Raw genomic sequence first — 72,089 nt, 5'->3', positions numbered from 1 at the left:
TATCAATAAGTAAAGTTGCGATGCTAGTTCTTGATATATTACTATAATGCAACCATGGCATAGAGCAAATATGGCAATCATAGCATCAATTCATATATTTCTCCCCCTTTGTCGTCAACAAAAAGGAGAACGATATAAGCAAATTTTAAATATAAGTGTGATGCCATAAGTAGGTTCATGTCATTTTTCAACAAATAGTGATAAGATACCAAATATTCAAACATCTCAAGGAAAACAAGACATGGAGATAGCTTTGAAAACTTCTTCCATTTTATTTGTTTTTTTTTTTTTGCATGAAGGAGGAAAGCTATTTCTGAGCTTACTCGATTGAAGTTAAAATCGATAAGATATTAAAGCATGCTTCATTTTTACAAGTATCAAGATATGTGAATCAAATCCTTGTACGTAAAAATGACTTCCTTTTTCAAGAAGGAATTTATAAGCAGGAATCATTTCATCAAATCCATTTCTCAAAACAAAATATTGTTCACATTTTAAGTGTTTGAGAGATGTATTTGCTAGATGATTCCATATGTTAAAAATCAATGATATGAATTAAACTTGATATGACATATGCTTATTAAGTCCGGAAGAGGATAATTCGAAAATCCAATTGGTAGGATACCAAAAGTTAAGAGAATCCGAAAATGAAATTAACACTTTCATGCATTCGGACAAGGCTGTGCTATTGATTTTCAAATACAATCATGAGGACAAAACATGCTTATTATCATGGATATTTTTGTATCCAAAGTACATAATTTCCAACTTGTTATTGGGGCATGTAATTGTGTAAAATCATCATTTTAGTAACAACTCATAGCATTTTAAATCATGATTTACATCATATGCAATACATCACATCATAATTAAAAAGCTCAAGTATTGCATGCATCTTTGCAAATCATAAATGCTTCATATCATGATGGTATCAATTTTGTCAAATTATATCCTACCATGCATGAAAGTGATGAATAAATTAATGAATATTTCATGTATTCATATCATCACATAAGAAATATCAAGAAGAATTGGTATTGAGATTTACAAATCATATAGACAAATTATGAATATTAAGAGACATTATGATTCATTTTAGATAACTCAAATAGTAAAAAGAAAGAATCATAGTAAGTTATTTTGATTTATAAAAAGAATTCTCAAGTTATAATTCCAAGAAATCACGATTCATTTCGATAAATTTCAATAAGAACACAAAGTAGGAGATCTTGATTCATAAATGATTTCAAGTTATAAATCATGGGAAATTAAGATCATGATTTGGATAAAACCCATTAAATTCAAATCATCAAAATCTCAACATTACTTTCAAGAGATTCAAAATGGCATAGATAATTTTATTGATCTTTTAGTGAAAAAGTCAATAAGGTAGAGAAAAATAAATTTTCAAGAAAAATACTTTTCTCTTTTTAGTTGTTTTAATTCATATGATTTTATTTCATCTATGCCAAACATGTAGCATGTTTTAAAATCAAAAGTGCAAGTTTTATTACGACAATGATCAATAAGGCACTTTCATTACCGTGAAAATCGAAAATCGCAAGATTCATCATCCATAATTATAAAACCAATAAACATGATTTTTAAAATCTCATGCATAGAATAATATCATGGTATCAAAACATCATTATATCATCAAGCATGATTTCATATTTTCAATCAAAATCATTTTGTTTGTTTATCATAAAATATGTAATATTATCATTTTCGAAATTACTTAGCATGATCATAATTTTTTTTTAAACATGTAATTTTTAAGAAAATTAATTCTAAACTAAAAAAGAAAATACATCATGAAAGCATCAAGTAATTTCAAAATAAATTAGGGGGATTTCGATTACCTCATCATTGAAAGTGGTTAAGGCATAGTTTGCCACCTCGCCTTTCTTGATTTTCTCCTCGTCTTCGGAGGAGCTTGATTCATCCCACTTTGTGTTCTTCTTCTTTGGCCTCTTCCTTTGTTCAAGTTTATTATTTATTTTAGCTTTTTGTTTAATAAACTTATTAAGATTTAGTGTTCAAAGTTCAAGTTCATTATTGTCCTCATCACTTGAGTCGTCGCTCAAGTGGTATTCATTTGTCCGGAGTTCCAAATCCTTCCTGTTCTTTGGAAGGTGATTTTGTTCATCATGTTCATCAAGTGCATTGTGCACCATTTCATATGTCATCAACGAATCAATTAGTTCTTCAAGTGGTAAGTTGTTTAGGTTTTTAGCTTCTTGTATTGTAGTTATTTTTGAATCCCACTTCTTAGAAAGAGAATGCAAAATCTTTTTTACGAGTTCAAAATCTGAAAAATATTTTCAAGAGCTCTTAAACTATTGACAACATCCGTGAAATGGGTGTACATGTCGCCTATAGTCTCACTTAGTTGCATTCGAAAAAGCTCAAAATAATGCAATAAAATGTTAACTTTCGAGTCTTTGACTCTACTAGTTCCCTCGTGCGTGATTTCAAGTGTTCACCAAATATCAAAAGCCGTTTCGCACATAGAAAACATATTGAACTCATTTTTGTCCAACGCGCAGAATAAGGCATTCAAAGCCTTTGCGTTTAAAGAAAAATATTTCTTCTCCAAATCCGACAATTCGTTCATCGGTTTAGAGGGAAGTTGAAAACGATTTTCAACAATATTCCATAAATCCAAATTCATAGAAATCAAGAAAACTCTCATTCGAGTTTTCCAATAAGTGTAGTCCAATCCGTTAAACAACGGTGGACGAACAACCGAATAGCCCTCTTAAAATCCATGAAGAGCCATTTCTCTCGGGTGTAAGTCCGAAATGAGAAATACCGAGCTCTGATACCGATTGTTAGGATCAAGGGCACTAAGGGGGGGGGGGGGTGAATTAGTGCAGCGGAAAACCTTTTACGATTAAAATAAAAACTGCGTTCGTTCGATAAAAGTGATTTCGGTAAGAAGGCCGATTCGTAAATCACTTTAACTTTTGATAAAGCGAGATGTAGTAAAGATATAAATGCAGTTTGCAGTTATGATTCAAATTAGATAGTAGGCGCAAACTGAAATATGATATTCGTACAAAGAAACTGATTTATGTCTAAATGCTGATTCGTAAATCACTTGATTAAGCGAGATGCAGTTTAAGCAAGGATATAAAGGTAGTTTGCAGTTATGATAGCAATCAAAATGTAAACGCAAACTGAAATATGATGATCGTACGAAAAAACTGATTTACATCTAAACGTCGATTCGGAAAGTTCAAAGCTTGAAACCCGATCGTATATGTGCAGAAAGCAATAAGCTTTTGAGGAGGTTTGCAGTAAAGATAATATGCTCAAAGTAAATGCAAACTGAGATTTAGAGTGGTTCTGTCAATCTTGACCAACTCCACTTTTGGCTTCCTCCACCAACGAGGTCACCGACGTCAACTACAGGCCTTCCTTCAATAGGCGAAGGCCAACCACCCTTTTATAGTTTCACTCCTTTTGATGGGCTTAGGAGACAACCCTTACAGAATTTTCTCACCTCTCTTTAAAGCTCAGAACTTGGAAGAAAAGAGGGAGAATAACTTTTGGCCTTTACAACAATTTTGAGCTCTAAAAATCACAGAACAAGGTCAGGATTTCGGTGTATGTTGAGTGCCCTTTAAGTGCTGAAAGGGTGGGGTATTTATAGGCCCCAACCCAGTTTGAATTTGGAGCTCAAACCTGTCAATTCCCGGAATTCCAGGATCTAGCGGTTGCACCTCTTGACTGAGGTGGTTGCACCGCCAAGCAGAGCTCGAAGACTGAGCCTCTGGGCGGTGCCACCACCTGACTGAGGAGGTTGCACCTTGTTATGACTCTAGCTAGGAGAGTCCTAATTGACGACGACGACCCACTAATGAAGTGCTAATATAGTGGGCGAACCTACCAATAGAAGATGTCACTTGGGAGAACTATGACGACTTGAAGATCAAATTCCCATAATTCATGAATCATCAGCCTCGAGGACAAGGCTGATTTGAAGAGGGCGGGTCTGTTAGGACTCTAGCTAGGAGAGTCCTAATTGAGAGGGACATTCTATTAGGACTCTAGCTAGGAGAGTCCTAATTGAGAGGGACATTCTGTTAGGACTCTAGTTAGGAGAGTCCTAATTGAGAGGGACATTCATGTAGGAGATTTTTTCTTAGAGAAGAATTAGGAGCTGTAAGGGAATAGGAGTCTTGAATAGGAGTCCTATTAGGAGTTGGTTAGAAGTAAGAGTCTTAAGTAGGAGTCATATTAGGAGTTAGGGTTTAGAAGCCCTATAAATAGCCATGTATTCCCCCTCTTTTCTCAAGCAATAGATGAATCTTTTCTGCAGCCTTTGAGCAGCAACTTGGAGGGAGGAACCCCTATAGAGTTCCAAGGAGGCCGATCCCCTAAAGAGATCAACCCCAAGTTTAGAATCTGCAAGGGTTCTAGCACCTGGTATCAGAGCAGCGTTCTTGGCGTCTCGCTGCCCTTTCACAGCCATCCATCAACCCTCCACCACTGTCCAAAGCAATTCCCACAATTACTTAAAAGATCGTCACCGAATTCCGCCATCATCTCCACTACCACGGATCATCCTTTGGTCTCCCTGTGAATTGCAACAGGTTCTGGTTTCCTACCTTACTGCTGCTGCAATTTAGTTATCCTTATTCGAAAATCCAAAAAAAAAAAATATATTGTTCCTATATTGCTGCATAAACTTTTCGTCAAAAAGTTTTCATCTCTATGACGAAAGATACATTGCAGAATTCCAGCCGCATAGCACCATATGTTTGATCTTGCTACTGTGCTTTTTGTATCCAAATTTCGATGAAATTTTTATGACATCTTTGACACTTCCTAACAGTGGATTTTCCTTTGGTTTCATCAAAAAATTCTCAATATAAACTACTGATCTTTTATGTCTAATCTGCTGCACTTGAATTGCAGAATTCAAGCCGTATAGCACCATCTGTTTGATCTTGCTACTGTGCTTTTTCTATCCAAATTTCTACGAAATTTTTATAAAATCTTTGACACTTCCTAACAGTGGATTTGCCTTTGGTTTCATTGAAAAATTCTCAATATAAACTACTGATATTTTATGTCCAATCGGCTACACTTGAAAATCTATGCTGTAGAAAATTTCAGTTGCATATCGTTGCCTTAACCCATCTATTTGCAATCTTTTTTGAATGAAATTTCTTATACACTTCATAGATCATCTTGGCTTCCATCTAAGATTGATCTATTAAGAAATTAATCTCTAAAAACGATTTTATGTTGCTGCAAATTTTCATCGTAACTCGCTGAAATTTTTCGACGACAATTCTGCAATTGCAACTTGCACCAATTTCCTCGCTGTTATACTGCCAAAATTTTCTTGATTAAATTAGATATCCTTGCTGTCATATAAACTGTGATTTTGTTATCAATTCCCTCCTCAATTCTCTTAAGTTTTTGGTGGAAATTACGTCGAGAAATCATTGTTTCTTCGACGACAATTCTACTATTACAAGACAGCACATACTTGCTGCAACTTCTACGGATTTTTGTCAAACCTTTGCTACCATCTACCACAGATCTAAAACTTTTACCCACAACCCTAAAACTCTACCAAACCACACTCTCAAACTGCACCCAAAACAGCCACAAAACAAGCCTAAATCGTAGCCTACATCCACCAATCCACCAACCCTTTCGACCATCACTTCTCTCAACCTATACATGCCTTTAACCTGACAACAAAAGAGAAATCTTAACATCATAGATCTGGAGGCATATACTATGGCATCTAAGGAGGCAATCGATGCTAAATTCGAAGCCTTGCAGGCACGAATGGAGGATACGATTCGGACGCTCTTTACCGAACTCAGATTGGGCCGACTACTAAGCCCGAAAAAATCATATCACGAAGAGAGCTTTGCCCAATCGCACCAGGCCCGAAGAGATGAATTCCAAGGGAGGGGAGGCTCTATGATCGATCCCAACTATCCACGCATAAGGGTGGACTTCCCTAGATGGGAAGAAGGAGACCCGATTGGTTGGATCTTGCACGCGGAGCGATATTTTCGGTACCACAAAACCGCCGATGCATCTATGGTAAAAATTGTAGCTATACATCTTGAAGGGGATGCTATATAGTGGTTTGATTGGTTTGAACATACTTATGGAGTCCTTTCATGGCAACAATTCAAAGAAGGACTGCTGATCCGCTTCAGACCAACTGATTACGAGAATATTGACGGACAACTAGCAAAGATCCGACAAACCTCCACCATTCAGGAGTACCAAACCAGGTTTGAAAGGTTATCTAATCAAACTCTTGATTGGTCTCAAAAACAGCTATTGAGGACCTTTATTGAGGGCTTGAAGCCAGAGATCCGAGGAGAAGTTAAAGCGCGACAACCGTACACGCTTATGGCAGCCATCTCTTTCGCACGACATCAAGAGGAGCAATTGAACCATGAAGCTCGAAGGACTAGGGTCACTCCTCAACCAGTAATATTGAAGCCCTTAGCCCCCCCTACTGTTGACCGAGTCCCTGCACTAAAGAGGTTGACAAGAGAAGAGCTTCAGGAGCGATCTGCGAAGGGGTTATGTTGGCATTGCGACGAGCCGTGGAGCCATGAGCATCGCTGTAGTAAAGGGAGACTTTTTATCATTGAACCAGTAGAATAAGAGGTCATTGAACATCCAGAAAAGAGCATTGAACATAAAGAAGAAGATGCAGAAGAAGAGCCACAACCGACCGAAGTTACGGTACATGCACTAGCCGACTACTCAAACTCGCAAATGATGAAAGTTGGAGGCCTTCTCAAACAACAACTGATAACTGTTTTCATCGACACGAGTAGCACTAATAATATCCTAAACAGTAAGGTTGCTATCCAAATGGCATTACCTATCGAGAATCGTTGCAGGTTTGATGTTAAGGTCATCGATAGACGGATTTTGAAGTGTGATCGTAGGCGCCCGCAGGAGAAACTATTGCTGCAGGGCCAAGAAATAATTGCAGATTTCTTCCTTCTCCCTCTTGATGATGATGAGGCCATGCTTAGAATTAAATGGTTGACAACATTAGGTGATTTTTCTTGGAATTTTATGAAACTAATTATGAAATTTTACAGTAAGGAGAAACAGGTGATACTGCACGGGAAACGTGGGGGCGACGTAACGATGATTTGCACACAACAAATGAAGACGGTTTTGCATAAAGCATGCAGTGTCTTTTTGGTACAACTTGAGCAGCAAACTAAGGGAGAGCCAACAAAATTGGAAGATATAAATCTACTTCCTTTGCTTGCTGAATTTTCAGATATATTTGACGAACTACGCAACCTACCTCTTACCCGTCGGCATGATCATTGTATAACGATTCTTCCAGACCAATCTCCAGAAATGCTCAGCCATATCAGTATCCACATCTCCAGAAGGATGAAATAGAAAGGATTGTAAAAGAGATGCTCAAAACAGGAGTTATTCGGCCATGTTGTAGCCCCTACTCTTCACCGGTGCTCCTCATACGAAAGAAGGATGGAATATGGCGATTATGTGTTGATTACCGAACTCTCAATGGCATAACCATCAAGGATAAATACCCTATTCCAGTAGTAGATGAGTTGCAAGATGAAAGGGAGCACAAATCTTCACAAAGCTGGACCTTCGATCCGGGTATCATCAAATACGAGTATGCGAAGAAGACATACCGAAAACCACCTTTTGAACACACAATAACTACTATGAATTTTTGCTTTCTTCAAAAGAAGGTGGAATATCTTGGGCATATTATATCAGAGGAAGGTGTGGAAGTAGACCCCTTCAAAATTGGAGCAATGCAAAATTGGCAAACCCCGAGGAACATAAAATTGCTGCATGGCCTTCTAGGTTTAACAGGCTACTACTGCAAGTTCGTGAAAAACTATGGAGAGATCAATGCACCACTTACTTCCTTTCTGAAAAAAGATGTCTTCCAATGGTCGGACAGAGCCTCCGTTGCCTTCAACAAACTTAAGGCAGCCATGATGACGATGCCAGTGCTAACACTACCAGATTTCAACCGACCAATCATTATTGAGGCCGACGCATCTGGAGTCGGAATTGGAGCAATTCTCATGCAAGATGGTCGACCACTCGCATACACTAGCAAGGCATTATCTCCCTCCCATCAAAATAAGTCAACATATGATAAGGAGATGCTCGCCATTATGCCCGCAGCAACGAGGTGGAGACCCTACTTGATTGGTCGACGATTTCAAATTATAACCGACCATAAAAGCCTCAAGTACTTTTTGGAGCGAAAGATATCATCCTCTGAGCAGCAAAACTGGGTAACAAAACTTCTTAGATTTGATTATGAATTAACTTACAAAAAGGGGAAAGAGAATGTTTTTCAGATGCGCTTTCGCAGCTACCCGAGCAAGCTGAAGTTTTGGCCATTTCACTTCCGACTAGCGACTTCCATGAGGATATTAAGATGGAATGGCAGGAAGATTCAGAGACTAGTAAGATTATAAAAAAATTAGAGGAAGCACCAAGCTTCGTAGCTCATTACAATTGGGACTCAAAAGAATTACACTATAAGAGTACTAATTTGAAAAGGAGTATGACATATCACTCACAAACCGATGGCCAGACAGAAGTTGTAAATAGGTGCTTGAAGATAGCCCAAAGCCACCCACCAAATATGACTACCTAAGGAGGACTTCAGACTCACCCAAGTGCCATTATTAATCGATGGATTATGACTCGACGACAACGATCCACTACTGAATTGCTAATACAGTGGGCAAACCTACTAACAAAAGATGCCACTTTGGAGAACTTTGTTGACTTGAAAATCAAATTCCCAAAATTCATGAATCGTCAGCATCGAGGACAAGGCTGATGTTAGAACCCTTGCAGATTCTAAACTTGGGGTTGATCTCTTTAGGAGATCGGCCTCCTTGGTGTTGGGAAATCATAGGGGGCGACATTATATGCGCAGCGGAAGAACAAGAAAACAAAAATCCCCGATTCCCAAAAAGATGTTCATCGTCGTGCGAAGATTGGTGCGCAAAATCCGCAAAAACACAAAACTGCGTATAAAGATTGTGTTACCTAGGGAGATCGTATATCCCTGTTTCCTTGCAGATCCTTAGGAGAGGGTGAAGGAGGTCAAGCGTCCTCCTCTCTAGCGGTGATCCACACAGCAGGGTTGCGACGATGCTCCTCAAAACTCCAGGCCTACTCTGAGGGGGAGAGGGAGAGGAGAATAAGAAGGGCAAGCAAAGACTCTAGCCTATGAGGCTGTGAATCCCTCCTATTTATAGAGATCCCGTGTCAAAACCCTAATGGGTCCTTTCCCTAGTGGGTATTGGATCTGCATCCAATAAGACAAGGGCTCCGTCGGATATCTCATATCCGAACCTCTACTCATCGCAATGCCTACCATATGTGTGTGACCCTCTAGGCCCAATATCGAGCTGGCCGTGAGTCATACCTGTCAGAACTCCTTCTAACTCAGTGAATTATTATCTCTGTAATAATTCACTCGACTCATCGACTACGGAAGTACTAGGCCACTACGCCGTAGTCCCCAGACGATACAGGGGAATCCAATCCATTGGACCTGTCTGTCCTCAGTTACCATGTACCTATAGTCCCTCATCCATCTAATATCCCAGAGATCGTATATCGAGCATGGTGCTGTCAGACCCATACGGTTTCTACTCGAGTCTCGCTCTAATCGGATTCTCCCGGAGAACTCTTTCTCTCTCAACCCGAATGACCCTGGCCAGGGATTTGTCTGAGCAAGAACACATGGGATATTCCTCTCATGATACCGAGAGTGGATGATCCTCTATCGACACTCAATAGCCCTCGTAAGGTCGACTACCACTCCCAATGACCAGCTGTACTAGATCTGGGAACAGCCAAACCTATAAGTCTGGTATCAAAGAGTGGAGCACTCATACAGGACATCCTTGGTGTCTCAAGTCTAAGAACCAGATACACCACTAGGACTACGGAATCGTTGTCTGACAATAAGGCATCATCAACCATCCAGCATTCCGTAAGCGGATCAATCAGTGAACTCATTCTCCAATGAGCACCTGTACTGTATCCCTAGTGTCCCTACACGAGCAGCTATGAGACCAGCTGCATCCATCATATGGACGGGTATACAGCACACCAGTCTATCCGGTTATCACGATGTCCCTCTCGAGTAACCTATGACCGGGATTATTTAGGATATGTGTTTAAAGGTGAATCGATCTCATTATCGTGATCTCATCACGATCCGATTCCCATTGCACAAATCCAAGGACATCACAATATATATGCATTTATGCAATAGTTATAAAGTGATATACGCCAAAATATAATAAGCAAAAGGATTCTGTATCAAGTCACACGTGCCATCACTCACGTGATTGGCTTGCTGGGCACTTATGACTAGCAATCTCCCACTTGACCTAAAGCCAATCACCTATGTGTCTGATCCCCATCAGACCCCTGTGACGCTCAAAGACAATCTGAGACAATGGCTTTGTTAGTGGATCTGCAATGTTATCTTCGGATGGAACTCTTTCCACTGCTACATCTCCTCGGGTTACGATCTCTCTTATAAGCTGGAACCTCCTCAGAACACTTCTGATAAGACCCGGGTTCCCTTATTTGAGTAATCACCCCATAGTTGTCGCAATATAAGGAAGTCGACTTGTCGCTATCTGTATCGACTCCCAAATCTGTGATGAACTTCTTCACCCAGACTCCCTCCTTTGCTGCATCTAATGCAGCAATGTACTCCGCCTCTATGGTTGAGTCAGCAGTAGTATCTTGCTTGGAACTCTTCCAGCACACTGCTCCTCCATTCAAGGTGTACACATACCCTGAATTCGACTTGCTATCATCGACATCAGACTGAAAACTTGAGTCAGTGTAGCCTTCAACCTTAAGGCTATTACCTCCATATACTAGTAAAAGATCCTTAGTCCTTCTTAAGTACTTAAGGATACACTTTACTGCTTTCCAGTGCTCCAAGCCTGGATTCGCCTGATACCTGCTCGTGACACTCAGAGCATGCGCTATATCAGGCCTAGTATATAGCATGACATACATGATAGACCCTATTGCTGAGGCATAAGGTATCATATTCATGTTTGCCCTTTCTTGGAATTTTTCATGCCAAACCTTTTGACAATGGTTTTTATGTACCTGGACTGGGACAAGCCAAGCATCCTCTTGGATCTATCTCTATAGATTCTAATCCCCAAGATATAGGATGCTTCCCCTAAGTCCTTTATGGAGAAGTGTCTAAATAACCAAGTCTTTACTGTGGATAGCATTCCTACGTCATTCCCAATGATGAGGATATCATCCACATATAACACCAAAAAGCTAATAGCGCTCCCACTTACCTTCTTTATATACACAAGGCTCATCTTCGTTCTTAACGAAGTCATAAGATCTGATTGCCTCATCAAATCTTATGTTCCAACTTCGGGAAGCTTGCTTTAGTCCATAAATGGATCTAAGCAACCTACACACCTTATTTGGGCAGTTCTTGGACACGAATCCCTCAGGTCGCATCATATACACCTCCTCCTCCAGGTTCCCGTTGAGGAATGCGGTTTTCACATCCATCTGCCAGATCTCATAATCATAGTGTGCTGCAATAGCCAATAGAATTCTGATGGATTTTAGCATTGCTACGGGTGAGAAAGTTTCGTCGTAGTCAACACCTTGCCTTTGACGATACCCCTTAGCCACTAGCCTTGCTTTATAGGTCTCTACCTTTCCATCTACTCCGATCTTTTTCTTAAAGATCCACTTGCAACCGATGGGTACAATACCTTCGGGTGCATCAACTAGGTTCCAAACCTTATTGGAGTACATAGAATCCATCTCAGAATTCATGGCTTCTTTCCACTTCCCGGAGTCTATACTCATAATAGCCTCCTCGTAGGTCTGAGGATCAATATCCTCTACATCCTCTGCTCTAATATGTCCCACATATCTCTCAGGAGGATGGGATACTCTATCAGACCTGCGTAAAGTTGATACTTGTGTATTAGGTACCTGAACAGACTCGAGCTGTAGAGTGGTGCTTGAGCTTGGTTCTCCAACCTCGCTCAATTCTATCATTCTCCCACTGTCTCCGTCAAGAATGTGTTCCTTCTCAAGGAACACTGCTCTCTTAGCTACAAAGACCTTTTGGTCCTCGAGATGATAGAAGTAATACCCACAAGTTTCCTTGGGGTATCCCACAAATTTACATCGCCCTGTCCTTGATTCTAACTTATCGGGTTGTGTCTTTTAACATGGGCAGAGCAGCCCCAAATCTTAACAACCTTAAGATCAGGCTTCTTCCCTTTCCATATCTCATATGGTGTAGACACTACCGACTTAGTTGGAACTCTGTTCAGAAGGTAAGCTGCGGTTTCTAGGGCATATCCCCAGAATGAGATGGGTAGGTCAGCGAAACTCATCATGGACCGTACCATATCTAATAATGTACGATTTCTCCTTTCAGAGACACCATTGAGCTGAGGTGTATAAGGAGGTGTCCATTGGGATAATATCCCATGGTCCTTGAGGAAGTGAGTAAACTCTGTACTTAAGTACTCACCTCCTCGATCTGATCGAAGAGTTTTGATACTCTTTCCAGTCTGGTTCTCCACCTCATTCTTATACTCTCTGAATTTCTCAAAGGCCTCGGACTTGTACTTCATTAAGTACACATATCCATACCTTGAGAAATCATCAGTAAATGTAATGAAGTAGGAGTAACCTCCAATGGCATGAGTTGACATGGGTCCACATACATCACTATGTATGAGTTCCAACAACTCAGTGGCTCTCTCTCCAGTTCCACTAAATGGAGAGTTGGTCAGTTTTCCACGAATGCAAGGCTCACAAGTTGCATATGACACATAGTCGAATGGATCTAGATATCCATCATTTAGCAACTTTTGAATCCTTCTTTCATGGATGTGACCTAGCCTACTATGCCACAGGTATGCACTGTTCAACTCATCTCGTTTCCTTTTGGACACATTTATATTCATGATATGTGGAGTGGTGTCTAACATAAATAAACCATTATGCATTGTTCCTTTCGTGATGATCTTATCATCTAATAATATCGAACAACCATTGTTCTCAAAAATAAATTTATATCCACTAACTGTTAAACATGAAATGGAGATAATGTTTTTGATAATAGAAGGAACAAAATAACATGCATCTAATGCAATAAAAGCTCCACTAGGCAGATGTAGGGCGACCTCGCCAACAGCTAATACAGCAACTTTTGCTCCATTACCCATCTTGAGGTCCATCTCGCCTCTCTCTAGTCTCCTAGGCCTTGCCAGATCCTGCAACGAATTGCATATATGATAAGCACTACCGGTATCTAATACCCATGTGTTATCATAAGAGTTTGACAAATGGAGACTGATCATGAATGTACCTGAAGCTTCATCAAGCTTTTGTTTCGCCCTTTCTGCAAGGTACTCTTTGCAGTTTCTCTTCCAGTGCCCATCTTTACCACAGTGGAAGCACTGGCCTTTGTCCTTTGTTGGGTCTTTCTTAGCAACCTTTGCTTTACCTTGTTTGCCCTTGCCCTTTCCCTTCTTAAGGGACCTTTCTGCTTTCCTTTTCTTTCTGGTCTCACCAGTGTAGAGAACTGGCTTCTCTTTCTTAATAGTACTCTCTGCCTCCCTCAACATATTGAGGAGCTCTGGGAGAGTCACCTCAAGCTTGTTCATATTAAAGTTCATTATGAACTGTGAAAAGGAATCTGGTAGGGACTGAAGCACAATGTCCACACACAAGTTATCCTCTAGGACCATTCCTAGACCTGTGAGTTTCTCTATCCACTCAATCATCTTTAGGACATGGTTCTGAACCGGTGTCCCCTCAGTCATCCTAGCGCGGAAAAGGCTCTTGGATATCTCATATCGTTGAGTCCTTCCCTGTTCCTCAAACAATTTACGGACATGTAGGAGAATGGATCTGGCATCCATCTTTTCATGTTGTCTCTGTAACTCTGGAGTCATAGAGCCCAACATATAGCACTAAGCAAGAGTGGAGTCATCAATGTACTTCACGTAGCGAGCGATCTCATCCTCGCTTGCCCCTTCTTCGGGCGTAGGCATCACTGTATCAAGGACGTACACGATTTTCTCCGCTGTGAGAACAATTCTCAAGTTACGGAGCCAATCCGTATAATTTGGACCAGTGAGGCGGTTGACATCAAGTATGCCACGTAAGGGATTTGAAAACGACATTTTCTGAAAATAAAGATGTAGCAAAAATGAATAACATGCAGATTTTGCAAGAAATAAACTATCAAGATATGGACTTCTATCTTAATATGCTCCCACTATTTTACTAACGAGTCACGCGACACCCTCAGCACGTGAAACGGAAGTCTCCGGCAGACTTCTAGTGGGGATCAGGATCCAATCAGCGTCTTAGTGTAACCTCGAGGGACTCGACCAATCACACTAAGCCTAAAAGGTAGACAACTCTTGCCGATCACAACTCCTTGTGATTCCCGTCCTGTTCGGCCTCCGAATCACCATGGCCTCGAGGGACTCGACCAACCATGATGCTCGGTTAAGTCAACACCTTCGTTACAAGATGAGTCTGATTTGATGATATACCCTCGAGGGACTCGACCAAGCATATCATGCCCTCAGGTCACCGGTGACATCTCTATGTCGTAAGCAAGATAGCGAATCGCGATATAGGTGAGTCTCGAGGGACTCGACCAACTCAACCTACACCGGGATTCGGTTCCTACTCATAACGATGGAAGGCCACGTGGGTCAATCTAATTGCCTCACGTTTACCGACTTAATTTTATCGAGAGATGTTTCTATAATTTGGTCTCCTAATATGACATGTCACACATATACATATTTAATACATATCTACATCGCATGCAAATATATATACATATCTAGTATGTGTATAAGCAATCACACCAGATGATCATGGACCACAACCTAATATGATTAGGCCCGAGCCAGTAGGCCTAATCACTCACATCAAGATCTATGTGTGCAACGGTGCATCTCCATGCCTTGTGATCGTCCATCTCGTCCTCGTCGGTTCCGTCAACATCTTGATGCATCTCCATGCATCACGATCGTCCGTCTCGTGGGTCCCGCTATGGCATCCACGCTCCCGCTGCGCCTCCTCATGTGATTACAACTTAATCATAGGCACGCAGGCCCAACAATAAACGAGAAATATAATGAAGGTTCGCAGACCTCAATAATAATAATCACAAGTACACACATCACACGGTCCATGATCATCCGTCCACACATCATACATCACATGTATAAATAATCATCATCATGTTGGACTACTAGATAATAATAAAAATAATAATCAACTAAACCTTTTAATTAATTAATATTTTTCTGAAATCAGGGATATGTAGGGAATTTCTCAATTCCTAAGGGTATTTTCGTAATTTGGACAAAAGACAGAAACTGGAATTTCTCAAATTCCGAGGGGCAAAACTGTCTTTTGCCCAGAAAACCCTAATGCCCTACTACCCTTTGCTGCTGCCGCCGCCGCCGCCACCCTGCTGGCGGCGGCCTGTGCGGCGAGGGGCGGGGCGCTGCCCTCGCCTGCGGGCGGCGCTGCTGCTGCAGGTGGGCGCCCCCGCGGGCGTCGCCGCCTCCGCGGGCAGTTCTGCCGGCGGGGCAACGCCTGCAGGCGGTGCTGCCCCTTCAGGTTGGCGCCCCTGCGGGCGCCGCCGCCTCCGCGGGCGGTTCTGCCCGCGAGGCAGCGCCCGCAGGCGGTGCTGCCTCGCTGGCTGCCGCCCCTGCGGGGTTTTTGCCCGTGGGAGCAGCGGCCACAGGCGCCGCTGCCCTGCGGTGCCTCAGCCCGCGCTGCTGCCCCGCGGCGCCTCTGCCCGCGGGCTCAGCGGCCGCAGGCGCTCTACCCGCGGGCTGCCAGCCCCGTCGGCCGCAAGCCTGCTGCAAGCAGACCGCCGGCCGGCTGCTGCAGGCACAGCGCTTGCGCATGCGCGGCGCTGTGCTGCCTGGCTGTGGCTGCGGCTGCGGCTGCCGCTGCAAGTATGCAGATCGAGGGCAGCAACTGTTTCTGCCCTTCCTCGTTTTTGCGTCAACGATTTTGACGTCAATATTCTTCCTAAACACAACACACGCAGTTCAAAACCAATCATTCGCACGAACAACCTGGCTCTGATACCACTGTTGGGAAATCATAGGGGGCGACATCATATGCGCAGCGGAAGAACAAGAAAACAAAAATCCCCGATTCCCAAAAAGATGTTCATCGTCGTGCGAAGATTGGTGCGCAAAATCCGCAAAAACACAAAACTGCGTATAAAGATTGTGTTACCTAGGGAGATCGTATATCCCTGTTTCCTTGCAGATCCTTAGGAGAGGGTGAAGGAGGTCAAGCGTCCTCCTCTCTAGCGGTGATCCACACAGCAGGGTTGCGACGATGCTCCTCAAAACTCCAGGCCTACTCTGAGGGGGAGAGGGAGAGGAGAATAGGAAGGGCAAGCAAAGACTCTAGCCTATGAGGCTGTGAATCCCTCCTATTTATAGAGATCCCGTGTCAAAACCCTAATGGGTCCTTTCCCTAGTGGGTATTGGATCTGCATCCAATAAGACAAGGGCTCCGTCGGATATCTCATATCCGAACCTCTACTCATCGCAATGCCTACCATATGTGTGTGACCCTCTAGGCCCAATATCGAGCTGGCCGAGAGTCATACCTGTCAGAACTCCTTCTAACTCAGTGAATTATTATCTCTGTAATAATTCACTCGACTCATCGACTACGGAAGTACTAGGCCACTACGCCGTAGTCCCCAGACGATACAGGGGAATCCAATCCATTGGACCTGTCTGTCCTCAGTTACCATGTACCTATAGTCCCTCATCCATCTAATATCCCAGAGACCGTATATCGAGCATGGTGCTGTCAGACCCATACGGTTTCTACTCGAGTCTCGCTCTAATCGGATTCTCCCGGAGAACTCTTTCTCTCTCAACCCGAATGACCCTGGCCAGGGATTTGTCTGAGCAAGAACACATGGGATATTCCTCTCATGATACCGAGAGTGGATGATCCTCTATCGACACTCAATAGCCCTCGTAAGGTCGACTACCACTCCCAATGACCAGCTGTACTAGATCTGGTAACAGCCAAACCTATAAGTCTGGTATCAAAGAGTGGAGCACTCATACAGGACATCCTTGGTGTCTCAAGTCTAAGAACCAGATACACCACTAGGACTACGGAATCGTTGTCTGACAATAAGGCATCATCAACCATCCAGCATTCCGTAAGCGGATCAATCAGTGAACTCATTCTCCAATGAGCACCTGTACTGTATCCCTAGTGTCCCTACACGAGCAGCTATGAGACCAGCTGCATCCATCATATGGACGGGTATACAGCACACCAGTCTATCCGGTTATCACGATGTCCCTCTCGAGTAACCTATGACCGGGATTATTTAGGATATGTGTTTAAAGGTGAATCGATCTCATTATCGTGATCTCATCACGATCCGATTCCCATTGCACAAATCCAAGGACATCACAATATATATGCATTTATGCAATAGTTATAAAGTGATATACGCCAAAATATAATAAGCAAAAGGATTCTGTATCAAGTCACACGTGCCATCACTCACGTGATTGGCTTGCTGGGCACTTATGACTAGCACTTGGAACTCTATAGGGGTTCCTCCATCCAAGTTGCTGCTCAAAGGCTGCAGAAAAGATTCATCTATTGCTTACGAAAAGAGAAGAAATACATGGCTATTTATAGGGCTTCTAAACCCTAACTCCTAATAGGACTCCTCCTTAAGACTCTTACTTCTAACCAACTCCTAATAGAACTCCTACTCAAGACTCCTATTCCCTTACAACTCCTATTTTTTCTCTAAGAAAAAACCTCCTACATGAATGCCCCTCACAATTAGGACTCTCCGAGCTAGAGTCCTAACAGAATGTCCCTCTCAATTAGGACTCTCCTAGCTAGAGTCCTAACATTTTTACATGAATGTCCCTCTCAATTAGGACTCTCCAAGCTAGAGTCATAACAGACCCGCCCTCTTCAAATCAGCCTTGTCCTCGAGGCTGATGATTCATGAATTCTGGGAATTTGATCTTCAAGTCGTCATAGTTCTCCCAAGTGGCATCTTCTTTTGGTAGGTTCGCCCACTGTATTAGCACTTCATTAGTGGGTCGTCGTCGTCGAGTCACGATCCGTCGATCAATAATGGCACTTGGCTGGCTCTCGAGTTCTCTTTGGGTAGTCATATTTGGTGGGTGGCTTTCGGCTGTCTCCAAGCACCTGTTAAAAACTTCCGGTTGGCTGTTGGTTTGTGGGTGATATGTCGTACTCCTTTTCAATTTAGTACCCTTATAGTGTAATTCTTTTGAGTCCCAATTGTAATGAGCCATGGGGCTTGGTGCTTCCTCTAATTTTTTTATAATCTTACTAGTATCTGAATCTTCCTGCCATTCCATCTTAATATCCTCAAGGAAGTCGCTGGTCGGAAGTGAAACGGTCGAAACTTCAACTTGCTCGGGTAGCTGCGAAAGCGTATCTGCAAGAACATTCTCTTTCCCCTTTTTGTAAGTTATTTCAAAATCAAATCCAAGAAGTTTTGTTACCCATTTTTGCTGCTCGGGGGAAGATATCTTCTGCTCCAAGAAATATTTTAGGCTTTTATGGTCGGTCTTGATTTGAAAGTATCGCCTGATCAAGTACAATCTCCACCTCGTTGCTGCGCGCACAATGGCGAGCATCTCCTTATCATATGTTGACATATTTTGATCGGAGGGAGATAATGCCTTGCTAGTGTATGCGAGTTGTCGACCATCTTGCATGAGAATGGCTCCAATTCTGACTCCAGATGTGTCGGCCTCAATAATGAAGGGTCGGTTGAAATCTGGTAGTGTTAGCACCGACGTCGTCGTCATGGCTGCCTTAAGTTTGTCGAAGGCAACGGAGGCTCTGTCCAACTATTGGAAGACATCTTTTTCTAGTAAGGAAGTAAGTGGTGCACTGATCTTTCCATTGTTTTTCACGAACTTGCGGTAGTAGCCTGTTAAACCCAGAAAGCCATGTAGCAATTTTATGTTTCTCAAGGTCTGCTAGTTTTGCATTACTCCAATTTTGAAGGGGTCCACTGCCACACCTTCCTCTGATATGATATGCCCAAGATATTCCACCTTTTGTTGAAGAAAGCAAAAATTCATGGTTGTTGTGTGTTCAAAAGGTGGTTTTCCGTATGTCTTCTTCGCATGCTCGTATTTGATGATACCCGGATCAAAGGTCCAGCTTTGTAAAGATTTGTGCTCCCTTTCATCTAGCAATTCATCTACTATTGGAATAAAGTATTTGTCCTTGATGATTATGTCATTGAGAGTTCGGTAATCAACACATATTCGTCTTGTTCCGTCCTACTTGCGTACAAGTAGCACCGGCGAAGAGTAGAGGTTGCAACTTGGCCGAATAACTCCTGTTTCGAGCATCTCTTTTATAATCCTTTCTATTTCATCATTCTGGAGATGTGGATACTGATATGGCTGAGCATTTACTGAAGATTTGCCTGGAAGAATCATTATACAATGATCATGCCGACAGGTAAGTGGTAGGTTGCGCGGTTCGTCAAATATATTTGAAAATTCAGTAAGCAAAGGAAGTAGATTTGGATCTTCAAATTCTGTTGGCCCTTCTTCTGCATCTTCTTCTTCATGTTCAAGGCTCTCTTTTGGATGTTCAATGACTTCTTCTTCTATCAGTTCAATCATAAGAAGTCTCCCTTTACTACAGCGATGCTCACGGCTCCACGGCTCGTCACAATGCCAACATAACCCCTTCGCATATCGCTCCCGAAGCTCTTCTCTTGTTAACCTCTTTAGTGTAGGGACTTGGTCGACAGTAGGGGGGGCTAAGGGCTTCGATATTACTGGTTGAGGAGAGACCCTAGTCCACCGAGCTTCATGGTTCAATTGCTCATCTTGATGTCGTGCGAAAGAGATGGCTACCATAAACGTATACGGTTGTCGCGCTTTAACTTCTCCTCGGATCTCTGGCTTCAAGCCCTCAATGAAGGTCCACAATACCTATTTTTGAGACCAATCATGAGTTTGATTAGATAACCTTTCAAACCTGGTTTGGTACTCCTGAATGGTGGAGGTTTGTTAGATCTTTGCTAGTTGTTCGTCAATATTCTCGTAATCGGTTGGTCTGAAGCGAATCAGCAGTCCTTCTTTGAATTGTCACCATGAAAGGACTCCATAAGTATGTTCAAACTAGTTAAACCACTGTATAGCATCCCCTTCAAGATGTATAGCTGCAATTTTCACCATAGATACATCCGTGGTTTTGTGGTACCGAAAATATCGCTCCGCGTGCGAGATCCAACCAATCGGGTCTCCTTCTTCCCATCTAGGGAAGTCCACTCTCATGCATGGATAGTTGGGGTTGGTCATAGAGCTTCCCCTCTCTTGGAGGTCATATCTTCGGGCTTGGTGTGATTGGGAAAAGCTCTCTCCTTGATGTGATTTCTTCGGGCTTAGTAGTCGGCCCAATCTGAGTTCGGTAAAGAGCGTCCGAATCTGATCCTCCATTCGCGCCTCCAAGGCTTCGAATTTAACATCAATTGCCTCCTTAGATGCCATAGTATATGCCTCCAAATCTATGATGTTAAGATCTCTCTTTTGTTGTCAGGTTAAAGGCATGTATAGGTTGAGAGAAGTGATGGTCGAAAGGGTTGGTGGATTGGTGGATGTAGGCTGCGGTTTAGGCTTGTTTTGTGGCTGTTTTGGGTGTAGTTTGAGGGTGTGGTTTAGTAGAGTTTTAGGGCTGTGGATGAATGTTTTGGATCTGTGGTAGATGGTAGCAAAGGTTTGACAGAAATCCGTGGAAGTTGCAGCAAGTATGTGCTGTCTTGTAAGAGTAGAATTGTCGTCGAAGAAACAACGGTTTCTCGATGTAATTTCCACCAAAAACTTGATAGAATTGAGGAGGGAATTGATAGAAAAATCACAATTTATATGATAGCAAGGATATCTAATTTAATCAAGAAAATTTCGGCAGTATAACAGCAAGGAAATTGGTGCAAGTTACAATTGCAGAATTATCGTCGAAAAATTTCAGCGGGTTACGATGAAAATTTGCAGCAACATAAAATTATTTTTAGAGATGAATTTCTTAATAGATCAATCTTAGATGGAATCCAAGATGATCTATGAAGTGTATAAGAAATTTCATTCAAAAAATATTGCAAATAGATGGGTTAAGGCAACGATATGCAGCTGAAATTTTCTGCAGCATAGATTTTCAAGTGTAGCAGATTGGACAAAAAAGATCAGTAGTTTATATTGAGAATTTTTCGATGAAACCAAAGAGAAATATACTGTTAGGAAGTGTCAAAGATGTCATGAAAATTTCATAGAAATTTGGATAGAAAAAGCATAGTAGAAAGATCAAACAGATGGTGCTATGCGGCTTGAATTCTGCAATTCAAGTGCAGCAGATTGGACATAAAAGATCAGTAGTTTATATTGAGAATTTTTTGATGAAACCAAAGGGAAATCCACTGTTAAGAAGTGTCAAAGATGTCATAAAAATTTCGTAGAAATTTAGATAGAAAAAGCACAGTAGCAAGATCAAACAGATGGTGCTATGCGGCTGGAATTTTGCAATGTATCTTTCGTCGTAGAGATGAAAACTTTGTGACGAAAAGTTTATGCAGCAATATAGGAACGATTTTTTTTTTTTTTTTTGGATTTTCGAATAAGGATAACTAAATTGCAGCAGCAGTAAGGTAGGAAACCAGAACCTGTTGCAATTCACGGGGAGATCAAAGGATGATCCGTGGTGGTGGAGATGATGACGGAATTCGGTGACGATCTTTTATGCAATTGTGGGAATTGCTTTGGATGGTTGTAGAGGGTAGATGGATGGCTGTGGAAGGGCAGCGAGATGCCAAGAACGTTGCTCTGATACCAGGTGTTAGAACCCTTGCAGATTCTAAACTTGGGGTTGATCTCTTTAGGGGATCGGCCTCCTTGGAACTCTATAGGGGTTCCTCCCTCCAAGTTGCTGCTCAAAAGCTGCAGAAAAGATTCATCTATTGCTTAAGAAAAGAGAAGGAATACATGGCTATTTATAGGGCTTCTAAACCCTAACTCCTAATAGGACTCCTACTTAAGACTCTTACTTCTAACCAACTCCTAATAGAACTCCTACTCAAGACTCCTATTCCCTTACAACTCCTAATTCTTCTCTAAGAAAAAACCTCCTACATGAATGCCCCTCACAATTAGGACTCTCCTAGCTAGAGTCCTAACAGAATGTCCCTCTCAATTAGGACTCTCCTAGCTAGAGTCCTAACATTTTTACATGAATGTCCCTCTCAATTAGGACTCTCCAAGCTAGAGTCATAACAGCTGATTTGAAGAGGGCGGGTTTGTTAGGACTCTAGCTAGGAGAGTCCTAATTGAGAGAGACATTCTGTTAGGACTCTAGCTAGGAGAGTCCTAATTGAGAGAGACATTCTGTTAGGACTCTAGTTAGGAGAGTCCTAATTGAGAGAGACATTCAAGTAGAAGGTTTTTTCTTAGAGAAGAATTAGGAGCTGTAAGGGAGTAAGAGTCTTGAGTAGTAGTCCTATTAGGAGTTGGTTAGAAGTAAGAGTCTTAAGTAGGAGTCCTATTAGGAGTTAGGGTTTAGAAGCCCTATAAATAGCCATGTATTCCTCCTCTTTTCTCAAGCAATAGATGAATCTTTTCTGCAGCCTTTGAGCAGCAACTTGGAGGGAGGAACCCCTTATAGAGTTCCAACGAGGTCGATCCCCTAAAGAGATTAACTCCAAGTTTAGAATCTGCAAGGGTTCTAACACACCTCCTGCCAGAGCTCGAAGACCGAGCTAAAGCGATGCCACCTCTTGTCAAGGGAGGTTGCACCGCCTAGTCTCTCTCGGAGACTGAGCCCAGGCGGTGCCACCGCCTGGCTGGGGCGGTTGCACCGCCCAGTCTCGCTCGGAGACTTAGCCCAGGCGGTGGGCCTCTTGGCTTGGAGCGGTTCAACCGCCTGGCAAAAATCAGGGTCCGAATGGGTTGATCCATTCGGCCCAATTTGGGTTTTTCAAGGGCCCAATTGTCCCAAGATTAAGTTAATGGGATTACCTCCCATTTCCAACTTAATCATTGTTCCAACTACGATATTTCCTAAGACATTTACTGCAACTTGCTCCGGTGCGTCAATCGCTTCTTCCGGCGAGCTTCCGGCGAACTTCCGTCGATCATCCGATGAACCCTCGGTGATGCTCCTGCGGACTTTCGGCAAATTCCTGGATTTGCGACGATCCACTTGGCGAGATCCAACTAGCTTCTTTGGCAAACTCATGGACTTCTCGGATTTGTTCCCGCAGAACCTCCGACGATTGTCCGAACTTCCGTCGAGCTCTTGAACTCCCAACGTGATCATTGTCTTGACTCTGGCGCAACTCCTGCTGCATATCTTAGTTTCGTCATAGTTAATCCTGCACACTTAAAACAAACTTCGATCTAGACAATTAATACTAAGCATTAATCAAGTTGTCCGGCATGTCATTGGTCTCTCGACGCTTCGTCCGATTCTTCGGCGCATCGTCCTTTCTTGCGGCCTATTGCCCAATCGGCCAGTTGACTCCGCAACTCTGAAATCCTTGGTGCAATATCTACTCTTCTTGGCCCGATGCCCGAATCCATGGCTCGAAGCCTTCTGTCGATACGTCGACCGATCCACCGGCCCAATGTCCAATCTTCTGACATGTTCCTCCGGCACAACATGATTTTTCTGCTTTAATTGTCTCATCCTGATTCGAAGCATCTTGCGTCACTGAAAACGTAGATTAAATCATAAACATATATCAAGTAAGTTCATCATCAAAATACGAGATTCAACATAGATATCCAAGAGGGATAAGTCTTGGCTCTCTAGAGAGTGAATCATGTGCAATAGATCGTACAAGTTAAGGACTAGCATCTCAAAAACAATAACTCAACGAAGCTCAATGGACCAAGTGAGTGACGAGGAGTCATCACATGATCTCGCTTAAGAGAATGCATTGGTGGATACATTGCAATATCAAGTGAGGGAGCGATCCAAAGTAACACAAATGAAGGTACACTTGGAGTCGATATGGAGATTAGACTCAAGAGAGGGCTAACCCATGTAATGGTGGGCATGAGGGCCACCATCAACTCAATGCAAAATGAGGAGCAGAGCAACTTGGGTGTAACTTGGCGAAGTACCCAAGCCGCATGAAGGGAGCCGGCATAGAAGATGGAACGTGGAGCAGAGGCATAGAGCTTTCCTTGGACAGAGGTCAAGGACATGAACTCTTGCAGAGGCAAGAGTAGGATTATGTTGTTCCATGGGTCCTTCATGGTGCCAAAGATGAAGGGAGCTTCTGGGCACATGCATCTTATCTCGGAGAAGAATTTGATGGAGGAACTAAGGCGACTCAACTTGCGGAGGCGAAGTTGGGTTCAGAAGGCCTTGGCATGGGGCAAGAGGACGCGGAGGCGGGTACTTTTGAAGAATATGCCATAGTGTTGCCATTCAAGTTGACATGAAGGAAGCAGTGCGCAGTAGAGATTGTGCTGGTAGGGGCACAGGCCTAGGATCCAGACAATGGTACACCATTTTCAGCGAAGTCGGTGGACTTCGGGAGCTACTAGGTGACGGATTATCCTAGAGCAGTGCTTCATCTAGGTGTGACATAAGAGCGGGTGTATGAAGGTCGATTGCCGAAGGAGCGAACAAAATCGAAGTTGTAAGAGACACTGCGATGTACTGGCCGAGGCCATACATGGAGGAATCATAATTCAAGTTCATCCCACAATGATCAGAATGCAATAGAGATATCACCGGGAGGCAACATGGTACAGCGGATCATGATGGAATTTTTAATGAGAAAATTTTAATGAATTTTTAATGGAATTGATGTGATCTTTCATGGGTTTATCTCTTGTGAATTTTTAATAAGAAATGGATTTGATGTGATCTTTCATGGAATTTCTTTTATTGGAATTTCTTTCATATAGTGATTCTTTCACATGAATTATTTCTTAAGTGAAGGAAGAATTTTTAAGAATTTTTTTTAGATGAACACTTGCAAGAATGAGGATTTGATTTCACATGAATATCTTGATCCTTGTGAAAATTGAAGCATGATTTAATGAAACTTTTTTATTTGATTCAAATCATCATAAAGTTGGTTCTTAATAGATTTTTTCCTTACCTTCCTTCTTCATGCATAGTTTTAATAAAAAAAAAAAGGGGAGAAGTTGATAGAAGCTATCTCTTTAATATTTATAACTTTTAATGTTGAGAAATTTTGAATAAAATCATGTCATGAATGCTTGAAATATAATTGGTACGAATTTTTACTAGTTGAAATGTGGCATGAATTTTTACCACACTTAGCAATGTTGAAATTGTTCTCCTTTTTGTTGATGACAAAGGGGGAGAAATAATACCAAAATATGGTAAATTGATGACAAATGTATGCAATGTATTTTATCATAGATACTTGAAATGTTTGCTTAATAAATTTCTTTCATATGAAATCTAGAGCTTAACTTGCTATTTTACAAATTGATATCTTGCCATAAAATGATGAATTGCTATCTTTGTCATCTTTCATATTTGAAATATCATCCTTGAAAATGGATATCATGCCTTGAAATCATTTTGAGAATGTTAGATCCTGATAGGAATCATGATATGTGTATTGATAAGTTTAAATGAACTTAACTTATCAATTTGTTTCTTGAATTCAAAGGCCTTGAATTCAAGAATGTCTTTTCTCAAGTATGACATATAGATAGGGGGAGTTAAGGTTAACTCCGTCATCAATTGATTGTCATCATCAAAAAGGGGGAGATTGTTGAATCTCGGATTTTGATGATAAAGTCAATTGTAATTTGTTTGATCAAATCTATATGTTGAGAAAAGTATGCAGGATTAACTATGATAGCAATAAGACATAAAGCAGGTGTTGTGCCGGGGTTAAGATCAAGATCATGTTAGGAGTTCGAGAGTTCTTTAGAAGTCCGAACGTTCATCGAAAGTTCTGCCGGAACCAACCGACAAGTCCAGGAGCTTGCCAAAGAAGCCCGTCAGAACTTGCCAAGAAGATCATCGTAAAGTCCAGGAGCTTGCTGGGAGTTCGCCGAAGCATTGTCAAGAGTTCGTCGGATGTTCGCCGGAAGTACGCCGGAAGAGCAATTGACGCACCGGAATAAGAAGTACAATAAATATGTCTTAATTGTCATAGTTAGAGCATGAATTAAGTTAGGATTGGGAGGTAATCCCACTAACTTAATAAGGGGTCAACTGGGCCCTTTATAGGGCTGATTTGGGTCTGATTGAACAGCCCAATCAGCCCCTAAGTTCTTGGCCGGTGGTGGCACCGCTTGGAAAGCAGTGCCCCCACAGGATTTCTAGGCGGTGGTACCGCTGACAGTTATTGCTGCTAGCGGTGGTATCGCCCCTGTCAGGTAGTCGTACCGCTAGAGCTCCCTCTCCGAGCTCTATCAAGTGGTGGTACCACCCAGTGTCAGGTGTCAGGCGGTGGTACCACCAGTACCCCGGAAATCCGAGATTAGATACTTTTTTGCTCCATTTTTTAATCCATTGGGGCCTATAAAAACTTCACCCTTTTTTGCATGAAAGGGCATGGAACCTATTGGCATAATCTTGAGTTCTTGAGTCTTAAAGTGTTGTAAAAGTTAGAGTTCTCCTCCTTCATCTCTTAGCTTTGTAACCATCCAAAAAGAGGAAGGAGACTTATAAGGGTTCATCTCCTAAACTTATGAAAAGGAGAAAGTGCTGTAAAAGAGGTGGTTGGTCTTCACCTATTGAAGGAAGGCCTTTAGTAGACGCTGGAGACATCATCGGAGGAGGAATCCGAAAATGAATGTAGGTCATGTTGACTGAACCACTCTAAATCCTGTTTTGCTTTTTAATTTGTGCAAGTTTCATTATTGCGAGCTACATTACCTTCATACTACCTTCTCTACACTCACGTATGCTTTCAAGTTAAACTCCTTATGAAACAATTTTCGTCGGAGTCAGTTTTCATCGAAACGTAGACTTTTGAAATCGTGAAAATTTTCCGCTGCACTAGTTCACCCCCCCCCCCCCCCCCCCCCTCTTAGTGCCACTCTTGATCCTAATAGTATGATCATGTTATGCATGATGAAATTTACAATGACTTTAATTCAAGGTTCTATTAATATGACATATTGATAGGGGGAGTTAAGGTTAATTCCGTCATCAATTGGTTGTCATCATAAAAAAGAGGGAGATTATTGAATCTCGGATTTTGATGATAAAACTAATTGATAAGTGTTTGTGATTTGATCTGTGTTTTGAGTGACGCAGTATGCTATGATTAGGGAGAGATAATTAAAGTAGGAAGAATCATGTTGGGTAAGAGGAAAACATGTTAGAAGATTGGACGTCGGGTAGGAGGATCGGTCGACGTATCGACAGAAGGCTTCGGGGCATGGATTCGGGCATCAAGCCAAGAAAAGTGGATATTGTGGCAAGGATATCGGAGTTGCGGAGGTCAACTAGCCGATTGGGGAATAGGCCGCAAGAGAGGATGATGCATCGAAGATCAAACGAAGCGTCGATGGACCAGTGACATGTTGGACAACATTATTCATGCTTAGTAATAATTGTCTTGATCAAAGTCTGTTTTTACATGTGCAGGATTAACTACAATAGCAAGGCATAAAGAAAAATGAACTCCCGGAGTCAAGAACACGATTTCGTTGGGAGTTCGAGAGTTCGTCGGAATTTCGGATGTTCGTCGAAAGTTCTATCGGAATTAACCAAGAAGTCCCGGAGCTTGCCAAAGAAGCTTATCAGAACTCACTAAGAAGATCATCATGAATTCCAAGAGCTTATCGGGAGTCTGCTCGAACATTGCCGAGAGATCGTCGGAAATTCGTTAGAAGATCGCTGGAAGCTCGCCGAAAGAAACCTAGACTTATGGACTTTGTTTAGCTTAGTAAATGTCTTAAAATTTGTAGTTAGCACATAATAGGGATTAGAATTGGGCTAACCCTATTATGGGATAGTTGGGCCTAGTTTGGGCTGTGTTTAGCTAAGAGAAAGGCTCAAACAGTGGCCAAACAGGTGAAACCGTCGTGGCATAATCTCCGAGATTGTGTCGGGCGGTGGTACCGCTAGTCTAGGCAGTAGTACCACCCAGACTCAGTCTCCTAGACTATTTGGGTAGTGGTACCATCAGTCTTGGTAGTGGTACCACCCAGTGTCAGGCTACAAGTGGTGGTACCGCCCAATGCAGGCTATGGTACCGCCCGTACCCTGAAATTTTGGGGGTTTGAGTTTTGGGCTCCAAATTTGAATCCATTTGGGGCCTATAAATACCTCAACTATTCCTGTATGGATAAGAAAGAAATATTGAGCAAAATCCTATGATTCTAAAGTTATAAATCTTAGAAAGTTGAGTTTCCTCCTCCCAAAGCTTAGAGAGAGTTCTAAGGGAGGTGTGAGAGGAATACCTTGTAAAAGAGGGTTGTAAAAGGTTGTCTCCTAAACCTATAAAAAGGAGAAGAGAGGTGTAAAAGGGTAGTTTATCTTCGCCCATTGAAAGAAGACTGAGAGTGGATGCCGGTGGCCTCGACGGAAGAGGAATCGACAAAGTGGATGTAGGTCACGACGACCGAACCACTATAAAAATCTGGTTTGTGTTTCTTTTATGCAATTTACTTTACTGCAAACCACTTTACTTGCTTTTCATCCACTATGCTCTTTCATACACTTTCAAAGTTAATACCTTTACGAAACGGTTTTTCGTTGGAAACGAATTTAATCGCAATGATGTTTTGAACCGACATAATTTTTACCGCTGCACTAATTCACCCCCCCTCTTAGTGTCGACTCTTTTCCTAACTATATCATCATTAGAAGTAAACTTTTGTACATCATTTTCATGCTGATTGTTTTTACTTCAAATTTCTTCAATTATTTTATTTTTTTCATGTAGACTATGCAGCAATCTTTATAGCTAAAGCCTCAATGACTTAGCATCATCTTCATGGCCGCTACCTTCGCCAACTATATCTTTTCCATGCTGCCTTGCCATGATCCCTAGCCTTTATTTTTTATACAAAACTGATATGGGGGTAATACAAAATAGATTTTGAAAGAAAAGTCAACAGTACAGTTGTATTTGCTAAAATAAGTTTTTCGAATGGAAAAGGAATGAACTCACGATAATACTTCAATAAGATCGAAAAATGGCTCACCACCAAGTTTAAAATCACAAAGGGATATAGAAAGTTCACCACCCCAAGGAAAATAAATAAGGATATAAAACTGAAAAATGGAAGACTCACCACTAAAGGAAGCATCCAAGAGATACAGAGTTTAAGAGAGAACTCCTATAGAGCTTCTACTAATATCATCAGTTTCTAAACAATCCTTTCTATCCCCTAAATGCCAAAATAAGTACTAGTGCATGAAACAATCCTTCATGCATAGGGAATTTCAAAATTAAGTGTTTTACAACTAATAACCAACTTCTTTTATGCATTCCTTAGTCATGAAGAAAAGCACCTAAAACAGTTGTAACTTTATCTAAGGAATGTGGTAATGAGCTATCATATTTGTGTAAGCTAAGTTGAAATCTATAAGGCAACATTGTTAGCAGAAAAAAATACTATAGTATCAGCAAGGTCTCTATGAGCAGGTTGTAGCAAATTAGGCACTGCTATGTCATTCATGCTCTTCCATGCAGGAAAGAGTGAGGTATTTATAGGCCTCAATGGCTTAAAAAATGGAGCAAAAAAGTGTCTCATCCCGGGTTTCCGGGGTACTAGCTATCACGAACGATCGTCGCTTTTGCATGCTTATACAAAGACATGGCAGCCTATTTTGCCTTGGTTTTGTGTATTTTTACTTGTAAAAATAATGCTTGAATATGTTACAATGCTACAGTGCGATCGCTCACCATGCCGGGCCGAACTACCCCAAAATGGCTCCGCTTTCGCGTGCCACGGCGTGTTTTCTACAAGCCGCAGTAGCATACCAAAACTTCAGCCATCTCAACACCCTAGAACCCCCTAGGTGGCACAGGGCTGGATGAGGCTTCGGTATATTTTTGGGCATTGAAAAATCTCCACAAGTTCACATGTTAACTTGACGGGAACTTGCCTTCGTGCCCGACACTCGGTGAGCAATTGTTTATGGACTTGCAACTATTTGATCTACCTTCTAAAGTCTTTGTTTTCTCCTTGCTCTCTTTTCTCTCTTGCACTCAAGATGCTTGCAGAATTGCTTGTAAAGCTTCCCTCTTCGCGAGATGTCAGGACTTGTCCGTCGCTTATTTTCAATCTAATCAACTTTCTATTTTACAGGTCCTTCGAGACCTATACGAGGTTGCAACTAGGCTGAACTTTTACATACACGTATGTTATAAGGGCATCTTATTCCTTAGGCAATCCCAACTAAGTTTGAGGAGTTGGTGTAATGGTGCTTCACGACTTAGGCAACTTCAGCTAATTTCATGACTTTGCCACAAGGGTGCCTCACGACTTAGGCAATTCTAGCTAAGTCCATGACATTGTGGTATCAAAGTAGGCAAGCAATTCAAGCAAGTAGTGAAGAAATGTTGTAATCTCGCCATGACCAAACAACATTGTGAATCTAGCAAGACGGGGCAAGCTGAATAATTGCCCCAAGCAACTACAGGTGGGCTGCAAGTGTAAACTCACTCTCATATTGGTGGAGTCTTGCTAGAGAACCATGGCAGTGAACATGATGAATGAGAAGTTGGCGACTCTCCACGAGTGGAGGAGGCACAATCTGGAGCACCAACAGGGAAGAAGAGTCATAAGGAAAGACTCAACGGCAGAAACCCGCTTGGATGTTCTTGAAGTGAGCTTGAAGGAACTCTACTAAGGCCAACGAAGGCTTCTTGGGGTAGATAGCTCGTAAGAAGAAGCTGAATCCCGAATCGACAAGGTTGAGGCTCTAGTCGATTGATTAACAGATGATACCAAAGACTCTGAGCAACATTTGCATGAAATCGTTACAGTACTCATTCTAAAGTGACAATCGTTACAGTACTCATTCCAAAGTGACCCCGTTTGTTGATAAATTTTTCAGGATAGCGTATCGCTTGCTTAAATGTTAAGAATGGGCTGAGGCAGTGGAAAGTTTAGAAGACGTTGGGCAGAACTTTTTTTAGCATATATGTAGTTGTGTATAAACTACCTTGCATCTAATGAAATGTGACTATGAATCTAAACCTATGGATTTTGTGTAAGTTAATGGATCCCTCATGTATAGGGTTTTGGAATGTTAAATTAAATTCGTGTAATGATATGAACTTATGGTAAATCGATGATTGTGGTGACTACATAGAATTCCCCACTTGTGGATTTACATAGTGGTTTTTATTTTGATGAGTTGAGTTCAGATTGTATGAATTATCGAGTGATGTGTGCTATGTTTATGAATTGCACAGGGTTATGAAGTGGTAGATTATAGAAGTGAAAATTTTGATCTGAATGTTTTCTTAGTGACCTCAAATGTATGTTTGGATCCTGGGTTAGTTATGATGAAGATTTTAAATATTATCGATATATTTTGTGGGGGCGTGACAGGATACTTGTTTTTGATGGTCACCTGATTCTACTATCTATAATCAATACAAAGCCTCAATGTTCCATCCTTCTTCTTCTCTAATAGTATCGGAGCACCCCATGGAGATATGCTGGGTCGTATGTGCTAGTCATAAGTGCCCAGCAAGCCAATCACGTGAGTGATGGCACGTGTGACTTGATATAGAATCTTTTTGCTTATTATATTTTGGCGTATATCGCTTTATAACTATTGCATAAATGCATATATATTGTGATGTCCTTGGATTTGTGCAATGGGAATCGGATCGTGATGAGATCACGATAATGAGACCGATTCACCTTTAAACACATATCCTAAATAATCCCGGTCATAGGTTACTCGAGAGGGACATCGTGATAACCGGATAGACTGGTGTGCTGTATACCCGTCCATATGATGGATGCAGCTGGTCTCATAGCTGCTCGTGTAGGGACACTAGGGATACAGTACAGGTGCTCATTGGAGAATGAGTTCACTGATTGATCCGCTTACGGAATGCTGGATGGTTGATGATGCCTTATTGTCAGACAACGATTCCGTAGTCCTAGTGGTGTATCTGGTTCTTAGACTTGAGACACCAAGGATGTCCTGTATGAGTGCTCCACTCTTTGATACCAGACTTATAGGTTTGGCTGTTCCCAGATCTAGTACAGCTGGTCATTGGGAGTGGTAGTCGACCTTACGAGGGCTATTGAGTGTCGATAGAGGATCATCCACTCTCGGTATCATGAGAGGAATATCCCATGTGTTCTTGCTCAGACAAATCCCTGGCCAGGGTCATTCGGGTTGAGAGAGAAAGAGTTCTCCGGGAGAATCCGATTAGAGCGAGACTCGAGTAGAAACCGTATGGGTCTGACAGCACCATGCTCGATATACGGTCTCTGGGATATTAGATGGATGAGGGACTATAGGTACATGGTAACTGAGGACAGACAGGTCCAATGGATTGGATTCCCCTGTATCGTCTGGGGACTACGGCGTAGTAGCCTAGTACTTCCGTAGTCGATGAGTCGAGTGAATTATTACAGAGATAATAATTCACTGAGTTAGAAGGAGTTCTGACAGGTATGACTCACGGCCAGCTCGATATTGGGCCTAGAGGGTCACACACATATGGTAGGCATTGCGATGAGTAGAGGTTCGGATATGAGATATCCGACGGAGCCCTTGTCTTATTGGATGCAGATCCAATACCCACTAGGGAAAGGACCCATTAGGGTTTTGACACGGGATCTCTATAAATAGGAGGGATTCACAGCCTCATAGGCTAGAGTCTTTGCTTGCCCTTCCTATTCTCCTCTCCCTCTCCCCCTCAGAGTAGGCCTGGAGTTTTGAGGAGCGTCGTCGCAACCCTGCTGTGTGGATCACCGCTAGAGAGGAGGACGCTTGACCTCCTTCACCCTCTCCTAAGGATCTGCAAGGAAACAGGGATATACGATCTCCCTAGGTAACACAATCTTTATATGCAGTTTTGTGTTTTTTGCAGATTTTGCGCACCAATCTTCGCACGACGATGAACATCTTTTTGGGAATCGGGGATTTTTGTTTTCTTGTTCTTCCGCTGCGCATATGATGTCGCCCCCTATGATTTCCCAACAGTGGTATCAGAGCCAAGTTGTTCGTGCGAATGATTGGTTTTTGAACTGCGTGTGTTGTGTTTAGGAAGAATATTGACGTCAAAATCGTTGACGCAAAAGCAAGGAAGGGCAGCAACAGTTGCTGCCCTCGATCTGCATGCCTGCAGCCAGCCGCAGCCGCAGCCAGGCAGCACAGCGCCGGCGCATGCGCAAGCGCTGTGCCTGCAGCAGCCGGCCGGCGGTCTGCTTGCAGCAGGCTTGCGGCCGGCGGGGCTGGCAGCCCGCTCGGTAGAAGCGCCTGCGGCCACTGAGCCCGCGGGCAGAGGCGCCGCGGGGCAGCAGCGCGGGCTGAGGCACCGCAGGGCAGCGGCGCCTGTGGCCGCTGCTCCCACGGGCAAAAACCCCGCAGGGGCGGTCGCCAGCGAGACAGCACCACCTGCGGGCGCTGACTCGCGGGCAGAACCGCCCGCGGAGGCGGCGGCGCCCGCGGGGGCGTCCACCTGCAGCGGCAGCGACCCCAGCGGGCGTGCCACCTGCAGGCGAGGGCAGTGCCCTCGCCCTCGCCGCAGAGGCCGCCGCCAGCAGGGTGGCGGCGGCGGCGGCGCAGCAGCAAGGGGGAGAAGGGCATTAGGGTTTTCTGGGCAAAAAGACAGTTTTGCCCCCTCGGAATTTGAGAAATTCCAGTTTCTGTCTTTTGTCCAAATTACGAAAATACCCTTAGGAATTGAGAAATTCCCTATATATCCCTGATTTCAGAAAATATTAATTAATTAAAAGGTTTAGTTGATTATTATTTTTATTATTATCTAGTAGTCCTACATGATGATGATTATTTATACATGTAATGTATGATGAGTGGACGGATGATCATGGACCGTGTGATGTGTGTACTTGTGATTATTATTATTGAGGTCTACGAACCTCCATTATATTTCTCGTTTATTGTCGGGCCTGCGTGCCTATGATTAAGTTGTAATCACATGAGGAGGCGCAGCGGGAGCGTGGATGTCATAGCGGGACCCACGAGACGGACGATCGTGATGCATGGAGATGCATCAAGATGTCGACGGAACCGACGAGGACGAGATGGACGATCACAAGGCATGGAGATGCACCGTTGCACACATAGATCTTGATGTGAGTGATTAGGCCTACTGGCTCGGGCCAAATCATATTAGGTTGTGGTCCATGATCATCTGGTGTGATTGCTTATACACATACTAGATATGTATATATATTTGCATGCGATGTAGATATATATTAAATATGTATATGTGTGACATGTCATATTAGGAGACCAAATCATAGAAACATCTCTCAATAAAATTAATTCGGTAAACGTGAGGCAATTAGATTGACCCACGTGGCCTTCCATCGTTATGAGTAGGAACCGAATCCCGATGTAGGTTGAGTTGGTCGAGTCCCTCGAGACTCACCTATATCGCGATTCGCTATCTTGCTTACGACATAGAGATGTCACCGGTGACCTGAGGGCATGATATGCTTAGTCGAGTCCCTCGAGGGTATATCATCAAATCAGACTCATCTTGTAACGAAGGTGTTGACTTAACCGAGCATCATGGTTGGTCGAGTCCCTCGAGGCCATGGTGATTCGGAGGCCGAACAGGACGGGAATCACAAGGAGTTGTGATCGGCAAGAGTTGTCTATCTTTTAGGCTTAGTGTGATTGGTCGAGTCCCTCGAGGTTACACTAAGACGTTGATTGGATCCTGATCCCCACTAGAAGTCTGCCGGAGACTTCCGTTTCACGTGCTGAGGGTGTCGCGTGACTCGTTAGTAAAATAGTGGGAGCATATTAAGATAGAAGTCCATATCTTGATAGTTTATTTCTTGCAAAATCTGCATGTAATTCATTTTTGCTACATCTTTATTTTCAGAAAATGTCGCTTTCAAATCCCTTACGTGGCATACTTGATGTCAACTGCCTCACTAGTCCAAATTATACGGATTGGCTCCGTAACTTGAGAATTGTTCTCACAGCGGAGAAAATCGTGTACGTCCTTGATACAGTGATGCCTACGCCCGAAGAAGGGGCAAGCGAGGATGAGATCGCTCGCTACGTGAAGTACATTGATGACTCCACTCTTGCTCAGTGCTATATGTTGGGCTCTATGACTCCAGAGTTACAGAGACAACATGAAAAGATGGATGCCAGATCCATTCTCCTACATGTCCGTAAATTGTTTGAGGAACAGGGAAGGACTCAACGATATGAGATATCCAAGAGCCTTTTCCGCGCTAGGATGACTGAGGGGACACCGGTTCAGAACCATGTCCTCAAGATGATTGAGTGGATAGAGAAACTCACAGGTCTAGGAATGGTCCTAGAGGATAACTTGTGTGTGGACATTGTGCTTCAGTCCCTACCAGATTCCTTTTCACAGTTCATAATGAATTTTAATATGAACAAGCTTGAGGTGACTCTCCCAGAGCTCCTCAATATGTTGAGGGAGGCAGAGAGTACTATTAAGAAAGAGAAGCCAGTTCTCTACACTGGTGAGACCAGAAAGAAAAGGAAAGCAGAAAGGTCCCTTAAGAAGGGAAAGGGCAAGGGCAAACCAGGTAAAGCAAAGGTTGCTAAGAAAGACCCAGCAAAGGACAAAGGCCAATGCTTCCACTATGGTAAAGATGGGCAATGGAAGAGGAACTACAAAGAGTACCTTGTAGAAAGGGCGAAATAGAAGCTTGGTGAAGCTTCAGGTACATTCATGATCAATCTCCAATTGGCAGATTTTTGTGATAGTGCATTGGTATTGGATACCAGTATTGCTTATTACATCTACAATTTATTATAAATTCTAGCAAAGCCGAGGGGAGATTGACGAGAGGAATATTGCATAAAGGTTTGTTTATGCAAGACACTACTCCACATATCATGAATGTAAGTGTCTAAGAGGAAACGAGATGAGGTGAACAATGCATACCTATGGCATTGTAGGCTAGGTCACATCCATGAAAGAATGATTCAAAAGTTACTAAATAATGGATATCTAGATCCATTCGACTATGTGTCATATGTAACTTGTGAGCCTTGTATTCGTGGAAAACTGATCAACTCTCCATTTAGTGGAATTGGAGAGAGAGCCACTGAGTTGTTGGAACTCATACATAGTGATGTATATGGACCCATGTCAACTCATGCCATTGGAGGTTACTCCTACTTCATTACATTTACTGATGATTTCTCAAGGTATGGATATGTGTACTTAATGAAGTACAAGTCCGAGGCCTTTGAGAAATTCAGAGAGTATAAGAATGAGGTGGAGAACCAGACTGGAAAGAGTATCAAAACTCTTCGATCAGATCGAGGAGGTGAGTACTTAAGTACAGAGTTTACTCAGTTCCTCAAGGACCATGGGATATTATCCCAATGGACACCTCCTTACACACCTCAGCTCAATGGTGTCTCTGAAAGGAGAAATCGTACTTTATTAGATATGGTACGGTCCATGATGAGTTTCGCTGACCTACCCATCTCATTCTGGGGATATGCCCTAGAAACCGCAACTTACCTTCTGAACAGAGTTCCAACTAAGTCGGTAGTGTCTACACAATATGAGATATGGAAAGGGAAGAAGCCTGATCTTAAGGTTGTTAAGATTTGGGGCTGCCCAGCCCACGTTAAAAGACACAACCCCGATAAGTTAGAATCAAGGACAAAGCGATGCATATTTGTGGGATACCCCAAGGAAACTTGTGGGTATTACTTCTATCATCTCGAGGACTAAAAGGTCTTTGTAGCTAAGAGAGAAGTGTTCCTTGAGAAGGAACACATTCTTGGCGCAGACAGTAGGAGAATGATAGAGTTGAGCGAAGTTAGAGAACCAAGCTCAAGCACCACTCTACAGCCCAAGTCTGTTCAGGTACCTAATACACAATTTTCAACTTTACGCAGGTCTGATAGAGTATCTCATCCTCCTGAGAGATATGTTGGACATATTAGAGGAGAGGATGTTGAGGATATTGATCCTCAGACCTACAAGGAGGCTATTATGAGTATAGACTCCGGGAAGTGGCAAGAAGCTATGAATTCTGAGATGGATTCTATGTACTCCAACAAGGTTTGGAACCTAGTTGATGCGCCCGAAGGTATTGTACCCATCGGTTGCAAGTGGATCTTTAAGAAAAAGATCGGAGTAGATGGAAAGGTAGAGACCTATAAAGCAAGGCTAGTGGCTAAGGGGTATCGTCAAAGGCAAGGTGTTGACTACGACGAAACTTTCTCACCCGTAGCAATGCTAAAATCCATCAGAATTCTATTGGCTATTGCAGCACACTATGATTATGAGATCTGGCAGATGGATGTGAAAACCGCATTCCTCAACGGGAACCTCGAGGAGGAGGTGTATATGATGCAACCTGAGGGATTCGTGTCCAAGAACTGCCCAGATAAGGTGTGTAGGTTGCTTAGATCCATTTATGGACTAAAGCAAGCTTCCCGAAGTTGGAACATAAGATTTGATGAGGCAATCAGATCTTATGACTGTTAGGATCGAGAGCACTAAGAGGGGGGGGGTGAATTAGTGCAGCGGAAATCTTACAGCGATTAAAAACCAAAAGCTGCGTTCGTTCAAAAACTATTATGATGCAAAAGCAAATTCTCAGTTTGTATCTAAGTGCAGTTTGCGTCTAAGCGTAGATTGCGTCTAAGCGCAGTTTTGCGTCTAAGCGCAGTTTACGTCTAAACTCAGATTTACGTCTAAACGCAGTTTTACGTCTAAACGCAGATTTACGTCTAAACGCAGATTTACGTCTAAACGCAGATTTACGTCTAAACGCAGTTTTACGTCTAAACGTAGATTTACGTCTAAACTCAGTTTTACGTCTTAAACTCAGATTTATGTCTAAACGTAGATTTACGTCTAAACGCAGTTTTACGTCTAGACGCAGATTTACGTCTAAACTTTGAAACTTGTTTGTATACTCGCAGAAGGCAGTATGTAGTTGAAATCAAGACGTAAACGTGAACTGAGATCTGATGATTGAGCGAGGAAAGTCGATTTACGTCTGAATGCAGTTTTACGTCTAAATGTTGAAACTCGTTCGTAAAATTGTAGAGGACAGTTTGCAGTTATCAATAGGATCAAAATGTAAGTGTAAACTGCAAAGAAGCTCGTTCGTAAAAGCACGGAAGACAGTTCTGCAGAATCAAACGTAAACGTAAACTGTGATGTATGAAAATACGAATTTACGTCTGAATGCAGATTCGGAAGAACAGCACTTAGAACTTGTTCGTGAAAGCGCAGAGAGCAGTAGTAATGGAGGAGGTTTGCAGTAATGATAAAGTGCTCGAAAATAAACGCAAACCAGAGATTTAGAGTGGTTCGGTCAGCCTTGACCTACTCCACTTTTGGCTTCCTCCACCGACGAGGTTGCCGACGTCAACTAGGTGCCTTCCTTCAATAGGCGAAGGCCAATTACCCTCTTACAGATTCACTCCTTTTGACGGGCTTAGGAGACAACCCTTTCAGATGTTTTCTCTCCTCTCTTTACAACTCAAACTTGAAGAACAGAAGGAGGAGGAAAACTAGCAGTTTTGAGCTCTAAGAACCACTGAAAAGATCAAGATTTCGGGTAAGTTCTTGCTCGTTTCAGTGCTGAATGGGTGGGGTATTTATAGGCCCCAACCCAATTCAAAATTCGAGCTCAAAACGATCAAATCGATCAAATCCCAGAATTCTGGGATCAGGCGGTTGCACCTCTTGACTGGAGAGGTGGCACCGCCTGGCAGAGCTCGAAGACTGAGCTCAGGCGATTGCTCCTCTCTGCCAGAGCTCGAAGACTGAGCTCGATGGTTGCATCACCTGGCAGAGCTTGAAGACTGAGCTCGGTGGTTGCATCACCTGGCAGAGCTCGAAACTGAGCTCGGTGGTTGCATCACCTGGCAGAGCTCGAAACTGAGCTCAGGCTGATGCACCTCTCTGCCAGAGCTCGAAGACTGAGCTTGGTGATTGCATCACCTGGCAGAGCTCGAGACTGAGCTCAGGCTGATGCACCTCTCTGCCAGAGCTCGAAGACTGAGCTCGGTGGTTGCATCGCCTGGCAGAGCTCGAAACTTGAGCTCTGGCGGTGCTACCTCTTGGCTGGGGCGGTTGCACCTCCCAGCCTCGCACCCCTGACAGTTGCACCTCCTGGCTGGGGCGGTTGCACCTCCCAACCTTACAGCCCAGGCGGTTGCACCTCCTGGCTGGGGCGGTTGCACCTCCCAACCTCGCAGGAAGACATAGCCTGGGCGGTGCTACCTCCAACCCTGGCGGTGGCACCTCTTTCACTATTCCAGCTCACTTGGTTTGGCTCCAAACTTGGTCCAAACCAGTCCGAACTTGGGCCTAATTGGCCCCTACTTGGGTTATAGGATTAACACCTAATCCTAACCCTAATTAACGTGCTAACTATGAATTTAAAGACATTTTCTAAGCTATTACAAAGTCCGCAAGTCAAGACTTCTTCTAGCGAGCTTCCGGCAAACTTCCGGCGGTCTTCCGATGAACTCTCGGAAACCATTCTGCGGACTCCCGGCAAGCTCCTAGACTTCACGATTTGATCTTAGCGAGTTCCAACGAGCTTCGTCGGCAAGCTCTGCTCTTTCTCGGCGAGCTCCGTGAACTTCCAACTGTAATATCCCTCGCTTTTAAAAATTATTAATAAAGATTTATATGTAAATTGGAGGACCTATATGTAAATATAGAAATTACAAGGACTAAACTGCTAAGTTGCAAAAAAAGAAAAAAAAGGGAAAACCGAAAATTCGGTATTATCCCACCGCCTCCCACGCACTCTGTTTCTTCCAGCGGTGGGGCGTGAGGAGAAGAAGGAGAGTGGTAGAAGAAGAGAGGAAGAAGAGGGAGAAGAGAAGAAGAAGAAGAAGAAGAAGAAGAAGAGGGAAAAGAAGAGAGGAGGAAGAAGAGGGAGTAGAGAAGAAGAAGAAGGAGAAGAAGAAGAAGAGGAGGTGGCTGCAGCGAGGGCTGCAGCGAGAAGCTATGGGGCGTGGGGAGAAGAAGAGAGGAAGAAGAGGGAGAAGAGAAGAAGAAGAAGAAGAAGAAGAGAAGAGGATAGCTGCGGCAAGGCTGCAGCGAGGAGGTGTGTGGGGTTGGGGAGGAAAAGGGAAGAGGAGAAGAAGAGGGAAAAGAGAGGGAAGAGGGAGAGGAGCGAGAGGCAGCTGCAGCAGCCAGGGCTGCAGCACCTCTGTTTCCCGCAGGTGGAAACAGAGGAGAGGATGTGTGGGGCGTTGAGGATGAAAAGGGAAGAAGAAGAAGAAGAAGAAGAAGAAGAAGAAGAAGAAGAAGAAGAAGATAGCTGCGGCAAGGCTGCAGCGAGGAGATGTGTGGCCTTGGGGAGGAAAAGGGAAGAGGGGAAGAGGAGAAGAAGAAGAAGAGGAAGAGAAAGAGGTGTGATACCTCTGTTTCCTGCAGAGGAAACAGAGGAGAGGGTGTGTGTGACGCCGGGGAAGAAGGGGCTGCAGCTGCGGCGATGGCAGCTGCAGCTGGAAGAGAAGAAGAAGAGGAAGATGAGCAGGGGAGGAGGGAGAGGTTGCGGCCGTGGCTGCGGCCGCGACTGCAGCAGTTGCAGCGGGGAGAGAAGAAGAAGAAAGGAAGGAGAAGGAAGAGGAGAAGGGAAAGAAGTAGCTGCGGCTGCGGTTGTGGCAGCTGCAGCTATGGCAGGGAAAGAGGAAGAGAAAAAGGAAAGGAAGAAGAGAGAAAGGGAAGGAGAGGAAGAAGAGAGGAAGAGGAGAAGGGGCTGCGGCTGCGGCGATGGCAGCTGCAGCTGTGGCAGGGAAAGAGAAAAAGGAAAGGAAGAAGAAGAGAAAGGGAAGGAGAGGAAGAAGAGAGGAAGAGGAGAAGGGGCTGCGGCTGCGGTGATGGCAGCTGCAGCTGTGGCTGGGAAAGAAGAGAAGGAAAGGAAGAAGAAGAGAAAGGGAAGGAGAGGAAGAAGAGAGGAAGAGGAGAAGGGGTGGCAGCTGCGGCAGTGGCAGCTGCAGTTGGAAGAGAAGTATGAGAGGAAATAGAGTAGCAGAGGAAGAAGAGGCTGCGGTTGTGGTGGCTGCGGCCATGGCTGCGACTGCGACTGCGGCAGTTGCAGCCGGGAAAGAAAGGAAAGGAAAGGGGGAAAAAAGGGGCTGCGGACGGGATTGCGGCCGCAGCGGCAGCGACTGCGTATGCAGCAGTTATGTCTGTGAGAGAAGGGAGGAAGGAAGGTAGTGCGGTGGAAGGGGCTGCGATTGTAGCAGCGGCAACGGCGGCGGCTGTGACAGCTGCGTTTGGGAAAGAAAAAAAGAAGGAATGAGAGTAAGAGAGAGCAGGTGACTGTGCCTCGATGTTCGACACGTGGTGTAGTTGCGAAGAAAGGAAGAAAACGGGAGCACAAAACGAAACAGAGAGAGGACACGGAGGAAAAGTAGAAGGATTTGGGCTGGCACCTTCTTTGGATCTTCGGATCGAAATCTTTGAAAGGCAAGTTTCCCGCTTGTTTCAATCCTTTCTATTGCAAGTTCCCTGATCGTTTCTCCTATAATTGCTCTGATATGTCTTATTGCAAGTATCCTGATCTTCCTCACTGTCATTTTTATCTCTACTTTTGCTTTGAATATGAGGAACTTTGAATTGTTCTAGCCTTGCACTTGTTATATCTCCTGTTTGAAACGTAACGATTCGAATCTGTGCAACTTTTGAGATTCTGACCTTTTGATACCGAGCTGCCTATAAGACTTTGTGGAAACTCTGATTTGTTCAAAACTGATTTCATTGGAAACTAGACTCGTAGACCTTTCTTTGATATATGGATTGAAAGATCTGAAATCCAAACACCTGCCTAGTTATCTGTTGAATCTGACATTATGAATTCTGCCAACAGAGATTTTGTTCTATGACTCTTGCTTACCAAATTATTTGTAACTCTCTCTGTTGGACAGTTCAATTCATATGAAGCCTGTCTTATCTGAAAGTATTATCCAATGATTATTTCTGAGTAAATTGGAGCACGATTGATAGTTTGAATCATTTGTTCAATGTGCCTTCTGTATTCTGCCAGAAATCGAGCTTTGGTCGATTTCTCATATTCTGGTTTCATTCCTTTGGAAATTGATATCCTTTAGCCTTCTTATTCAATTGAGCTTTATATTACTACTTTGAATTCTTGTATGCTCTTGTCCTTAAAATTATTGCATTCTTGAAAACTGTTGTGTAACGTTTATGCTATATCGTATTGACTCATATAGGCACATGTATATCCTATTGTTCCGCATTTGCTTTCGATATGTGCCTATTCCAGTTTCATTCCTTTGGACATTGAATTCATCAAATCTTCTTATTGAATTGAGTTATTTGTGATTGCTTGGATTCCATATGTGCCCTTGCTTTCAATTCCCTTCAAATCTGAATATACTTGTGAAAGATTATTGCTTACTTCGGATTGACTCGTAAAGGCACATGTACGTTTGTTGTTCTGCGTGTGCTTCCGATATATGCTACTTATTGTTGAAACTATCCTTTTGTACTCTGGTGTGTGGGATTGTCTGGACCTTTGCCAGAAATGGTAAAAGGTATGCGCTGATTTGCCCGCTTTGTGGGGTCCCGCTTTGTGGGATATTCTGGTATGCGCTATTTGCCCGCTTTGTGGGGTCCCGCTTTGTGGGATATTCTGGTATGCGCTTATTTGCCCGCTTTGTGGGGTCCCGTTATGTGGGATATTGTAGACTTTTGTCAGGTGGTCATTCAGAAATGGATGAATCACATTCTGACTGAGATCCCACTACACCTTCTGTATGTTTGATATGATATCCAGAGCTTTGGTTATGTGTTTCTGTACATGCTTTGGATAAGATTGATATGTTTGCAACGTCAAAGACGACGTTTGAGCTTCTATACGATATTTGTTTTCGATATGCTCTGAAATGCTTCATTCACTGATGATATGCTTCGAAATGTTCCATATGCCGTTGATATGCTCCGGAACATTTCATATGCCATTGATATGCTCCAATTACTCTGTGCTCCATTTGCTATGAACTGATATGTTCTGAAATGTCCTATCTGCCATTGATATGTTCCAATTACTCTATGCCCCATTCGTTATGGATCAAATATGTTTTGAATGACATGATACGTATGATTTGGTATCTATTGAGATGGTATCCTTGAGAATTCTTGTATTCTGCCTTGCATTATGATACCTTACTCGTTTGAAACCGTTCCTTTTGTTCTGAATATGCTTTGTCACTTGCTGAGCCGTTTTTGGCTCACTCCGTTGTTATATAAATCTTTCAGGTCAGCTTGTCACTCTTCGAGATGTTTGATTTGGGCTGAGGCAGTGGATAGCTATTCAGAATAATGGGCAAGTCTGGTTGGTTATTATGATATTGTTGTATAAGTATGTCTTGTATGTAATGAAATGTTGTCGATGAACCGAAATGGATATACTGTGTCAAAGTGTTAGGAGATCTCTCTTATTTGGAATTTCAGAATGTTAAGTCTAATTTATGGTGATATGAACTTGTGGTGAATAGTTGGAGTTCTGATTGTATAATTTATTTAGCTTGTGGATTTATAAATGTTGTTCATGTTTGTCAAGTTGGCTTGGGTTGCCATAAATGTGAATTATCGAGTGATGTGATATATGATTATAAACTGCACAGGTTTTATGGATGTGAATATGTATAGAATGTTTTCAGTGTCCTCAAACGTTAGTTTGGATCCTGGATTGGTCTGTGACGAAAATTTTAAAAATCATGGATATTTTGAGGGGCGTGACACCAACGAACCTTCCGGCGAGCTTCCGAAAAACCCTTCGGCAAGCTCCCAACTCATTCTCGGCTAGTTCCGGTAGCATTCCCGACGAACCTTCGGACTTCCGTCGAACTCTCGAACTCGCAACAAATCCTTCGCGCTTGACTCCGACACTTTGTTTCACTTTATGTCTTCATTGTTATCATAGTTAATCCTGCACAACAAAACAAAACTTCAATCGAGACAATTAATCCTAAGCAATTAACCAAGTTGTCCGACATGTCATTGGTCCCTCGACGCTTCGTCCGATTCTTCGGCGCATCGTCCTCTCGTGCAGCCTATTGCCCAATCGGCCAGTCGACTCCGCAACTCCGATATCCTTGGCACAATACCCGCTCTTCTTGGCCCGATGCCCGAGTCCACGGCCCGAAGCCTTCTGTCGATACGTCGACCGATCCACCGGCCCGACGTCCAATCTTCTGACATGTTCCTTCGGCACAACATGATTATCCTGCTTTAATTGTCTCATCCTGATCGAAGCATCCTGCGTCACTCAAAACGTAGATTAAATCATAAACATATATCAAGTAGTTTCATCATCAAAATACGAGATTCAACAATCTCCCCCTTTTTGATGATGACAACCACTTGATGACGGAGTTAAACTTAACTCCCGGAGTTTAAACAAACTCCCCCTATCAATATGCCATATTGATAGAACCTTGAATTCAAACTGAATTAAAGTCATTGCAATATTCATCATGAATACTTGCAACACGTCAACATGAACTTATGTATAAACTTATGCATCACATGTCATGTCATCAACATACTTCTCCCCCTTTGTCATCAACAAAAAGGAGAAGTACTACAATCAAGTGTGTGTGATATTGGTTCAACTCATTGCATGAAAATCATAATATCAAGTTTTATCATCATGCAAGTTTGCTAATATCAAATACCAACATGAAAAATTGTGATGTAAGCTTTTGATATCATAATGCAAACATTTCAAGTGTTTATCAATTATAGCATTTCATCACATGGTAGGATATCAACGCGTAAAATTACGATACAAGTTCTTGATATCTTAACGCATGATGAAAACATGGCATAATACAAGTTTGGCAATCATAGCATCAATTCATATATCTCTTAATGATGCAATCATTGCAAATATGGCAATCATATCAATTCATATATCTCTTGATGATGCAAGCCTAGCATCAGTGTTCATAGCATCAATTCATATATTTCTCCCCCTTTGTCATCAACAAAACGGAGAACGATATAAGCAAATTTTTAAGCATAAGTGCTTGTTGTTATGTATGTGAAATAAATCCTTGCAAGTAAAAACACTTTCATCCATATTCATCAAATCCATTTCTCAAAAAATATTTTTCACATGATGTGTGTATGAGAGATGTATTTGCTAGTTAATTACATATGTCAAAAATCAATGATATGAACTAAACTTGATATGACATATGCTTGTTAAGTTTGGAAGAGAGTGAACTTGATATGTTAGACTCAAGAGAATCCGAAAATGAAATTTGAGTCTTTCTTCCATTCGAACAAGTTTTTGCTATAGATATTCAATTACAATCATGAAGGTAAAACATGCTTGTTATCATGGAAGTTTTGTATTCAAGCACATAATTTTCAACATGTAATTGTGTAAAATCATTATGCCAGTCAAGTGATTCAATCATTCAATCAAGAAGGTTCGAAAAAAATAATTTTAACACGTTCAATCATTAAGACGTATTTTTGCCATTATTTTTCAAATACAATCATAAAGATAAGACATACTCATCATCATGATAGTATGATAGCAGGTTTACCATATACAAGCTAGCAAAAAATTTATACATTTTAAGGCCCGCAAGCTAGCAATTTTGAGATGTTCAAGAAAGCAACTCTTGCTTCTTGATATATGCAAATTTGTCAAGTTTTGCTAGATGTGCAAGTTAGCATTTTTGCCTCTTGAGATAGGCAAGCTAGCAATCAAGTTTTTTCATCTTCTTGACTTGTACAAGCTAGCTATCTCCCCCTTTGTCATTGTCAACAAGGGAAAAACCCTTTACATCAATTTCTAAATCATGACAAAGGTAAGTAATCATTCTTATTTGTGCATCATTATAGTTTCAATGCACAAATTCATTAACATTACATTTCAAAAAATTTATGCATGATACCGAAAAATCAATCATCATCATGAGCATATCAAACATGATATTCAAGCATTCGTGATATATCATTTTGGCAGCATGATCATTGATATTCAAACGATGGTATCTAGAATTCATTACATCCTATTATGCATGATCATTAACTCCTCATTTGTATTTCATGCATTATTTCATTTCATCTCATAATGAATATCAAGAAGAGTTATTGGATGATGAGATAAATATTTTATGAATACACAGAATATCATAAGTGTTTCATGTATCCATATTATCACATGAAGCATATTATCATTTTTAAGATTCATAACATGAATAACGTTATTACTATTTCATCAAAATCAGTTTCGAGATTCACATAATATCATGAAATCATTAATCTCGATAAAATGGGAAAACATTTTCTTTTTAAGTGATTCTTTTAACACATCATAAAAAAGAAAAACTCATTCATAATTCAAGTGATTTACAAGATATCATAAATGAATTTATCACTTGTATTTCACCAAAATCGAGAACTCTTAGAGATAGAAAATGATTGAAGCATTTAATCTGATTGAAGAATGATTCATATTTAAAGTGTAGCATTTGTCAAATCTGAAATCATCAAGTATAACTTTAATATTTTCATTGCAACATTAAGCAAGGTTTCATTGAACATAATTTTGAATGATTCTTATAAATGCCTAAAACTTCTTTAGTTTTAATTTATGATTGACTTTATAATAGCAAGCTCAAATCTTTATTTTTATGTCAAAACCATACATTATCTTTAATAAACAAAGACAATGAAAAATACCAAGCCTTCCAGACAAAAGCCATGTATCGTCATTGAAAAGCAATATGAAAATCATCAAAATATACATTCTTGCTTCTCAAGCACATAAATAAGATTAATCTCACTAGGTGTAAAATCATTAGATTTCTATCTTGCATTAACATAAGACATGCAATTTTCATTATCATTTTCAAGATTACAAGCATGATCATATTTTTGCATTTTCATTATTAAATTATTAAAAATATAATTTTCAAGAAAATTTAAAGAAAAAGAAAAATGCATCATGAAAAGCATCATGTAATTTCGAAGTAAATTAGGGGGATTTCGATTACCTCATCATTGTAGGCTGTTAAGGCGTAGTTTGCCGCCTTGCTTTTGTTGACTTTCTCTTCTTCAGAGGAGCTCGATTCATCCCAATTTTTGTTCTTCTTCTTGCGTTTAAAGCAAGTAGTTTGATTCTCTTTGCTTTTTAATTTTCGTTTCATTTGTAGTTTAAGTTCACCATCACTTGAGCTTATGCTCGAGTGGTCTTCAAATGTTCTATGTCCCAAATCCTTCCTGTTCTTTGGAAGGTGGTTCTCAAGTTCTTCACGTGCATTGCACGTCATTTCATATGTGATCAATGAACCAATTAGTTCTTCAAGTGGAAATTGGTTCAAGTTTTTCGATTCTTGAATAGCAGTTACTTTTGAATCCCAAGTTTTAGAAAGTGAGCGCAAAACTTTGTTAACGAGTTCAAAATCCGAAAAGCTTTTACCAAGTGATTTCAAACCATTGACGACATCCGTAAATCGGGTGTACATGTCAACAATGGTTTCGCTTGGTTTCATATGAAAAAGCTCGAAATCAAGCAGTAAAATATTAACTTTCGAGTCTTTGACTCTACTAGTTCCCTCGTGCGTGATTTCAAGAGTGCGCCAAATATCGAAAGCCGTTTCACACGTAGAAATCCGATTGAACTCATTTTTGTCCAATGCGCAAAATAAGGCATTCATAGCCTTTGCGTTTAAAGAAAAATTCTTCTTCTCCAAATCCGACCATTCGATCATCGGTTTGGAGGGAAGTTGAAAACCGTTTTCAATGATATTCCATAAATCCAGATTTAGAGAAATTAAGAAAACTCTCATTCGAGTTTTCCAATAAGTGTAGTCCAATCCGTTAAAGAACGGTGGACGAAAGACCGAACAGCCCTCTTGAAAAGTCATTTCTCTCGGGTGTAAATCCGAAATGAGAAATACCCCGCTCTGATACCAATTGTTAGGATCGAGAGCACTAAGAGGGGGGGGGTGAATTAGTGCAGCGGAAATCTTACAGCGATTAAAAACCAAAAGCTGCGTTCGTTCAAAAACTATTATGATGCAAAAGCAAATTCTCAGTTTGTATCTAAGTGCAGTTTGCGTCTAAGCGCAGATTGCGTCTAAGCGCAGTTTTGCGTCTAAGCGCAGTTTATGTCTAAACTCAGATTTACGTCTAAACGCAGTTTTACGTCTAAACGCAGATTTACGTCTAAACGTAGATTTACGTCTAAACGCAGATTTACGTCTAAACGCAGTTTTACGTCTAAACGCAGATTTACGTCTAAACTCAGTTTTACGTCTTAAACTCAAATTTATGTCTAAACGCAGATTTACGTCTAAACGCAGTTTTACGTCTAGACGCAGATTTACGTCTAAACTTTGAAACTTGTTTTATACTCGCAGAAGGCAGTATGCAGTTGAAATCAAGACGTAAACGTGAACTGAGATCTGATGATTGAGCGAGGAAAGTCGATTTACGTCTGAATGCAGTTTTACGTCTAAATGTTGAAACTCGTTCGTAAAATTGTAGAGGACAGTTTGCAGTTATCAATAGGATCAAAATGTAAGTGTAAACTGCAAAGAAGCTCGTTCGTAAAAGCACGAAAGACAGTTCTACAGAATCGAACGTAAACGTAAACTGTGATGTATGAAAATACGAATTTACGTCTGAATGCAGATTCGGAAGAACAGCACTTAGAACTTGTTCGTGAAAGCGCAGAGAGCAGTAGTAATGGAGGAGGTTTGCAGTAGTGATAAAGTGCTCGAAAATAAACGCAAACCAGAGATTTAGAGTGGTTCGGTCAGCCTTGACCTACTCCACTTTTGGCTTCCTCCACCGACGAGGTTGCCGACGTCAACTAGGGGCCTTCCTTCAATAGGCGAAGGCCAATTACCCTCTTACAGATTCACTCCTTTTGACGGGCTTAGGAGACAACCCTTTCAGATGTTTTCTCTCCTCTCTTTACAACTCAAACTTGAAGAACAGAAGGAGGAGGAAAACTAGCAGTTTTGAGCTCTAAGAACCACTGAAAAGATCAAGATTTCGGGTAAGTTCTTGCTCGTTTCAGTGCTGAATGGGTGGGGTATTTATAGGCCCCAACCCAATTCAAAATTCGAGCTCAAAACGATCAAATCGATCAAATCCCAGAATTCTGGGATCAGGCGGTTGCACCTCTTGACTGGAGAGGTGGCACCGCCTGGCAGAGCTCGAAGACTGAGCTCAGGCGATTGCTCCTCTCTGCCAGAGCTCAAAGACTGAGCTCGATGGTTGCATCACCTGGCAGAGCTCGAAGACTGAGCTCGGTGGTTGCATCACCTGGCAGAGCTCGAAACTGAGCTCGGTGGTTGCATCACCTGGCAGAGCTCGAAACTGAGCTCAGGCTGATGCACCTCTCTGCCAGAGCTCGAAGACTGAGCTTGGTGATTGCATCACCTGGCAGAGCTCGAGACTGAGCTCAGGCTGATGCACCTCTCTGCCATAGCTCGAAGACTGAGCTCGGTGGTTGCATCGCCTGGCAGAGCTCGAAACTTGAGCTCTGGCGGTGCTACCTCTTGGCTGGGGCGGTTGCACCTCCCAGCCTCGCACCCCTGGCGGTTGCACCTCCTGGCTGGGGCGGTTGCACCTCCCAACCTTACAGCCCAGGCGGTTGCACCTCCTGGCTGGGGCGGTTGCACCTCCCAACCTCGCAGGAAGACATAGCCTGGGCGGTGCTACCTCCAACCCTGGCGGTGGCACCTCTTTCACTATTCCAGCTCACTTGGTTTGGCTCCAAACTTGGTCCAAACCAGTCCGAACTTGGGCCTAATTGGCCCCTACTTGGGTTATAGGATTAACACCTAATCCTAACCCTAATTAACGTGCTAACTATGAATTTAAAGACATTTTCTAAGCTATTACAAAGTCCGCAAGTCAAGACTTCTTATAGCGAGCTTCCGGCAAACTTCCGGCGGTCTTCCGATGAACTCTCGGAAACCATTCTGCGGACTCCCGGCAAGCTCCTAGACTTCACGATTTGATCTTAGCGAGTTCCAACGAGCTTTGTCGGCAAGCTCTGCTCTTTCTCGGCGAGCTCCGTGAACTTCCAACGAACCTTCCGGCGAGCTTCCGAAAAACCCTTCGGCAAGCTCCCAACTCATTCTCGGCTAGTTCCGGTAGCATTCCCGACGAACCTTCGGACTTCCGTCGAACTCTCGAACTCGCAACAAATCCTTCGCGCTTGACTCCGACACTTTGTTTCACTTTATGTCTTCATTGTTATCATAGTTAATCCTGCACAACAAAACAAAACTTCAATCGAGACAATTAATCCTAAGCAATTAACCAAGTTGTCCGACATGTCATTGGTCCCTCGACGCTTCGTCCGATTCTTCGGCGCATCGTCCTCTCGTGCAGCCTATTGCCCAATCGGCCAGTCGACTCCGCAACTCCGATATCCTTGGCACAATACCCGCTCTTCTTGGCCCGATGCCCGAGTCCACGGCCCGAAGCCTTCTGTCGATACGTCGACCGATCCACCGGCCCGACGTCCAATCTTCTGACATGTTCCTTCGGCACAACATGATTATCCTGCTTTAATTGTCTCATCCTGATCGAAGCATCCTGCGTCACTCAAAACGCAGATTAAATCATAAACATATATCAAGTAGTTTCATCATCAAAATACGAGATTCAACAATGACTTCGTTAAGAACGAAGATGAGCCTTGTGTATATAGAAAGGTAAGTGGGAGCGCTATCACCTTTTTGGTGTTATATATGGATGACATCCTCATCATTGGGAATAACGTAGGAATGCTATCCACTGTAAAGACTTGGTTATCTAGACACTTCTCCATAAAGGACTTAGGGGAAGCATCCAATATCTTGGGGATTAGAATCTATAGAGATAGATCCAAAAGGATGCTTAGCTTGTCCCAGTCCAGGTACATAGAAACTATTGTCAAAAGGTTTGGCATGGAAAATTCCAAAGGGCAAACATGAATATGATACCTTATGCCTCAGCAATAGGGTCTATCATGTATGTCATGCTATGTACTAGGCCTGATATAGCGCATGCTATGAGTGTCACGAGCAGGTATCAGGCGAATCCAGGCTTGGAGCACTGGAAAGCAGTAAAGTGTATCCTTAAGTACTTAAGAAGGACTAAGGATCTTTTACTAGTATATGGAGGTAATAGCCTTAAGGTTGAAGGCTACACTGACTCAAGTTTTCAGTCTGATGTCGATGATAGCAAGTCGAATTCAAGGTATGTGTACATCTTGAATGGAGGAGCAATGTGCAGGAAGAGTTCCAAGCAAGATACCACTGCTGACTCGACCACAGAGGCGGAGTACATTGCTGCATCAGATGCAGCAAAGGAGGGAGTCTGGGTGAAGAAGTTCATCATAGATTTGGGAGTCGATACAGATAGCGACAAGTCGACTTCCTTATATTGCGACAACTATGGGGTGATTACTCAAATAAGGGAACCCGGGTCTTATCAGAAGTGTTCTGAGGAGGTTCCAGCTTATAAGAGAGATCGTAACCCGAGGAGATGTAGCAGTGGAAAGAGTTCCATCCGAAGATAACATTGCAGATCCACTGACAAAGCCGTTGTCTCATTTTGTCTTTGAGCGTCACAGGGGTCTGATGGGGATCAGACACATAGGTGATTGGCTTTAGGTCAAGTGGGAGATTGCTAGTCATAAGTGCCCAGCAAGCCTATCACGTGAGTGATGGCACGTGTGACTTGATATAGAATCTTTTTGCTTATTATATTTTGGCGTATATCGCTTTATAACTATTGCATAAATGCATATATATTGTGATGTCCTTGGATTTGTTCAATGGGAATCGGATCGTGATGAGATCACGATAATGAGACCGATTCACCTTTAAACACATATCCTAAATAATCCCGGTCATAGGTTACTCGAGAGGGACATCGTGATAACCGGATAGACTGGTGTGCTGTATACCCGTCCATATGATGGATGCAGTTGGTCTCATAGCTGCTCGTGTAGGGACACTAGGGATACAGTACAGGTGCTCATTGGAGAATGAGTTCACTGATTGATCCGCTTACGGAATGCTGGATGGTTGATGATGCCTTATTGTCAGACAACGATTCCGTAGTCCTAGTGGTGTATCTGGTTCTTAGACTTGAGACACCAAGGATGTCCTGTATGAGTGCTCCACTCTTTGATACCAGACTTATAGGTTTGGCTGTTCCCAGATCTAGTACAGCTGGTCATTGGGAGTGGTAGTCGACCTTACGAGGGCTATTGAGTGTCGATAGAGGATCATCCACTCTCGGTATCATGAGAGGAATATCCCATGTGTTCTTGCTCAGACAAATCCCTGGCCAGGGTCATTCGGGTTGAGAGAGAAAGAGTTCTCCGGGAGAATCCGATTAGAGCGAGACTCGAGTAGAAACCGTATGGGTCTGACAGCACCATGCTCGATATACGGTCTCTGGGATATTAGATGGATGAGGGACTATAGGTACATGGTAACTGAGGACAGACAGGTCCAATGGATTGGATTCCCCTGTATCGTCTGGGGACTACGGCGTAGTAGCCTAGTACTTCCGTAGTCGATGAGTCGAGTGAATTATTACAGAGATAATAATTCACTGAGTTAGAAGGAGTTCTGACAGGTATGACGCACGGCCAGCTCGATATTGGGCCTAGAGGGTCACACACATATGGTAGGCATTGCGATGAGTAGAGGTTCGGATATGAGATATCCGACGGAGCCCTTGTCTTATTGGATGCAGATCCAATACCCACTAGGGAAAGGACCCATTAGGGTTTTGACACGGGATCTCTATAAATAGGAGGGATTCACAGCCTCATAGGCTAGAGTCTTTGCTTGCCCTTCCTATTCTCCTCTCCCTCTCCCCCTCAGAGTAGGCCTGGAGTTTTGAGGAGCGTCGTCGCAACCCTGCTGTGTGGATCACCGCTAGAGAGGAGGACGCTTGACCTCCTTCACCCTCTCCTAAGGATCTGCAAGGAAACAGGGATATACGATCTCCCTAGGTAACACAATCTTTATACGCAGTTTTATGTTTTTTGCGGATTTTGCGCACCAATCTTCGCACGACGATGAACATCTTTTTGGGAATCGGGGATTTTTGTTTTCTTGTTCTTCCGCTGCGCATATGATGTCGCCCCCTATGATTTCCCAATAGTATGAGACCCTTATCTAATAATTCTTGTAGTTGCTTCTTTAATTCCTCTAGCTCGAGTGGTGCCATTTTGTAGGGAAGCTTAGACATTGGGGTGTACTAGGGACCAGATCAATAGCAATTCCACCCTCTCTATCTAGAGGTAAACCATGCAAGTCATCTAGGAATACATTAGGGAACTCTTTTACCACTGAAATTTCATCTAGATGGGTGGTTTCCTGATTTGAATGCTCCTTTACACACACCATATAACAAAATCAACCCTTCTACATGAGGCGATAAGCTTGAAGTGCTGATATCAAGCAAGGAGGCAAATCATGCCTAATGACCTCAAAATAAAATATAGGCTGATCTGGTATGCAGAAAGTAATTATTTTTTTGTAACAATCAATACTAGCGTGATGAGATATAACACAATGCAATGGTCTAGGTTGCATACCCAAGTGATAAGCAAAATATTACGAATCAAATTGTAGATAGGACCCATTGTCAAACAAATATTTACATTCTTTCATAAGCATGCATAATACCTTCGATCACTAAATCAGAAGTTTTAGAATCATATTCAGTGATAGCATACACTCTGATATGGGCAGATGATTTATGAGGCAGTGACTCTTTCTTATTGTTCAAAGGGCAGTCTTTTATTTTATGAGCTAACTTTCCGCACGCAAAATAGAGTCTAGCCATCCACAAACACAAACTTGTTTCATAATTTAACTTGCAATTCACACATGATTGAGTCTTTTGCGGTGACTTTCTTTTTCAAATCCAAATGTCTTGACCCTCTTATTATCACTTTCTGATTAATTTCCAATCACATTCTTATTGGTAAACTTGTCCTTATCATTCTTGTCACTGATCTCCAAAAATTCTTTTCATTGTTGCCATTAATGATCAACCTCTACTTCAAATATAAGGTGGCAAAAGAAAATTTTTGATCATCAGAACAATTTTGTACATCAAATATCTTCTTTGTTTACATCATCCATTTTTCTACCACCAATGAAATTAGGTTCACCAAGCTTTCATTTCGCTACTTTGATTTGATATCCCCGATCAACCCTTTCATCCCATTTAATTAATCAGAAACAATTGAAATAGGAGGACCAAATTGCCTAATCATACTTGATTCCAAAAATGCATCAAAGAAAATTTCCACCAATCACTATAGTTCACTAGACCTCAATATATTTTGCACGTCAACATATCAAATATTTCAGTGATCCTCAAACCATGCTCTGATACCACCTCTGTCACGCCCCTCAAAATATCGATAATATTAAAATTCAAAAAAACAAATCAATCCAGGATCCAAACTAACATTTGAGGTCACTAAGAAAACATTAAGATTAAAATTTCACCTCTATAATCTATAAATTTATAAACCTTGTGCAGTTCATAAACAAACAACACATCGCTCGATGATTCATAAAATCTGAGCCAAACTCACCAAAATAATAACCACAACATAAATTCATAAATTTATAAACCCTGTGCAGTTCATAAACATATAACACATCGCTCGATGATTCATAAAATCTGAACCCAACTCACCAAAATAATAACCACAACATAAATTCACAAGTGTGGGAGTTTGTACAATCATAAAACCAACGGTTTCCATAAGTTCATATCATTACACGAATTAAACTTAACATTCCAGAATCTTAAACATGAGAGGTCCTTTAAACTTTTACAAAATCCACAAGTTTAGATTCATCGTCAACATTTCATTAGATGCAGCATATGCTTATACAACAAAAACATATATACTAATAAAGATCTGCCCAAAATCTTTTACCTTTCCATTGCCGCAGCCCAATCTTAACATTTAAGCAAGCGATAAGCTATCCTGAAAAATTTATACAACGACGGGGTGAGCATATAAAGCTCAGCAAGTGACTAACATATCCATGTCAAAAGAGGACAATTTCCAAAGAGATAAAGTTTCAAAATGCAAGGCAAAATATAAGAATTCATAGACGTAATATCATTAGGAGCAGAATCACAATTGTCATTTCAATCATACGTATATATTTGGTTCATAACAGATGAGGCATAGAGTAATTGGAGCATATCAATAACAAATGAAACATTTCGGAGCTTATCAATGATGTATGAAATGTTCCGGAGCATATCAACTGTGTATGGAACATTTCGAAGCATATCAACAAAAAATAAAACATTTCGGAGCTTATCAATGGCGTATGAAATGTTCCGGAGCATATCAATGGCATATGGAACATTTCGAATCATATCAACAATGAATGAAACATTTCGGAGCTTATCAATGGCGTATGAAATGTTCCGGAGCATATCAACGGCATATGGAACATTTCAAAGCATATCAACAATGAATGAAACATTTCGGAGCTTATCAATGGCGTATGAAATGTTTCGGAGCATATCAATGGCGTATGGAACATTTCAAAGCATATCAACGATGAATGAAACATTTCGGAACATATAAATAACAAATGAAATGTTTCGGAGCTTATCAGTAGCGTATGAAATGTTCCGGAGCATATCAATGGCGTATAGAACATTTCAGAGCATATCAATAACAAATACCAAATAGAAGCTCAAACGTCGTCTTTGACGTTGCATTCGTATCATTCTTATCCAAAGCATGTACAGAAACACATAACCAAAGCTCTGGATCTCATATCAAACATATAGAAGGTGAAGTGGGACCATAACATAATATGGTACATCCATTTCTGAATGACCACCAAACATAAGTCTCCCACGTCTGGGAGCTCTATCCACCCACATTTGAGTGAAGTCATAGGGGCCGGCAGAGCATCTCAAGCTCTATGCATAACTCCCTTCACCATTTCTAGCGAAGGTTCATAATATCCCACAAACACTAGAGTACAAAAGGATAGTATGAACAATGAATAACACATATCGGAAGTATACGCGGAACAACAAAACGTACATGTGCCTTTACTAGTCAATCCGAAGTAAGCAATAATCTTTCACAATTATATTCAGATTTGAAAGGAATTGAAAGCAAGGGCACATATGGAATCCAAGCAATCACATACAACTCAATCTAAATAAGAAGGTCAGATAATTCAATATCCAAAGGAATGAAACTAGAATAGGCACCCATCGAAAGCAAATGCGGAACTATGGGTTATACATGTGCCTATATAAGTCAATGTGATATAGCATAAACGTTACACAATATGTTCGGGAATGGTAATAATTTATAGACAAGAGCAAACGAGAATTCAAACATTAATATAAGCCACAATTGAGTGAAGAGAACTGAACAAAATCTATTTCCAAACGAACGAAAACATAAGATACGAAATCGATCAAAGCTCGATTTCTGACAGAATTCGAGAGGCTCATTGGATAAATACTTCAGATTGTCAATTTTGCTCCAATACCCTCAAGAAGGCTATTGTCAAAAGATATATCAAACTTTTTTCTGTTGAAACAAGTTTAATATGAATCATGGTTTCCAACAAGGAGTTACCTTTGATTTGGTAACACAAGGTCAAAAACAAAATCACTGTTTTGCAGAATTCATAGGGTCGGATTCAATAGATAAAAGGGTAGGCATTTGAATCCCAAATTTTTCAATCTATATTTCAAAAGAAAGTTATACAAGTCTAGTTTCGAACGAAATCTGTTTGGTATAAATCAGAATTTCCAACAGGGACTTAAAAGTATTTTAGTATCGAAAGGTCAGAAATTTTGATCCCTGTTCTGCAGCATCTATAGGCTCATTTGAAACAGACGTTTGGGTAAGTATTCTGTGTCCAAAATCTACAAAATCAGTGTCAAAAGAAATATATAAGAGTCGAATTTCAAAAGAGCTAGGTTCTGCCTAAATCCTTATTTGGTGCTAAAAATTATAGCTGAAACAGTGTATAGGGGTCAGTTTACCGAAAAAATTTCAGATCATTGGTTTTATGTCTAAAGAGAGAAATATCAGGTTCTAAGCATAAATCTTCCAGAATCAATATAGAAACATAGACTAATACTTCTGTAGGATGGGGTTAGAATACTTGCCTTTGAGAATTTTGACCATAAATGAGAAGATATGAGCAAGAAACCTCAAAGCCCCAAATTTTTTTTTCTTCTTCTTCCCCCTTTTTCTTCTCTTCTTCTTTCTTTCTTTCTCCTGTGCTTCCATGCAACTGCCTTCTCTGGTTCCTTATGGACGAAGGCAGAGAGGCTTAAATGGTGGGATTTGTAATTTTATGCATTTTATAGTTTAGTCCTTGTATTATTATATTTACGATACGATTAGGTCCTTAGGGTTTACATATAGGTCCTCAAAACTTTTTTTTTTTTTTGAACAAATCCCCCAAATCTTATGAATAAGTTCTCAGATTCATACTTTGTCTCTTTTATTAAACTTAAAATAGATACTTACATTATAACTAGAAACTTATACGAAAATTTCGATAATGAGGGATGTTATAAGCACCAAGCTTCGTGGCACATTATAATTGAGACTCAAAAGAATTACACTATAAGGGACGCATTGTGCTTATGAAAAATTCTACTTGAATCTTCATGAGCAGATTTTGGATAAAGTTATTCCATATGCAGGGTACTAAATTGAAAAGGAGTACGGCATATCACTTAGAAATCGACGGCCAAACAAAAGTGGTAAATAGGTGCTTGGAGACAGCCCAAAGCCACCCACCAAATATGACTATCCAAGGAGAACTCCAGACCCAACCAAGTGCCATTATTGATCGATGGTTCGTGACTCGACGACGATGACTGTTAGGACTCTAGCTTGGAGAGTCCTAATTGAGAGGGACATTCATGTAAAAATGTTAGGACTCTAGCTAGGAGAGTCCTAATTGAGAGGGACATTCTGTTAGGGCTCTAGCTAGGAGAGTCCTAATTGTGAGGGGCATTCATGTTGGAGGTTTTTTCTTAGAGAAGAATTAGGAGTTGTAAGGGAATATTGTTAGGATCGAGAGCACTAAGAGGGGGGGGTGAATTAGTGCAGCGGAAATCTTACAATAATTTAAAAACCAAAAGCTGCGTTCGTTCAAAAACTATTATGATGCAAAAGCAAATTCTCAGTTTGTATCTAAGTGCAGTTTGCGTCTAAGCGCAGATTGCGTTTAAGCGCAGTTTTGCGTCTAAGCGCAATTTTGCGTCTAAGCGCAGTTTTGCGTCTAAACTCAGATTTACGTCTAAACGCAGATTTACGTCTAAACGCAGATTTACGTCTAAACGCAGATTTACGTCTAAACGCAGTTTTACGTCTAAACGCAGATTTACGTCTAAACGTAGTTTTACGTCTAAACGCAGTTTTACGTCTAAACGCAGATTTACGTCTAAACGCAGTTTTACGTCTAGACGCAGATTTACGTCTAAACTTTGAAACTCGTTTGTATACTCGCAGAAGGCAGTATGCAGTTGAAATCAAGACGTAAACGTGAACTGAAATCTGATGATTGAGCGAGGAAAGCCGATTTACGTCTGAATGCAGTTTTACGTCTAAATGTTGAAACTCGTTCGTAAAATCGTAGAGGACAGATTGCAGTTATTAATAGGATTAAAATGTAAGCGTAAACTGCAAAGAAGCTCGTTCGTAAAATCACGGAAAACAGTTCTACAGAATCAAACGTAAACGTAAACTGTAATGTATGAAAATACGAATTGACGTCTGAATGCAGATTTGGAAGAACAGCACTTAGAACTTGTTCGTGAAAGCGCAGAGAGCAGTAGTGATGAGGGAGGTTTGCAGTAATGATAAAGTGCTCGAAAATAAACGCAAACCAGAGATTTAGAGTGGTTCGGTCAGCCTTGACCTACTCCACTTTTGGCTTCCTCCACCGATGAGGTTGCCGACGTCAACTAGGTGCCTTCCTTCAATGGGCGAAGGCCAAACTGCCCTTTTACAATTTCTCTCCTTTTGATAGGCTGAGGAGACAACCTTTACAGACCTTTCTGTCCTCACTTTACAATTGAAAACTTGAAGAACAGAAGGAGGAGACTTGAAGGCTTTACAACACTTTTGAGCTCTTAGAATCACAGAAAAGATCAAGATTTCGGTGTAGGTCTGTATCTTTTCAGTGCTGAATGGGTGGGGTATTTATAGGCCCCAACCCAATTCAAAATTCGAGCTCAAAACGATCAAATCGATCAAATCCCAGAATTCTTGGATCAGGCGGTTGCACCTCTTGACTGGAGAGGTGGCACCGCCTGGCAGAGCTCGAAGACTGAGCTCAGGCGATTGCTTCTCTCTGCCAGAGCTCGAAGACTGAGCTCGATGGTTGCATCACCTGGCAGAGCTCGAAGACTGAGCTTGGTGGTTGCATCACCTGGCAGAGATCGAAATCTGAGCTCGGTGGTTGCATCACCTGGCAGAGCTCTAAACTGAGCTCAGGCTGATGCACCTCTCTGCCAGAGCTCGAAGACTGAGCTTGGTGAATGCATCACCTGGCAGAGCTCGAGACTGAGCTCAGGCTGATGCACCTCTCTGCCAGAGCTCGAAGACTGAGCTCGGTGGTTGCATCGCCTGGCAGAGCTCGGAACTTGAGCTCTGGCGGTGCAACCTCTTGGCTGGGGCGGTTGCACCTCCCAGCCTCGCACCCCTGGCGGTTCCACCTCCTGGCTGGGGCGGTTGCACCGCCCAACCTCACAGCCCTGGCGGTTGCACCTCCAGGCTGGGGCGGTTGCACCGCCCAACCTCACAGCCCAGGCGGTTGCACCTCCTGGCTGGGGCGGTTGCACCGCCTGGTGCAATCAGGGTCCGAATGGTTCACTCCATTCGGCCCAATTTGAATCTTTTCAGGGGCCCAATTGCCCCAAGATTAAGCTAATGGGTTCACCTCCCATTTTCATGCTTAATCATCATGCTAACTACGATTAACTCTAAGACAACTTCTGCAGCTTTGCTCCGATGCGTCAATCGCTTCTTCCGGCGAGTTTCCGGCCAACTTCCGTCGATCATCCGATAAACCCTCGGTGATCCTTCTGCGGACATCCGGCATACTCCTGGACTTTGCGACGATCCACTTGGCGAGTTCCGACGAGCTTCGCTTGGCAAGCTTCTGGACTTCTCGGATCTGTTCTCGCTGAACCTCCGACGACCGTCCGAACTTCCGTCGAACTCTCGAACTCCCAACGTGATCATGATCTTGACTCCGGCGCAACACCTGCTGCTTGTCTTACTCTCATCGTAGTTAATCCTGCACACTTATCTCAACACATGGATTAGATAACAACTGACAATTGACTTCATCATCAAAATCCGAGATTCAACAAATATGAGTCTTGAGTAGGAGTTGGTTAGAAGTAAGAGTCTTAAGTAGGAGTCCTATTAGGAGTTAGGGTTTAGAAGCCCTATAAATAGTCATGTATTCCTTTTCTTTTCTTAAGCAATAGATGAATCTTTTCTGCAGCCTTTGAGCAGCAACTTGGAGGGAGGAACCCCTATAGAGTTCCAAGGAGGCCGATCCCCTAAAGAGATCAACCCCAAGTTTAGAATCTGCAAGGGTTCTATCACCTGGTATCAGAGCAGTGTTCTTAACGTCTCACTGCCCTTCCACAGCCATCCATCAACCCTCTACAACCATCCAAAGCAATTCCCACAATTGCTTAAAAGATCGTCACCGAATTCCGCCATCATCTCCACCACCGCGGATCATCCTTTGATCTCCCCGTGAATTGCAATAGGTTCTGGTTTCCTACCTTACTGCTGCTGCAATTTAGTTATCCTTATTCGAAAATCCAAAAAATAAAAATAATCGTTCCTATATTGCTGCATAAACTTTTCGTCACAAAGTTTTCATCTCTACGACGAAAGATACATTGCAGAATTCCAGCCGCATAGCACCATCTGTTTGATCTTGCTACTATGCTTTTTCTATCCAAATTTCTACGAAATTTTTATGACCTCTTTGACACTTCCTAACAGTGGATTTCCCTTTGGTTTCATAAAAAAATTCTCAATATAGACTACTGATCTTTTATGTCCAATCTGCTGCACTTGAATTGCAGAATTCAAGTCGCATAGCACCATCTTTTTTATCTTGCTACTGTGCTTTTTCTATCCAAAATTTTATGAAATTTTTATGACATTTTTGACACTTCCTAACAGTAGATTTCCCCATGGTGTCATCGAAAATTTCTTAATATAAACTACTGATCTTTTATGTCCAATCTTCTGCACTTGAAAATCTATGCTGCAGAAAATTTCAGCTGCATATCGTTGCCTTAACCCATCTATTTGCAATCTTTTTTGAATGAAATTTCTTATACACTTCATAGATCATCTTGGCTTCCATCTAAGATTTATCTATTAAGAAATTCATCTCTAAAAATGATTTTATGTTGTTGCAAATTTTCATCGTAACCCGCTGAAATTTTTCGACGACAATTCTGCAATTGCAACTTGCACCAATTTCGTTGCTGTTATACTGCCGAAATTTTTTTGATTAAATTAGATATCCTTGCTGTCATATAAACTATGATTTTTCTATCAATTCCCTCCTCAATTCTCTCAAGTTTTTGGTAGAAATTACGTCGAGAAACCGTTGTTTCTTCGACGACAATTCTACTCTTACAAGATAGCACATACTTGCTGCAACTTCCATGGATTTCTATCAAACCTTTGCTACCATCTACCATAGATCCAAAACTTTCATCCATAGCCCTAAAACTCTACCAAACCACACCCTCAAACTGCACCCAAAACAGCCACAAAACAAGCCTAAATCGTAGCCTACATCCACCGATCCACCAACCCTTTCGACCATCACTTCTCTCAACCTATACATGCCTTTAACCTGACAACAAAAGAGAGATATTAACATCATAGATTTGGAGGCATATACTATGGCATTTAAGGAGGCAATCAATGCTAAATTCAAAGCCTTGGAGGCACGAATGGAGGATAAGATTCGGACGCTCTTTACCGAACTCAGATTGGGCCGACTACTAAGCCCGAAAAAATCATATCACGGAGAGAGCTTTGCCCAATCGCACCAGGCCCGAAGAGATGAGTTCCAAGGGAGGAGAGGCTCTATGATCGATCCCAACTATCCACACATAAGGGTGGACTTCCCTAGATGGGAAGAAGTAGACCCGATTGGTTGGATCTCGCGCGCGGAGCGATATTTTCAGTACCACAAAACCGCGGATGTATCTATGGTGAAAATTGCAGCTATACATCTTGAAGGGGATGCTATACAGTGGTTTGACTGGTTTGAACATACTTATGGAGTCCTTTCATGGCGATAATTCAAAGAAGGACTACTGATTCGCTTCAGACCAATCGATTACGAGAATATTGACGAACAACTAGCAAAGATCCGACAAACCTCCACCATTCAGGAGTACTAAACCAGGTTTGAAAGGTTATCTAATCAAACTCGTGATTGGTCTCAAAAACAGCTATTGAGGACCTTCATTGAGGGCTTGAAGCTGGAGATCCGAGGAGAAGTTAAAGCGCGACAACCGTATACACTTATGGCAGCCATCTCTTTCGCACGACATCAAGAGGAGCAATTGAACCATTAAGCTCGGAGGACTAGGGTCACTCCCAACCAGTAATATTGAATCCCTCAGCCCACCCTACTATCGACCAAGTCCCTACACCAAAGAGGTCAACAAGAGAAGAGCTTCGGGAGCGATATGCGAAGGGGTTATGTTGGCATTGTGACGAGCCGTGGAGCCGTGAGCATCGCTGTAGTAAAGGGGGACTTCTTATGATTGAACCGATAGAAGAAGAGGTCATTGAACATCCAAAAGAGTGCCATGAATATGAAGAAGAAGATACAGAAGAAGAGCCACAACCGACCGAAGTTACGGTACAAACACTAGCTAGCTACTCAAACCCACAAACGATGAAAATTGGAGGCCTTCTCAAACAACAACCAATCACTGTTCTCATCGACACGGGCAGTACTACTAAATTCCTAAATAGTAATCTTGCTGTTCGGATATCATTACCTATCGAGAATCGCTGCAGGTTTGATGTTAAGGTCACCGCCGGACGGATTTTGAATTGTGATCATAGGCGCTTGCAGGAGAAACTTCTTAACAATCATGAGGCCATGCTCAGAATTAAATGGTTGACGACATTAGGTGATATTTCTTGGAATTTTATGAAACTAATTATGAAAGTTTACAGTAAGGAGAAATAGGTGACATTGCACGGGAAACGTGGGGGCGACATAACAACGATTTGCACACAACAAATGGAGAATGTTTTGCATAAAGCATGTAGCGGCTTTTTGGTACAACTTGAGTAGCAAACTAAGGGAGAGCCAACAGAATTTGAAGATCCAAATCTACTTCCTTTGCTTGCTGAATTTTTAAATATATTTGACGAACCGTGCAACCTACCTCTTACATGTCGGCATGATCATTGTATAATGATTCTTCCAGGCAAATCTTCAGCAAATGCTCAGCCATATCAGTATCCACATCTCCAGATGGATGAAATAGAAAGGATTATAAAAGAGATGCTCGAAACAGGAGTTATTCGGCCAAGTTGCAAACTCTACTCTTCGTCGGTGCTACTCGTACGCAAGAAGGACGGAACAAGGTGAATATGTGTTGATTACCGAGCTCTCAATGGCATAATCATCAAGGACAAATACTTTATTCCAATAGTAGATGAATTGCTAGATGAAAGGGAGCACAAATCTTTACAAAGCTGGACCTTTGATCCGGGTATCATCGAATACGAGCATGCGAAGAAGACATACGGAAAACCACCTTTTGAACACACAACAACCACGAATTTTGGCTTTCTTCAACAAAAGGTGGAATATCTTGGGCATATCATATCAGAGGAAGGTGTGGCAGTGGACCCCTTCAAAATTGGAGCAATGCAAAACTGGCCGACCTCGAGAAACATAAAATTGCTACATGGCTTTATGGGTTTAACAGGCTACTACCGCAAGTTCGTGAAAAACTATGGAAAGATCAGTGCACCACTTACTTCCTTACTAGAAAAAGATGTCTTCCAATCGTTGGACAGAGCCTCCGCTGCCTTCGACAAACTTAAGGCAGCCATGACGATGACGCCGGTGCTAACACTACTATATTTTAACTGACCCTTCATTATTGAGGCCGACAAATCTGGAGTCATAATTGGAGCCATTCTCATGCAAGATGGTCGACCACTCGCATACACTAGCAAGGCATTATCTCCCTCCGATCGAAATATGTCAACATATGATAAGGAGATGCTCGCCATTGTGCGCGCAGCAACGAGGTGGAGATTGTACTTGATCAGGCGATACTTTCAAATCAAGACCGACCATAAAAGCCTAAAATATCTCTTGGAGCAGAAGATATCTTCCCCCGAGCAACAAAAATGGCTACCCGAGCAAGTTGAAGTTTCGACCGTTTCACTTCCGACCAGCGACTTCCTTGAGGATATTAAGATGGAATGGCAGGAAGATTCAGATACTAGTAAGATTATAAAAAAAAATTGTAGGAAGCACCAAGCCCATGGCTCATTACAATTGGGACTCAAAAGAATTACACTATAAGGGTACTAAATTGAAAAGGAGTACGACATATCACCCACAAACCAATAGCCAACCGAAAGTTTTAAACAGGTGCTTGGAGACAACCCAAAGACACCCACCAAATATGACTACCCAAAGAGAACTCCAGACCTAGCCAATTGCCATTATTGATCGACGGATCGTGACTCGACGACGACGACCAACTAATGAAGTGCTAATACAGTGGGCGAACCTACCAGAAGAAGATGCCACTTGGGAGAACTATGACGACTTAAAGATCAAATTCCCAGAATTCATGAATCATCAGCCTCGAGGACAAGGCTGATTTGAAGAGGGCGGGTCTGTTAGGACTCTAGCTTGGAGAGTCATAATTGAGAGGGACATTCATGTAAAAATGTTAGGACTCTAGCTAGGAGAGTCCTAATTGAGAGGGACATTCTGTTAGGACTCTAGCTAGGAGAGTCCTAATTGTGAGGGGCATTCATGTAGGAGGTTTTTTCTTATAGAAGAATTAGGAGTTGTAAGGGAATATGAGTCTTGAGTAGGAGTCCTATTAGGAGTTGGTTAGAAGTAAGAGTCTTAAGTAGGAGTCCTATTATGAGTTAGGGTTTAGAAGCCCTATAAATAGCCATGTATTCCTTTTCTTTTCTTAAGCAATAGATGAATCATTTCTGCAGCCTTTGAGCAGCAACTTGGAGGGAGGAACCCCTATAGAGTTCAAGGAGGCCGATCCCCTAAAGAGGTCAACCCCAAGTTTAGAATCTGCAAGGGTTCAATCAATGACCCACTACTAAAGTGCTAATATAGTGGGTGAACCTACCAACAGAAGATGCCACATGGGAGAACTATGATGACTTGAAGGTCAAATTCCCAAAATTCATGAATCGTCAGCCTCGAGGACAAGGCTGATTTGAAGAGGGCGGGTTTGTTAGGACTCTAGCTAGGAGAGTCCTAATTGAGAGGGACATTCATGTAAAACCTACCTAAGCCGACCCCTTTTAAAGAGGTGAAGTGGCCGGCTAGGGTTAGGAGGTTATTTTCTTAGAGAAGAATAAGGAGTTGTAAAGGAATAGGAGTCTTGAGTATGAGTCATATTAGGAGTTGGTTAGAAGTAGGAGTCTTGAGTAGGAGTCCTATTAGGAGTTAGTTAGAAGTATCAGTCTTAAGTAAGAGTCCTAATAGGAGTTATGGTTTAGAAACCCTATAAATAGTCATGTAATCCATCTCTTTTCATAAGCAATAGATGAATCATTTCTGCAGCCTTTGAGCAACAACTTGGAGGGAGGAACCCCTATAGAGTTCTAAGGAGGCTAATCCCCTAAAGAGATCAACCCCAAGTTTAGAATCTGCAAGGGTTCTAACAACCATTCATCATTTAGGCCGACGCATCTGGAGTCAGAATTGGAGCTATTTTCATGCAAGATGGTCGACCACTCGTATACACTAGTAATGCATTATCTCCCTCCCATCAAAACATGTCAGTATATGATAAGAAGATGCTCGTCATTGTACACACAATAACGAGGTGGAGACCCTACCTGATCGGTCGTCGATTTCAAATTAAAACTGATCATATAAGCCTCAAGTACCTTTTGGAGCAAAAGATATCATCCCCTGAGCAGCAAAAATGGGTAACAAACTTCTTGAATTTGATTATGAAATTATTTACAAAAAGGGGAAAGAAAATGTTGTTGCAAATTCACTCTCACGGCTACTTGAGCAAGCTATGGTTTCAGCCATCTCCCTTCCTACCACTAGTCTCCTCGAGGACATTAGGGAAGAATGGAAGAAGGATCCAGATATCTGCAACATCATTAAAAAATTTGAGGAGGATCCAAGTGCAATAGCCCACTACACTTGGGATTCGAGGGATCTACGCTACAAAGGTCGCATTGTGCTTATACCAACTCCCCTTGCATCATGATAATCCTGCATGAAATGCACTCCATGCCTTCAGAAGGGCACTATGGATTCCCGATAACCTACAAAAGAGTGAAGCAAAATTTTTATTGGATAGGGATGAAAAAAATTATTGCTGAATATGTGGCACAATGTGATGTATGTGAACGGCACAAGGGTGAAACTGTGGCAAATCTAGGGAAGCTACAACCACTACCCATACCGGACTCAGTGTGGACTAACATCTCCATGGACTTCATTGAAGGGCTGCCACCTTCCAAAGGTAAAAGCATAATTCTCATGGTGGTTGATCGACTTACGAAATATGCTCATTTTTGTGCTATGAGAAATCCCTACACTGATGCTAGCATTACCTAGATTTTCATAGAAAATATTGTTAAACTGCATGGGATGCCAAGGTCCATTGTAAGTGATCATGATAGGATCTTCGCTAGTAAATTTTAAACCGAGTTATTTCAGTTACAAGGCACCAAACTCAAGATGAGCATAGTGTATCATCCACAAATTGACGGCCAAACAGAGGGGGTAAATAGGTGTGTAGAGACGTATCTTCGGTGTTTCGCTAGTGACCAACCAAAAGAGTGGGCAAAATGGCTTCCTTAGACCGAATGGTGGTATAATACTATATGTCATTCATCTACAAAATGTGCCCCTTGTGAAGCATTGTATGGTCAGCCGACCCCTATGATTCCAAAGTACGTAATTGGCTCGGCCAAGTTAGATCAGGTCAACCAAGAATTGATTGATAGGGACAAACTCCTACAACTGTTAAAAGATAATCTCTCTACCACTCAAGCTAGAATGAAGCAGCAAGTCGACACACAACAAAGCGAAAGAGAATTTTTAGTAGGAGATTGAGTTTATCTTCGCCTACAACCATACAAGTAACTCTCCATCAACACTCAAGCCTCCATGAAGCTATCTCCACTTTTTTATGGGCCCTATCAGATCACAAAGCATATTGGAGCCATGGCGTACAGACTTAAATTACCTGAGGATGCCAAAATTCACCCTCTCTTCCACATGTCATGCTTGAAGCCCAAGTTGGGAGAACATGAGTCACCGTAGATCCAACTGCACAACACCACTGAGGATGGAGTTATTTAAGCCCAACCACAAGCCATCTTCGATCGTAGGATCATGATGGATTGCCGACATCTCTCTACTGAAGTACTAGTGCATTGGAATAATTTACCACTTGAAGATGCCACATGGGAACCATATAAGGAGCTGAAGACCCGATTCCCTAAGTTCATGGAATCTCAGCCTTGAGAACAAGGCTGATTTGAAGAGGGCAGTGTTGAATCTTGTATTTTGATGATGAAACCACTTGATATATGTTTATGACTTAATCTATGTTTTGAGTGACGCAGGATGCTTCAATCAGGATGAGACAATTAAAGCAGGAAAATCATGTTGTGCCGGAGGAACATATCAGAAGATTGGACATCGGAGTCAGAATTGGAGCCATTCTCATGCAAGATGGTCGACCACTCGCATACACTAGCAAGTCATTATCTCCCTCCGATCAAAATATGTCAACATATGATAAGGAGATGCTCGCCATTGTGCGCGCAGCAACGAGGTGGAGATTGTACTTGATCAGGCGATACTTTCAAATCAAGACCGACTATAAAAGCCTAAAATATCTCTTGGAGCAGAAGATATCTTCCCCCGAGCAACAAAAATGGCTACACGAGCAAGTTGAAGTTTCGACCGTTTCACTTCCGACCAGCGACTTCCTCGAGGATATTAAGATGGAATGGCAGGAAGATTCAGATACTAGTAAGATTATAAAAAAAAATTGGAGGAAGCACCAAGCCCATGGCTCAATACAATTGGGACTCAAAAGAATTACACTATAAGGGTACTAAATTGAAAAGGAGTACGACATATCACCCACAAACCAACAGCCAGCCAAAAGTTTTAAACAGGTGCTTGGAGACAGCGCAAAGACACCCACTAAATATGACTACCCAAAGAGAACTCCAGACCTAGCCAAGTGCCATTATTGATCGACGGATCGTGACTCGACGACGACGACCCACTAATGAAGTACTAATACAGTGGACGAACCTACCAAAAGAAGATGCCACTTGGGAGAACTATGACGACTTGAAGATCAAATTTTCAGAATTCATGAATCATCAGCCTCGAGGACAAGGCTGATTTACAGAGGGCGGGTCTGTTAGGACTCTAGCTTCGAGAGTCCTAATTGAGAGGGAAATTCATGTAAAAATGTTAGGACTCTAGCTCGGAGAGTCCTAATTGAGAGGGACATTCTGTTAGGACTCTAGCTAGGAGAGTCCTAATTGTGAGGGGCATTCATGTAGGATGTTTTTTCTTAGAGAAGAATTAGGAGTTGTAAGGGAATATGAGTCTTGAGTAGGAGTCCTATTAGGAGTTGGTTATAAGTAAGAGTCTTAAGTAGGAGTCATATTTGGAGTAAGGGTTTAGAAGCCCTATAAATAGCCATGTATTCCTTTTCTTTTCTTAAGCAATAGATGAATCTTTTCTGCAGCCTTTGAGCAGCAACTTGGAGGGAGGAACCCCTATAGAGTTCCAAGGGGGCCGATCCCCTAAAGAGATCAACCCCAAGTTTAGAATCTGCAAGGGTTCTTTCAATGACCCACTACTAAAGTGCTAATATAGTGGGTGAACCTACCAACAGAAGATGCCACATGGGAGAACTATGATGACTTCAAGATCAAATTCCCAAAATTCATGAATCGTCAGCCTCGAGGACAAGGCTGATTTGCAGAGGGCGGGTTTGTTAGGACTCTAGCTAGGAGAGTCCTAATTGAGAGGGACATTCATGTAAAACCTACCTAAGCCGACCCCTTTTAAAGAGGTGAAGTGGCCGGCTAGGGTTAGGAGGTTATTTTCTTAGAGAAGAATAAGGAGTTGTAAAGGAATAAGAGTCTTGAGTATGAGTCGTATTAGGAGTTGGTTAGAAGTAGGAGTCTTGAGTAGGAGTCCTATTAGGAGTTAGTTAGAAGTATCAGTCGTAAGTAAGAGTCCTAATAGGAGTTATGGTTTAGAAACCCTATAAATAGTCATGTAATCCATCTCTTTTCATAAGCAATAGATGAATCTTTTCTGCAGCCTTTGAGCAACAACTTGGAGGGAGGAACCCCTATAGAGTTCTAAGGAGGCCGATCCCCTAAAGAGATCAACCCCAAGTTTAGAATCTGCAAGGGTTCTAACAACCCTTCATCATTGAGGCCGACGCATCTGGAGTCAGAATTGGAGCTGTTTTCATGCAAGATGGTCGACCACTCGTATACACTAGTAATGCATTATCTCCCTCCCATCAAAACATGTCAGTATATGATAAGAAGATGCTCGCCATTGTACACACAATAACGAGGTGGAGACCCTACCTCATCGATCGTCAATTTCAAATTAAAACTGACCATATAAGCCTCAAGTACCTTTTGGAGCAAAAGATATCATCCCCTAAGCAGCAAAAATGGGTAACCAAACTTCTTGAATTTGATTATGAAATTATTTACAAAAAGGGGAAAGAAAATGTTGTTGCAAATTCACTCTCACGGCTACTTGAGCAAGCTAAGGTTTCAGCCATCTCCCTTCCTACCACCAGTCTCCTCGAGGACATTAGGGAAGAATGGAAGAAGGATCCAGATATCAGCAACATCATTAAAAAATTTGAGGTGGATCCAAGTGCAATAGCACACTACACTTGGGATTCGAGGGATCTACGGTACAAAAGTCGCATTGTGCTTATACCAACTCCCCTTGCATCATGATAATCCTGCATGAAATGCACTCCATACCTTCAGAAGGGCACTCTGGATTCCCGAGAACCTACAAAAGAGTGAAGCGAAATTTTTATTGGAGAGGGATGAAAAAAATTATTGTTGAATATGTGGCACAATGTGATGTATGTGAACGGCACAAGGGTGAAACTGTGGCAAATCTAGGGAAGCTACAACCACTACCCATACCGGACTCAGTGTGGACTAACATCTCCATGCACTTTATTGAAGGGCTGCCACCTTCCAAAGGTAAAAGCATAATTCTCGTGGTGGTTGATCGACTTACGAAATATGCTCATTTTTGTGCTATGAGAAATCCCGACACTGATGCTAGCATTACCTAGATTTTAATAGAAACTATTGTTAAACTGCATGGGATGCTGAGGTCCATTGTAAGTGATCATGATAGGATCTTCGCTAGTAAATTTTGAACCGAGTTATTTCAGTTACAAGGCACCAAACCCAAGATGAGCATAGTGTATCATCCACAAACTAACGGCCAAACAGAGGGGGTAAATAGGTGTTTAGAGACGTATCTTCGATGTTTCGCTAGTGACCAACCAAAAGAGTGGGCAAAATGGCTTCCTTAGACCGAATGGTGGTATAATACTATATGTCATTCATCTACAAAATGTGCCCCTTGTGAAGCATTGTATGGTCGGCCGGCCCCTATGATTCCAAAGTATGTAATTGGCTCGGCAAAGGTAGATCAGGTCAACCAAGAATTGATTGATAGGGACAATTTCCTACAACTGTTAAAAGATAATCTCTCTACCGCTCAAGCTAGAATGAAGCAGCAAGTCGACACACAACAAAGCGAAAGAGAATTTTGAGTAGGAGATTGAGTTTATCTTCGCCTACAACCATACAAGTAACTCTCCATCAACACTCAAGCCTCCATGAAGCTATCTCCACTTTTTTATGGGCCCTATCAGATCACAAAGGATATTGGAGCCTTGGCGTACAGACTTAAATTACCTGAGGATGCCAAAATTAACCCTCTCTGCCACATGTCATGCTTGAAGCCCAAGTTGGGAGAACATGAGTCACCGTAGATCCAACTGCCCAACACCACTGAGGATGGAGTTATTTAAGCCCAACCACAAGCCATCTTCGATCGTAGGATCATGATGGATTGCCGACATCTCTCTACTGAAGTACTAGTGCATTGGAATAATTTACCACTTGAAGATGCCACATGGGAACCATATAAGGAGCTGAAGACCCGATTCCCTAAGTTCATGGAATCTCAGCCTTGAGAACAAGGCTGATTTGAAGAGGGCAGTGTTGAATCTTGTATTTTGATGATGAAACCACTTGATATATGTTTATGACTTAATCTATATTTTGAGTGACGCAGGATGCTTCAATCAGGATGAGACAATTAAAGCAAGAAAATCATGTTTTGCCGGAGGAACATATTAGAAGATTTGACATCGGGCCGGTGGATCG

At 42.1% G+C, this 72,089-nt stretch overlaps 1 protein-coding gene across 1 annotated transcript; it reads left to right on the top strand.

Annotated features, from left to right (window-relative positions):
- Positions 1-40,097: 40,097 nt before the first annotated feature.
- Positions 40,098-43,867, top strand: LOC135674096 (uncharacterized). Its single transcript, XM_065183553.1, has 2 exons — positions 40,098-41,752; positions 43,565-43,867. Exon 1 carries the CDS (start codon positions 40,519-40,521, stop codon positions 41,305-41,307), a length of 789 nt encoding a protein of 262 aa, XP_065039625.1. The 5' UTR covers positions 40,098-40,518; the 3' UTR covers positions 41,308-41,752; positions 43,565-43,867.
- Positions 43,868-72,089: the final 28,222 nt, after the last annotated feature.

This window comes from Musa acuminata, chromosome BXJ1-5 (assembly GCF_036884655.1).
Source record: "Musa acuminata AAA Group cultivar baxijiao chromosome BXJ1-5, Cavendish_Baxijiao_AAA, whole genome shotgun sequence".
Taxonomy (NCBI): domain Eukaryota; kingdom Viridiplantae; phylum Streptophyta; class Magnoliopsida; order Zingiberales; family Musaceae; genus Musa; species Musa acuminata.
The sequence above is the reverse complement of the archived record's forward strand: the minus strand, read 5'-3'. Positions and strand labels throughout refer to the sequence as shown.

Coding starts and splice junctions, on each gene's coding strand:
- LOC135674096 (XM_065183553.1), top strand. CDS start 40,519: ATGTGTGGGGCGTTGAGGATGAAAAGGGAAGAAGAAGAAGAAGAAGAA.